At 44.9% G+C, this 60,948-nt stretch overlaps 2 protein-coding genes across 4 annotated transcripts in view; one reads left to right on the forward strand and one right to left on the reverse strand.

The window, feature by feature from the left end:
* LOC132206987 (zinc finger protein 239-like) overlaps positions 1–2,389 on the reverse strand; it is a 7,706-nt gene extending 5,317 nt beyond the window's left edge. For 2 of the 3 annotated variants that reach the window (XM_059642146.1, XM_059642144.1), the window contains exons 1-2: positions 2,191–2,389; positions 1,123–1,172 (exon numbers count right to left, since the gene is read on the reverse strand). The gene's annotated coding sequence lies outside the window, so the exon portion shown is untranslated. The remainder of the gene's footprint in view (positions 1–1,122; positions 1,173–2,190) is intronic. The other variant, XM_059642143.1, reaches the window with a different exon arrangement.
* Positions 2,390–27,551: 25,162 nt separating this feature from the next.
* LOC132206908 (Fc receptor-like protein 5) lies at positions 27,552–60,666 on the forward strand. Its single transcript, XM_059642006.1, has 11 exons — positions 27,552–27,659; positions 34,642–34,775; positions 39,525–39,554; positions 41,604–41,873; positions 44,093–44,380; positions 47,915–48,181; positions 51,728–52,021; positions 53,147–53,290; positions 54,051–54,116; positions 57,736–57,761; positions 60,346–60,666. Exons 2-11 carry the CDS (start codon positions 34,745–34,747, stop codon positions 60,472–60,474), a joined length of 1,545 nt encoding a protein of 514 aa, XP_059497989.1. The 5' UTR covers positions 27,552–27,659; positions 34,642–34,744; the 3' UTR covers positions 60,475–60,666.
* The last annotated feature ends 282 nt before the right edge of the window (positions 60,667–60,948 follow it).

Here is a 60,948-nt window from a genome sequence, read left to right on the forward strand (position 1 = left end):
TATTCTTATTCATTGGGCTTATACTGCATGGGACTTGTGTTTCTTTGGACAGCATGCCAAGAGAATTCAGTTCAGTTAGGGAATAGATCGTGCCTGGTGTATGGGGTGGGGTGGGGGCAAAAGTTGTTCTGTTTGTCAGTAATTCTGACAATTTGGTTATTGTTAGGGCTAAATAAATAAATTGTTACTTTTACTTGTGACTTCTCCAGTGGAGATCAGGGATTTCTTTTCTTTGAACCAGAGACTGCTGGACATGCATATGGTCACAGAAAATTGGGGGTGCATACATGAGGATCAATGGTCGGCACAACATCATGGGCTGAAGGGCCTGTTCTGTGCTGTACTGTTCTATGTTCAATGTTCTATTCTTTTAACAGATTACAAAGCAAGCTTCTCTGGGTGTTAAGGACACCATTAGAAATGAACCTCTACTCCCACAACATCAGATTGGGGCTTGAGTTTTGGGTTAATTAACTGAACGTTCGACCCTCCACTGCTTCATAACACCCTACTCCTGAAATCTATGCAATGATCCATAAAGGGAAGCATCCCTTATATGCTCTTAACTGCATGAATTGATTTGTCCTGCTATATTTTTCAGGAGTATGTGGATGAGCACACAAGATCCTTTTGCTCATTTGAGCTTCCTAACGTTTTGCCATTCATTGAGTACACCCTTGTCTTGTTCCTTCTGCCAAAGTGCATCACCTCCCATTTATCAGGGTTAAACTGCAACTGCCACTAATCTGCCTTCTGACCAATCTGTTCATATGTTCCAGTCACGCAACACCTGTCTCCTCACTGTCAAACACCCGACTAATTTTAGTGTCATTCACAAACTTAGTCATCATCTCTCTCAAGTCTTATCTACTTCACGTACAAATATCACGAAAACACATTGATCCCTGTGGTATGTCACAGCACACTGCATTCCAGTCACACAAACTGCCTTCTACCATCGCCCTCTGTTTCCCAGTACTGAGCCAATTTTGGGTCCAGCTTGGCAAGTTACCAGGCATCCCATCAAGGATTGATTTCAAAGCGACCGTATGCATCATCCCAGATATAACTGGCACTCACCAAAAACCTCAAAATTGTAAAAGAATGGTCAAAGTTACTCACTCAATAATTTCACCGTCTGCAATTTGGAAATCTCCCGCTGGAGCCGGCACCTGTAAAGATATCAGAAACACCAGAATCAGAAAAATCCCACATTTGAGGAAATTCCCCACAGAGTGGGCGATGGCTTTATCAGAACGGTTTGAGGGATCGGGGATTTTAGTTGCAAGATTGCATTCAAAAAACTCATTGCCCCAAAGTGAATAAAAGGACACAGCGGGGTGATAACAGTATAAAAGTTACAACAGTCGTCGAGGTCCACACACAAAGAAAAAGGCCCTTCAGCCCATTCAGGCTGTGCCAGTCAGAAACAATGACCTCACCGCTCACCACTTGTCCAGTACAAGACAATCTTGAATCTAACAGAGTTATGATCAATGTCTACAACTGATTCCCTCACTGATATTTCAACTACTTGCTCAGCTTCAATTACCTAAAACTAAGTCCAGTACCATTCCCTCTCATGTGGGATCTTCTCAATACTGGCTTCAAAAGCTGCCATGGATGCATGTTAAGAATTCCACTTCCTCTAAACATTTCACACTATGACTACCCCAGTTGATGTTTGGAATAGTTCTTGCACCAGTTACTTCATGCGTCATCAATACAGTCAGAGAAACTAACATCAGGGGAAGGCCATTCAGCCCTTTCCTACAGCTTCAACATTTGAATGATCATGGCCAAACATGCAACTTAGTACCCTGTTCCTTCTTTCTCTTTGAACACTTCAGTCCTATGTTTTGGCCTCAACTGTTTGCTGTGGGAGAGAATTCCACAAGCTCACCACTCCCTGGGTGAAGACATTTATGTTCATCTTAGTCTTTGGTCCTACACTGCATCCTTCAACCTCGAACCTTGGTTCTGGACCCCCCCCAGTCATTGGGAACATCTTTTCTGCATATATCTTATAGGACTCTAAATTTTATACATTTCTATCGGATGCTCCCTCAGTCTCACAATGACCCTGTGTAATTCCAGCACAACAGTCTTGCTTCTGTATTCAAATAATCTCACTGTGAGGGCTAACATACAATCTGCAATCTTCACCGCCTGCTGTGCATACATGCTTACCTTCACAAGCTGGTGTCCCTTCTCAAATCCATAACCATTCAGATAATAAACTGGTATAACAAGGTGTAGAGCTGGATGAACACAGCAGGCCAAGCAGCATCAGAGTTATCCTCATTGTAAGCAATTGGTGGTAAACTCCTTCCAGTCAGGAACAATGTTGCCCCCTAAAAACATGGCGGCACCGCGAGCGCATTCCCCCAACAAACATTGCCGCCGCACCTGCGCCCCACCGCCCGTCATTATCAAACGAAATGGCGGCCATCAATTCAACTTTAAACTCCGGCATTGGCGACAAACGGAAGCATCAGAAGGTCGTGCTGGGGTTTACAGCTTCCCGAACATCTTTACGAAGCTTTTCCGTCCATATGCTGAATGCAGCGGCCCCGTCGTTCTGTCCGTTTGTTAGCGGTCCAAGAGCCGCCTGAACCAACGCTCCTCCATCGCTATCACCCTGCACAAAGTCGTCACACATGGCACTGCGCCGGCGCACATTTTCCTGTCCTGTGACTAGGGAACATTTAATGCTCTTTGGCATTCTGGGTAGCTGTGCCGCCATTGACTATTGTACGCACAGGATGTTACTTGGCTGGTTCTGTTAACTCAGTTAACTGTATGATTTCCAGTTCTAATGTTTCTTTGAGGGAAATGGCATATGTGCCATTCTGATTTGTTTTCTCATATAACAAACGCATAAACATTCAGTGCATTCCAAGTGAGGCCTGAATAGTTCCTTGTATAATTGCACAGAATTCGTTGCAAGCCTCAAACTCTCACTTGTTTGATTTTCTGTGAACAGATAGGAACTGCAGTAATGGAGAGAAGCAGAAGAGTTGGGAGTCGGAAGAAATCTGGGAATTGTGGAAGGAAACAGTAGATATGGATTTCACCCCAAAGAGGAATGGACGTGCGTGTGGCCAGCATTTACAACTTTGGGACAGCAGGAGGGGCAAAATAAGAGAGAAAAAAATTGTGTTCTGAATTTCTACCCTGTACTGAGAGTGATGTCATTTGCAAACTCCTTTTATTTGAAAGTGAAAGTTTATAGACGTTTATCTCAAATCATTACATTAAGATATGACAAAGTCACTTAAATTCATCATGACCGACATAGCTTTGAGATAAATGGAGAACAGTTTAACCAGTTAAACAGCGAGGACAAAAAAAGTCCCACATTCATCAGCTTTTTGTTTCAGAGTTCCAGCATCTGCAGTTCTTTATTTTATTTAAGTGTTTTGTTTTCCCTCGGCTCCATTCTATATTGCATAACAACAAGACTGACTCAATAAAAAGGCAAAGTCGCCATAGTCCAACTGGAGTTTCAGGCTGCTCACTTAAATAAGGGGGTCGCCGCGAATCTGGCAATGGGGACGTTGCAAAGCAATGGTAAACTCAGATTTTTCAAGAATTAAGCCGACGATGCTGAGATCAGTCATCCAGCAAGCTGAGCTAATCGATCCTCCCGTCGAGACGACAGTCGGGCCAACAGTCAATTGTGCCTCAAGTACCCGGGATATTTGGCGGTGGGGACCATCTCTTCAGAGATAAAAGATCAAAGGGTCAAACCACTGATGAGGCCGTGTTAAACAAGATGCTGTAAAATCTTTCATCAGTAAGAAGGTTTTAAATTGATTGATATGTACGTGTAAATCCCCGAATTCCTGTCGTTGTTGCCCTGAGAGAACTAAAGGTTTTTTTGGGGGTAACATTTTTGGTCGGACAGTGCACATCAGTAGTGAGACCTTGTTCAGAATCTGTTTCTGTTTTACTTTGGAGTCAAACTGGTTTTTATTTCTCAAGCAGGAATTTACAAAACACCATTTTGACTGACTATCAATAGATTATTTGCTTTTTGAACAAAACTGAATGTCCCTGCAAATACAAATTCACCCCATAGATTCACGTGAGTGTGACAGAGAGAGAGAATGTTGGTCTATCACCTGATGTTGTGCGCTTTCAGACATTGTCCACCCCGGTCCAACACCACCACCTCCTCACCATCTGCTTGTGGAAAAGGAGAACAGTGCATGGGCGCAGGACGACGTGTGAATAGAGCATGCACGAGATCCGCCATAGTGATGGACAAGCGGTTTCAGTCGCTTCTGTAGGACGATTAACAATTCGGGACGGCGTGGGGAGCACTGGACACGACGGAAAAGCTTCCTAACCATATTCGGTAAGCCGTAAATCCGAATACGACCCCACCACACCCTGCACCTTCCCTTACAACTGCAGGAAGTACCACATCTGCCCTCACACCACCTCCCTCACCCCCATCCCAGGCCCCAAGATGACTTTCCACATCAAGCAGATGTTCACCTGCCAATGTGGTATACCGCATCCGCTGTGGCTTCCTCTACATTGGAGAAACCAAGCAGAGGCTTGGGGGTTGCTTTGCAGAACACCTACGCTCGGTCCACAGTAAACAAATGTACACCCCAGTCACAAACCATTTGAACTCCCCCTCCCATTCCTGAGACGACATGTCCATCCTGGGCCTCCTGCAGTGCCATAACGATGCCACCCGAAGGTTGCAGGAACAGCATTTCATATTCCACTTGGGAACCCTGCAGCCTAATGGTATCAATGTGAATTTCAGAAGCTTAAAAGCTCCTCTCCCACCACTCCATCCCAAAACCAGCCTAGCTCGTCCCCGCCTGCCTAACCTGTTCTTCCTCTCACTTATCCCCTCCTCCCATCTCAAGCCGCACCTCCATTTTCCACCTACCAACCTCATCCCGCCCCCTTGATCTGCCCGTCCTCCCTGGACTTACCTAGCCCCTCCCATACTCTCCTCTCCACCTATCTTCTCCTCTATCCATCTTCAGTCCGCCTCCCCCTCTCTCCTTATTTATTTCAGAATCCTCTCCTCATCCCTCTTTTCTGATGAAGGGTCTCGGCCCAAAACGTCAGCTTTTGTGCTCCTAAGATACTGCTTGGCCTGCTGTGTTCATCCAGCCCCGCATTTTGTTATCTTGGAATCTCCAGCGTTTGCGCTTCTCATTACCTCTGACCACGACCTTCCAATGCTACCGGGTTTTTTTTTAACCTCTCCCGGAATTTATAGCTCGGTTCATTGCCGCCATCTTGATTTGAAATGAGGGGCGCAGAGGCGGCGGCCCGGTTTGCTCGGCAGTGCACGGGTCGCCGCCATCTTTTTAGGGGGCAATCTTGCTCATGTCTGAGGAGTTTGTGACCAATTGATCTGTATCGGCTTATGCGTGATTTTTGATTTGGACAAACTTGTGAGAGGGCACGTACATGGCAGGTGAAATGTAATGTGAATAAATTATTTTTATTTTCCCCACACACTTGCAACTCGTCCGCGACGACCAACTTTTCCAAACTGAACTTAATCCCGTTTGCCTGCATTTGGTGCATATTCGTCTCAACCTTTCCGATTGGTGAACCTGTCCAAATGCATTTTAAATGTGTAATTGCACACGCCTCTACCAATTCCTGCAGCATCTCATTCCATATATGTACAACGCACTGAGTGAAAAAGTTGCCTGTTTGGTCCGTTTTAAATCTTTTCCTCTCACCTTAAATTTTTGCCTTCGAGTTCTGAATTCCCCCACCTGGGAGAAGAGACTTTCGTTATTCACTTTCTTTCGGCCCTCATGAGGAAATGTCCCTGGCTATCCAGTCTCTCCTTAAATCTCAATCTTCCAGTTTCAATAATATCTTTGTAAGTCTACTTTACAGACAATCTGGTTGAATAGCATCTTTTCTATATTAGAGTGACTGAAATTGTATACTGTATCTCAAATGTGGCATTACCAGAGATTACACAGCTGTAAAATGACATCCCACCCCAATTTTCAATATTCTGACCAATGAAGGCAAGTGGGCCAAAGGCTGTCTTTACCATCCTGTCTACCTGTGTTGCCGCTTTCCAGGTAATATGTACCTGCATCCCTAAGTTTCTTTGTTTGACACCACTCCCAGGGCTCTACCATTAACTGTGCAAATCCTGCACTGGTTTGTTTTACCAAAAGGCAGCACCTTGTATACATCAGAATTAAACTCTATTTGTGATTCCTCGGCCTATTGGCCTAGTTGAAAAAGATCCTGTTGTTAAAAAAACACAGTTTCTGGAAAAGCACAGCGGGTCTGGCAGCATCTGTGAAGGTCCAGTGACCTTTCCTCCTGTTGTAGTCTTAGGTAACACTACAAGGTCCTGTTGTTGTCTTAGATAACCTTCAGTATCCACTCTACCACCAATGTTGGTGTCATCCGCAAACTTACTAATCATGCCTCTTACATTCTCATTTGAATCATTTTTTTATAAGCGAAACACAACACTGGACCCAGCACTGACCCTTGCAGTACACGACTGGTTGCAGGCCTTCGATCTGAAAAATGGCCATCCACCACTACCCTCTGTTTCCTACTGTCAGCCTAATTTTGTACCCAGCTGATGAGCTTCCCTGGATTCAACACCTTCCAGCCTTCATAACCCGTCTACCATGCAGAACCTTGTTGAACATCTTGATAAAGGCCACATAGGCAACATCGACCACTTTGTCTTCATCTACTTACTTGGTCACATGTTCAAAAAACACAGCCAAATCTGTGAGGACTGATTTCTCACACACCTAACCATGCTGATGATCCATAATCAGTCCTTGCCTTTGCAAGCGCACGTAGATCCTCTCTCTCAGAATCCCCTCAAACAACTTATCATGGCTCACATTAGGCTCATTGCTTTGTAGTTTCAATATAAGTTTTTTGGTTTTTCATTGCAAACGTTTGAAATAATGCCACAACATTTGCCACTCCCCAGTCGTCTGGCATCTCACCTATGGCTGTAAAAGATGCAAATACCTCCACTTCAGGCTCACATTTCTTCCCTAGCTTCCCATATGTCCACAGAAGTATTTGATCAGGTCCTGGAGATTTATCTAACTTTGTGCATTTTAAGACCTTTCAAATGCCTTACTGAATTCCATATAAATGTGTTAAAGAAACTCCACCAAGTTCATGAGACATGATTTCTCATGCACAAAGCCATGTTGACTATATCTAATCATTCCTTGCCTTTCCAAATATATGTAAATCCTGTCCCTCAGAATCCAAAAACTTACCCATCATTGACAACAGGCACACTGGTCAATAGTTCCCTCGCTGTTCCGTAACATGTTTCTTCAATAATGGTGCCACATTAGCCAACCTTCAGTTTTCTGCTACTTCACCCAGGGCTATTGATGATACAAAATCTCAGCAAAGGGGCCCAGCAATCACTCCCCTGTCTTCCCACAAAGTTCTGGGGTACACCTGATCAGGTCCTGGGGATTGATCAAACTTGATGCACTTTAAGATGTCCGGCACCACCCCCTCTGTAATAGGAACACATTTTAAGCTATCACTATTTGTTTCTCCAAGTTCCCTCCCTTCCGTCCCCTTCTCCACAGTAAATACTAGCACAAAATGCTCATTTATTATCTTGCCCATCTCCTGCGGCTCCATACATAGGTGGCCTTCCTGACATTTAAGGGGCCCTATTATCTCCATCGTTACTTTTTCTTTAATCTTTGATCTATTTGAGGAATCTCTTTGGATTCTCCATACCCTACTTGCCAAATCTATCTCATGTCCCCTTTTTGTCTTCCTCATTTTTCTCTTGAGTATACTTTGACTGTCCTTATACTCTACTTGAGATTCACTTGAACGCTGCTGCCTGTACTTGACTTATGATTCCATCTTTTTTTCTTGACCAGAGCCTCAATTCCTCTCGTCATCCAGAATTCCCTATACAATACCAGCCTTGCCCTTCACAGTAACTGGAACTTACTGTCTCTGGATTCTCATTAGCTCATTTTTTGAAGACCACCAATTTTCTAGCCGTACCTTTACCTGTGAATATCCAGTTTCAATCAACTTTTGAAAGTTCTTCCCCAACACAGTCAAACTTGGCCTTCCTCTAATTTGAAACTTCAAGTTTTAGATCGGGTCTAACACTTCCCATAACTATTTTGAAATGCATAGAGTTATGATCACTGGTCCCAACGTACCACACCACTGACACCTCAGTCTTGCCTCATTTCCCAAAAGAAGCTCAAGTTTTGGTCCTTCTCTAATAGGTAAGAAAAATATTTTTGTCCACCCGTGACAATTTTTTCTCCCTCCAAGTCCTTAACTCTATATTTGGAGAGTTAAAATCCCGTACATTACAAGCCAAGTTTCCTTACAGATAACGGAGATCTCCTGACGAATGTACTTCTCAATTTCCCACTGACTATTGGGGGGTTGGGGGTGGTGCAGCTATACACCAGTGTCAGTAAGGTGATCACCACTTTCTCATTTCTCAATTTGACCCAAGTAACATCACTGGACCTACTCCCCAGAATATCCTACCTAAGCACAGCCATAATGTTATCCCTAACAAGGATTACCACTCCTCCTCCTTTCTTGTCCCCCTTTCTATCCTTTCCTCACTGGCACCTCCATAGCATATCCTTCCATGAGCACCTGAGCCCTGCAATATTAAGTTGCCAGTCCTGTTCATCTTTGAGTCATGTTTTTGTAATAGCTATGATATCCCAGTCCCATGTTCCCAATCATGGCCTGAGTTCATCTTCCTTACCTGACCGGCCTCTTGCTTTGAAATAAATGCAGTGCAATTTATCAGTCCTGCTCCAGACTGCTTTGACTGTTTGATTTGCTCCTTTTCTCAACTGCTCCAGCCTCGGACTGACATCTTTCCTCACTATTTCTCCGACACAATCGACATCCCCTCAAAAGAAACTCCCGAGAGGGCAAATCTGTGTTCCGTGTCAGATTAGATTAGATTCCCTACAGTGTGGAAACAGGCCCTACAGCCCAACAAGTACACACTGCCCCTTGAGAATCCCACTCAGCCCCATCCCTATAACACTACAGGAAATTTAGCATGGCTGATCCACCTAGCCTGCACATCTTCGGACTGTGGAATGAAACCAGAGCACCTAGAGGAAACCCGCGCCGACACAGCAAGAATGTGCAAACTCTGCACAGACAGTTATCCAAGGCCAGATTCAAACCCGGGTCCCTGGCGCTGTGAGGCTGCAGTGCTAACCACTGAGCCATTGTGCCGCTCAGGTGCAACATGTCCTTCTTAGACAGATCAATTGTACCCCAGAAGACATTCCGATGAGCCAAAAATGTGTTTCCTTCTCCCACACTCCAGCTCCTCAGTCACAATCATCTGCTCTATTTTTCTATTCTGACTGCCACTAACACATGGCACAGGAGTAAGCCACATATTATTGCCCTTGAGGGCCTATGCTCAGCCTGCTTCATAATTTCCTGCATTCTCGCTTTAGAAACTCATCCTTTTCTCTTCCTCTGTCGTTGGTACTAACCTGTACACTTGACCTTTGCTGTCTATATTTGTCATATGTTTCCTTCTTATTCTTGACTAAAACTTCAATTTCTGTCATCACCCAGCATTCCCTACACCTACCAGCCTTACCCTTCACGTTAACGTTCTGGAGATTCCAATGATCCAAAAATGTGATTCCTTCTCCCCTGCACCAGCTCCTTAGCCACGCATTCATCTGCTCTATCCTCCTATTCCTACCCTCACCAGCTCATGGCACTGGGAGTAATTCAGATATTATTCCCCTCAAGGACCTCCTTTTATATTCCTGCCTAACTTCAAATATTCTCTCCTCAGAATCTCATCCTTTTCTCTTCCTTTATCATTCAATCCAATGCATACAACAACCTCCTGCTGACCCCTCTCCCCATTGAGAATATTCTGCACCCTCTCCCCATACCCTTGATTCTGGCACCAGGGAAGCAGCACACCATTCTGATTTCACACTGTCAGCAACAGAAACATCTGTCTGTGCCTCTGACTAGAGAATCCCCGATCACAATCAATAGCTTGGGATCTGATGTACCCCTCGTTACATTATAGCCAGTCTCAGTACCAGAAACCTGGCTATTTGTGTTCCGTTCCCCTGCGAGTCGATCAACCTCTACATTTTCCAAAACAGCATACTTGTTTGAGATGGGGATGGTCACAGGAGACTCCTGTTTGCCCTGCTTTGCTCACCTACCTTTCCAGGAAGTCACCCATCCACCTGACAATACCTTCTGTTTTTCTCTCACTCTGCAACTGCCAACCATCACACACCCGCTTAGCTCCTGCAAACCCCTCATTGCCTCTAACTGCCGCTCCAAAAGATCCATGCAATCTGACGGGATTCAAAACAAAACACACTTCCTGCAGACATAACCATCAGTAACGTGGAAACTCTCCCACATCTGACAGGAAGAGCACATTACTCTGCTAAAGGCCATCTGTGCACCTTAACAATCTACAGACCCAGAAAATAGTACAGTCTTATGGCTTTAAAAAGCACTGGTTCAGGCAAACTTATTACCTATGTTTTATACTTTTAAAGCTTAATCAAGAGACAGATCTTTTAAAGATTTCTGGCACAGACCATAATCCCGGGACTTTTCAGCATTTAGGCCCATAGAATTTGGGTACAGATACTAATTGCATGGCAAAGCCTAAAACCCTTCAACAAAAGTTAAGCTTGATTTTATAATTCATATTTCAAACAGACACCACCAAGGACAACCTACCCTGTTGCAAACTGTTCAAAAAAATGACTAATAACTGACGTCATACTTGCTCAGTCAGCTTCCTGGAGGTCATAAATGTTGTCTTTGTAAGTTTCTATTCAGACATACCTGGAATCAGCTGATCATAACTGTTCCAAATCTCAGGCAGTTAAACCAGTCACATTCGCCTGCATTGCATTGACTTCGGTGAACTCAAACAGTGATATTGCCAATCCAATTTGTGTCAGGACAACTGATGTTCCTATTGCAAAGATGTGAAGGGAAGGTGCAGAAGTTTACTTCCTATTAGAACTATAGAAATGATACAGCACAGAAGGGTGGCATTCAGCTCATCTTGACTATGATGACTCGAAGACATCCAGATGCTCTTTAATCCAATCTTCCTGCACATGGCCCATAACCGTACAGCTTTATAGCACTTAAGGTGCGGGTTAAGGTATTTTTAAAAGAGTTAAGGGTCTCCCTCCACCACCAACTTGGGCAGCAAATTCCAGGCACCCACTGTAGTGACTATAATGAAGCCAACCAGCTAGACCTCATAGAATATGCGTTCTTTAATTGGTGCTGTGAACCTGGCTCAATAAGGGAGCCCTGGATGACACACAGCAGTATGATTTCAGTAGCACAATTCTCTTGATCTTAAGTATCACTTTAGGACAGACAACATGCAGCAACTTTCCGCTCAGAGGCAGGTTGGTGAGATGACTTATTCTTGTCTCACAGCAATCTCATTTCACACGCACTGCATGACACAGAAATTGACTGATTGCTGTACATTTTGACAACCCATTATTTAGATGTTATATAATAGAGGATGTTATTAATATGTCCAGCTAAAATCTGAATTGAAATGCATAGTCACCATTGTATCATAAAGTCAACCTGTTGAACAAGTGGCCAGCTCCAGGGATGCTGCCTCCAGGGTGAGCTCAGGAACATTAGCCCTTTCTCGATTCCACCACAATCTGGGTGAAAAAGCTTTTCCTGCCTTTCACCTTAAATTTATGCCCCTTCTTACTGACCCATCGACTAAGTTGAACAGCTGCTTCCTATCCACCCTGTCCATGCCCCTCATAAGCTCTATCAGGTTCCCCCTCTATCTTCTCCCCTCCAAGGAAAACAACCCAAGCTTATCCAGCCTCCCACCATTGCTGAAATTCTCCGTCCCAGACAACATCCTGGTGACTTTCCTCTCCACCCTGTCCAATGTAATCACATCTTTCCTATAGTCTGGAGAACAGAACTGCACATAGCACTCTGCCTGTGGCCGAGCCAATGTTCTGTACAGCTCCAACATAACCTTCCTGCTCTTAAAATCGATGCCTCAACTGATAAAATCGTGTCCCAAATGCCTTACGAACCATCCTATTACCATGTTGTGCTGCCATCAGGGATTCATGGATAAGCACTCCTGATCTCTCTGATCCTTTGAGCTTCCCAGTGTCCTATCATTCATTGAACTCTCTTTGTCTTAGTGCATCACCTCCCATTTACCAGGGTTAAGTTCCACCTGCCACTGATCTGTCCATCTGACCAATCCATTTATATCCTTCTCTAACCTAACAACTTCTTCCTCACTGTCAACCGCCCACACAATCATTGTGTCATTCACAAACTTACTTATCATTCCACACCTTCTCCCCACTCTGATGTGTATTGTTTATATACCTCCCAAACAATAAGGACCCTGTGACCTCCCACTGCACACTAGACTCCGGGCACTCAAACAGTGCCTCTACCACTCTGTGTCTCTGGGCACTAAACCAACGTTGGACTCAACTTGCCAAGATGATTTTACCTTCTTTAGCAGTCTCCCATGTGGGACCTTGTGAAAGGCCTTGCTGAAATTCCTATAAACCACATCTTCTGCATTACCGTCACCCACACAGCTGGTCACCTCTGCAAAAAAATTCAGTCTGACATATTTGATAAGATTTCCCTCTGACAAAGCTATGCTGACTATCCCTTATCAAATCTGGCTTCCCAAGTGGAGATTAAGTCTCTCCTTCTGAATTTTATCCTGAGGTTTCCCTACCATGATGTGAGACTCTCTAGAGTTTAATTTCTTTGTTTATCTCACAACCGGCTTGAAAAGTAGAATGGCATTAGCTGTCCTCCAGCTCCCTGGCACCTCCACTGTGGCCAGAGAGCAATGAGCATTTTGGGTCGGAGCAGCTGTAATTTCCTGCTCTGTCTCTCACAGCAGCTTGGGATACAACTCAGCCAGACCTGGGGCTTTGTGCACTTTCAACCTGCCAAAACCTCTGATACCTCCTCACTCCCGATGTCAATCTGCTCAAGAACCTCACAGTCTCTCTTCAAGAATTCTGCACCTACATCCTTCTCCTGAGTAAAAACAGATGGGAAGTAAAGTCAGGAGGTATGGGATACAGGGTAATCTGGCTGTCTGGATTCAGAATTGGTTGGCTGACCTGAGGCAGAGAGGGGTTGTAGATGGTAAGTATTCTGCCTGGAGGCCCAGTGCTGAGTGGTGTCCTGCAGGGCTCTGTTCTTGGGCCTCTGCTCTTTGTAGTTTTTATAAATGACTTGGATGAGGAGGTTGAGGAGTGGGTTAGTATGTTTGCTGATGACACAAAGGTTGGAGGTGCCATTGATAGTATCGAGGGCTATTGCAGGCTTCAGTGAGACATTCACAGTCTGCAGAGCTGGGCTGAGAAATGGCAGATAGAGTTCAACCTGGATAAATGGGAAGTGATGCATTTTGGAAGGCCGAATTTAAATGCTGAATATAGGATTAAAGGCAAGATTCTTGGCAGTGTGGAGAAACAGCGGGATCTTGGTGTTCAAGTGCATAGCTCCCTCAAAGTTGCCACCCAAGTGGATAAGGTTGTTAAGAAAGCATATGGTGTTTTGGCTTTCATTAACAGCGGGATCGAGTTTACGAGCCATGAGGTTTTGCTGCTGTGTACAAGATCCTGGTGAGACCACACGTGGAATATTGTGTCCAGTTCTGGTCGCCCTATAATAGGAAAGATGTGGAGGCTTTGGAGAGGGTGCAAAGGAGGTTTACCAGGATGTTGCCTGGACTGGAGGGCTTGTCTTACGAGGAGAGGTTGACTGAGCTCAGACTTTTCTCTCTGGAGAGAAGGAGGAAGAGAGGTGGCCTGATCGAGGTGTACAAGGTAATGAGAGACATGGATAGAGTCGATGGCCAGAGACCTTTCCCCAGGGCAGGATTGACTGCCACGAGGGGTCATAGTTTTAAGGTGTTAGGAGGAAGGTATAGAGATGTCAGAGGGAGGTTCTTCACCCAGAGAGTTGTGAGCGCATGGAATGCTTTGCCAGTGGTAGTCGTGGAAGCGGAGTCATTAGTGACATTTAAGTGACTGCTGGACATGCACATGGACGGCAGTGAATTGAGGGGAATATAGGTTAGGTTATTTTATTTTTGGATTAGGATTATTCCACGGCACAACATCGTGGCCTGAAGGGCCTGTACTGTGCTGTACTTTTCTGTGTTCTATGTTATATGTACAGCGACCTCCTGCTGATCGCTCTCCTCTTTGGGAATATTCTGCACCCTCTCCAAGATATCCTTGATCTTCACAACAGGGAGGCCACACACCATTCTGATGTCTCACTGTTGGCCGCAGAAGTGATTATCTGTGCCTCTGACCAGAAAGTCCCCTGTCACAATTGATCACTTGAAATGTGATTTATCACCCCCATTTCATCAGAGCCAGCCTCAGCCTCAGAAATATGGCTGTTAATGCTGTATTCCCCTGAGAGTCCATCACCCACTATATTTTCCGAAACAGCAAACTTATTTGATATTGAGATAGCCGCAGGAGACTCCTGAATTACCGGCCTTCCCTCCTACCTTTCCTAGAGGTAACCCATCTACCTAATGGTACCTGGAATTTTTCTACCTTCTTGATACTTCCATTCATCACACCCCTGGCTCCAGCAAATTCCTCATTACTTCTAACTGCTACTCTATGTGATCCAATAGGATTTGCACTTCCTGCAGACATTATCACCAGTACCACTGATTTTTTCCTGAATGTCCCACATCAGGCAGGAAGAGCACATCACTCTACTAAAGGCCATCTCTGTGTCTTCATCAACAACCCAGAAAATAGCGCAGTCTTACTGCTCTAGGATAACTTAATACCTGTTGTTTATTTTTTTTAAATCAAGAGAGTGATCTCAGTAAAACATGAAAAATCTCACCCTACTCATTACAATAGATTTTTTAAAAAACAGATTCAACAAACATTTAGCTGATCAATGCTGTGAAATGCTGACACTCCCAGCTGTGAGTATTTCCAATATTGAAGTCTCTCTAAGGTCAGCTGTAAAATTTCTTTGTTTGTTTGCCTTTCATTTTTTTGTTGTTAAACATGAGCTATTTTCTGACCTCCCTCATGTTCCCTCCCGAAATTATGACCCCTGCCTGAAACAATGCCGTGACGCCTGCAATATGTCAGCAAAATTTCAAATGAGAGAGAGAGAGAAATGTGACAGAAAATTATCATAAAGGAGCTGACTATATCACCCGCTCCCCTCACCGTCCCCACCCCCCGCTTACCCTTTAACAGAAAGACCTCTCCTAAAGTTTATGTCTTATCTTCCCAGGAATATATAAAATACAAGTGGTTAAATATCGAGTGCAACCCTGGTAAGGGCTAGTGGCAGAGGTTTGCTAGTGAACTACAAGCCTGTCTCCACCAGCTGGGGATCAAGCACCACAGTACCGGAAAAGTCGCAGCCAAAAACTCACCCAACAGCAGCCCTTGCTTTGCAGGTAAAAGAATCTCTCACTCTAAATGCTACCAGCCAACCACCATCAAAACAAAACAGGATAAAGTATCAAAGTGAGGAGGTTCTGCTGAACCTATACAAGAGGATAGTCAGATCGCAGCTGGACAACAGTGAATAGTTTTCTAGTTTTCAGCTCTTTATCTAAGAAAAGATATATTGGCATTGGAGGCAGTCAGAGAAGGCTTCCAAGGCTGATCTCAGGTATGGAGGGATTGTCTGATGAGGAGAAGTCGTGGAGCTTGGGCCTGCATTCATTTAGTTTCAAAGAAGGAGAGGTAACCTCATTGAAACATAGAAGTTTCTTGGAGGAACTTGACAAGCTGGATGTGGAGAAGCTGTTTCCCATTGTGGGAAGACTTTAGCACCAGAGGGTATCATCTCAGAATAACGGATTGTCCACTTAAGATACAGATCAGGAGGAATCTCCTCTCTATGAAGGGAGTGTATCTGTGGAATTCTTTACTTCGAGGGCTTTTGAGGCTGGGTTATTACGTATATTCAAAGATGCGATAGATGTCAAATTAGTAATGGAAACCAAGTGATATGGGAAAAAGGGCAGGATACTGGAGTTGAAGATAATCAGATCAGGCATAATCTCACTGAATAGCAGAGCAGACTCGATGGGTTGAGTGGCCTACTTCTCCTTCTACATCTTATGGTCTTTAAAATGATTTACACAAAATTGTAAAATCCAAGCATCCTGACATCAATTGTTCAATAGTCATTGTTCTGGAAACTATTCTTCACAAACCTCTGACAGAGATTGACCTGTGTGCCTTTCAACGTCTGCTTATTTTTGGCCTCACTGTTTTTGAAACTGTGTGTATGTGTGCCTTATTATTCATTTTTCTTGCCTGCCTGGCCTCTCACATTTGCCATGCACACTCACTCACTGAGCTCTGGCGAGACTGGGGAGTGACACTGGATCAATACTGTGACCTGGGTGTTGGGGGGGGTGATGGGATGACCATTCTCAGGGCACTAGTTAGTTGCTGAGGTGAAATTCCAAACACCTAATTTGGCAAAGTGCATGTCAAGTTTAGAGGTATATTAAAGCTTTGAAACCATAAGCAGTAAACAGAAACTCACTCACAACTCATTAAGAATCTAACCCCACTGGCTTTAGCCTTTCACCACATCACATCTGTGGGCCTGAACAATGAAACGCACCATCCACTGTTCAGGGAGGTTTCACACGAAATCAACCGCACACACAGACACAAACAATGACGAACCTTGTGTGATTCATGCACTCGAGCACGCAGATCCCTCAGCATCTCCGAGCTTTGCAGCTCATCTATTATAGAGCTCTACATAGTGCCCTGAATAGCAAGACAGTGCAGGGCAGGCTGCCAACTCCCAGAAAACTGAGTAAACTAGGCAGAGTCATGGTGAGCCCAGGTTAAACTAAGCAGAACAAGTCACACTGGAATTAAATGGAGACATTCTGGTTGGATCGCAGGTAGAGTAATAGATATCCAGAGTGAGTTATAGCTTGGAACTAATTGAGAGGTTTGAAAGGTTTCATGAAGAAAAAAACACTCATGGGATGTGGGCTAGGCCAGGACTTGTTGTCCTTTTCTCATTGTTCCTTGGGAAAGTGGTGGTGAGCTGCCTTCTTGAACTGCTGCAATCTGTGTGCTCTATGAAGACTCAAAATGCTTTTAAGGAAGAGAACTCCAGGACTTTTAACCAGTGACACTGAAGTAACGGCGATATATTTCCAAGTAAGACGATGAGTGACTTGGAGGGGAAACTTACAGATGTGATGTTACCATGTGCCTGCTATCCTTGAGCTTTCAAATGCAAGTGGTTGTGGGATTATAAAGTGCTGTATAAAGGAGCCTTTGAATTTCCTCAGTGCATCTCACAGATAGTCCACCGTGCTTCTATTGAGGATAGGTGGTAGAGGGAGTGGATGTTTGTGAATGCGGTGCCGGTCAAGCAAACTGCTTTGTCCTTGAGGGTATCAAGCTTCTTGAACGTTCTTGGAGCTGCGCACATCCAGGCATGTGAGGAATATTCCTTCACACACCTGACTTGATAAACACTGGAAAGACTTTGGAGAATCAGGATGTGAACGACACACTGCGAACATTCATAGCCTGCTCTCACAGCCACAGTTTCTGGTCAATAATCTCCACAGTATTTTGATTGTGTGGGTTCAGTGGTAGTAATGCCATTAAATGTTAGATGGTCCCTTATTTGAGACCACTATGTCTGGCGTTTGTGTGGGACAAATGTTACTTGCCACTTTTCCGCCCGAGCCTGAAAATTGCCCAGGCCTTGTTGCGTTTGGACACGGACTGCTTCATTGTCTGGGGAGTTATGAATGATGCTGAACATTGTGCAAACATGACCAAACGCCTCCACTTCTGACATTAAAGTAGAGGGGAGGTCATTGATGAAACAGCTGAAGATGGTTGGGCCGAGGACATTGCCCTGAGGAACTCGCTTCCCAGGTTGACCCCTCTTTAGGTATGCCTGGTGCTGCTCCTGACATGCCCTCCTGCATTCTCCATTGAACTAGGATTAATGCCCTGGCCTGATGGTAACGGTTAAGTGGTGAATATGCTGGGCTATAAAGTTGCAGATTGTGCTGGAGTACAATTCTGCTGGACATGGCCTCCAGCACCCCAGGGAAGTCCAGCCTTGAGTTGCTAGATCTGTTTGAAGTCTGTCCCATTTTGCACAACGACAGTGCCATGCAACAAAATGGAGGTTATTCTCAATGTGGAGGTGGGGTTTTATCTCCACAAGGACTGTGCAGTGGTCACTTTTACTGATACATTTGTTTGTGACAGTATCTACAGCCTGCAGATCAGTGAGGATGAAGTCAAGTAAGTTTTTTTTTCCTCTTGCTGGTTCTTCCCTTATTACTTGGGCAGACACATTGTAGCAGCTGTGCCCTTTCGGAGCCGACCAGCTTGATCAGTAATGCGGCTGCCAAGCCACTCTTGGTGATTAAAATGAACCTCCTTACCCAGAGGAGTGAGATTTCCTCCTACAGGATGCTCATCTGATGGTGTTTTTCACACCTTAGATAAAAAACTGGGAGAAGAGTGGTATTGAAGAATCCAACAAGCATTTATTCCAACTCCTTCTCCAACACAATCACTACATCCCACAGGCACATGGGCGAGTGGGAATATTAAGCTACTAGTTTAACATGCCCAGCTATCTCTTAAACTCTCTGCATTGAGTATTCTCAGGACAGGTATGGCACGGGATCAGATACAGAATGGAGACTTCTCTACTCTTTTAATATAAAAGCAAATGGAAAATAGACCTCTTTCTACATGGCCCGTCAAACACTCACAGGACAAATCTAGCATGGGGTTAGACAAAGTTTTCTCTGCTTCTATGAACTGAAAGTCAAGCTACCCCTACTCTTTTAAACTGAAAGTAAGGCTCCCTGGACAGTATCCCCACCAACAACCCCTCGCCCCCGGACAGGGAGAGAATAAAATTAGATATACCGTAAAGCTTTCTCCATTCTTTTAAACTGAAAATAAAGCTGCCTTTGCTCTTTCCAGCTGAAATCTGTCTCCACACTGTCCCCATGAAACACCCCAAGATCAGGGACAGTGCAGTGTTAGATCCAAAGTAAAGTTCTTCTCTTAAAGTGAAAGCAAAGAACCCCCTACTGTTTCAATCTGAAAGCTGTCCCAATCAACCACACCCTGGTCAGGTACGCGACAGGTCAAGCCAGAGCCTTACAGCTGATGTTAAATCACTGGTTAGTGAAGTTCTCAAGTTGATGTAACTGGTGCAGGGAGGTCAGAATCTCATTTTGTTGGTGATTGTGAGACAGGGAGCAGGAATATGTTCCTGGGGCTGTTCTCCTCTGCCTACTGCTCAGAGCTGGAATGTGAGTATTGTATGGGAAATCAAATGTGACACAAAGGGTAGAAAGAGAAACGTCAAGTCACGATGGAGAGGCTAAAAAGTGGTCGAGACTGAACTGGAGTGAGTGAGGGAGGGTGACAGTGAAGGGAGGTCGAGAGAAAGAAAGAGATTGATCTGAGGTAGGGCATTGAGTACTGAGGGAGTGCCGCACTGTCAGTGTTTCAGTACTGAGGGGTGGATACTTTGAGATGAGCAGAGTCCCTTCACCACTGATGCACCAAGTCAGGGCTATGTGCCATTGAAATTCATCAAGGCTCCGATTCACAGCACCTTCCAAAGCCACAGCCACTTCCATGTAGAAGACCGGGGCAGCAGATAAATAGGAACACTCCTACATTGTAATTTCCCATCAGTATTAGGCTGGAGCCCTGTTGCACCTGGACCATGTCTAACATCTCCCTCACCTTCCTGGACACCTCTGCCTCTATCTCAGACAACCACCTAGAAACCGATACCAATTTCAAGCCCACTGACTCCCACAGCTACCTAGAATACACCTCCTCCCACCCACCTTCCTACAAAAATACCATCCCCTATCCGCAATTCCTACACCTCTGCTGTATCTGCTCCCAGGATGAGGCATTCCACTCCCGTACATCTCAGATGTCCTCGTTTTTCAAGGACCACAACTTCCCCACCGCAACCCCCACCCCCTGCAGTGGTCGAGAATGCCCTCAACCGTGTCTCCGCATTTCCCGCAACTCACCCCGTCCCCGCAATAACCACCAAAAGAGAGTGCCCCTCATCCTCACGTACCAACCCACCAACCTCCGGATCCAACGCATCACCCTCTGACACTTACGCCATCTGCAATCCCAACCCACCATCAAAGCCATTTTTCCATCCCCACCCTTGTCTGCTTTCCGGAGGCACCACTCCCTCCGTGACTCCCTTGTCCGCTCCACACTATCTCTAACCCCACCACACCCAGCACTTTTCCCTGCAACTGCAGGAAATGCTACACTTGCCCCCACACCTCCTCCCACACCCCCATCCCAGGCCCCAAGATGACTTTCCATATCAAGCAGATGTTCACCTGCACATCTGCCAATGTGGTATACTGCTTCCGCTGTACCCACTGTGGCTTCCTGTACGTTGAAGTAACCGACCGCTTTGCAGAACACCTACACTCAGTTCACAATAAACAACTGCACCTCCCAGTCGTGAACCATTTCAACTCCCCTCCCATTCCACAGATGTCATGTCCATCTTCGGCCTCCTTCAGGGCCACAACGACGCTGCCCGATGGTTGCAGGAACAGCAACTCGTATTCCACTTGGGAACCCTGCAGCCCAATGTTATCAACATGGATTTCACAAGCTTCAAAGCCTCCCATCCCCCTATTGCATCACAAAACCAGCCCAGCTCGTCCCCACTTCCCTAACCTGTTCTTACTTTCACCTGTCCCCTCCTCCCACCTCAAGCCGCACCCCCATTTCCTTCCTACTAACCTCAGCCCGACCCCTTGACCCGTCCCCTCCCTACCTCCTCACCTACTCTCACCTCTACTGGCTCCATCCCCGCCCCTTTAACTTGTCTGTCTCCTCTCCACCCATCTTCTCCTCGATCCATCTTCAATCCACCTCCCACCTCTCCCTATTTATTTCACAACCCTCTTCCCCTCCCTTATTTCTGATGAAGTGTCTAGGCCAGAAACATCAGATTTGGTGCTCCAAAGATGCTGCTTGGCCTGCTGTATTCATCCAGCTCTACACTTTGTTATTTCAGATTCTCCAGCATCTGGAGTTGCTGTAATCTGGCAAGTCCACATTCGACATGTGGGAATTGTTGAAATGCCATCTGAACAGAGTTCAGAATTAGCATGTTCCAGTGAGGAGGAAGGACAAGGAAAGATGAGGATGGCAAGCTGTGGGATCCTTGCATGGCAGGAGAGGTTTGTGAGTCGAAAAGGAAAAGGAAGTATATGTAAGATTTAGTAAGTTGGAATCACACAGGGCCTGTGAGGAATATGAGGTTAGCAGGAAAGAACTGAAGCAGTAAATTTGGAGAGCAATGCGGGGCCATGAAATGCCCTTTGCAAATAGAGTTAAGGAGAATCCAAAGGCATTTTATACATACATTAAAATAGGATCACTCAAGGGAAAAGGAGGGAACTTGTGTTTGGAGGCAGCAGATATGGGCAGGATCCTAAATGAGTACTTTGTGTCAGTATTCCCCACAGAGAAGGACTTGGATAATAGTGTGGTTCGTGTAGGGCATGCTAATATGCTGGGGCATTTTGAGGTCAAGAATGAAGTGGTTCTAGATCTCTTGAAGAGTATAAAGGTGGAGAAGTCTCCAAAGCCCATTGCGATCTACCACAGGTTATTGAGAGAAGCACAAGAGGAGATTGATGGGGCCTTGACCAAGATTATTTTATCCTCTGTAGCCAATGGAGAGGTCCCTGCCGACTGGCGAGTAGATAATGTCGTCCATCTGTTCAAGAAGGGGAACAGGGATAATCCAGGAAATTTTAGACTGATGAATCTCACAACAATAGTTGGGAAACTATTGGAGAGAATTCTTAGGGATAGGATTTATGCCCTTTTGGAAAAGCATAACCTAATTAGGGACAGTCAGAATGGTATTGTGTGGGGCAGGTCATGTCTTCCTAACTTAATTGACAAGGCGATGAGGGTGCGTTTGAAGACAGAGCAGTGAATTTCAGTTTGGCTTTCGATAAGCCCCTCATGTTTGGCCCATCGAGAAGAATAAGATGCATGGGATCAACGGTGACTTCCATTTGGATCCAGAATTGGCTTGCCCATCGCCGACAGAGGATTGTGGTGGATCAGTGTTTCTCAGGGATTCATGTTGGGATCTCTGCTGTTTCTAATTTTTAAAAATGACTTTGATGAAAACTAGATATGTGGGTTAGTGCTTTTACAGGCAGCAGAAAGGTCAGAGGAGTTGTGGACAGTGTGGGGTAAACTGGGAGATGAACCAGTTGCAGATTTGTTGCATTTTGGGAGATCATTTCTTCAAGGAAAATGTACAGTTAATGGCAAGTCCCTTAATTGCATTGATTTCCAGAGGTAGCTTGGGGTCCCAGCCCATAGCTTCCTGAAAGTGGGCCCATGTGTGGATAGGGTGTGCTCGACTTTATTGGTCAGGCATCGAGTGCAAGTGTCAGGAAGTGATGTTGTAGCATCCTTATAAGGCTTCGGTTAGGCCGCACTTCAGAGTATTTTCTTCAGTTCTGGCCATTACACGGCAGGAAGGATGCAGAAATTTTGCAGAGGGTGCAGAAGGTGCTGTCTGGATTAGAGGGTAGAAGAAGAGGCTGGACAGAATAGGTTCAGAGATAGTAGGAACTGCAGATGCTGGAGAATCTGAGATAACAGGTGTAGAGCTGGATGAACACAGCAGGCCAAGCAGCATCGGAGGAGCAGGAAGCCTGATGTTTCGGGCCTAGACCCTTACTCTGAAGAAGACAGCCTTCCTGCTCCTCGGATGTTGCTTGGCCTGCTGTGTTCATCCAGCTCTACACCTTGTTATCTCAATGGGCCGAATAGGGTTGTTTCCTCTGGAGCGGCAGAGGCTGATGGCAGACCTCACAGAGCTTTATAAAATGATGAGAGGCATAGATACAGTAGGTTGACAGTCAGAAGGGTATTTAAGGGGCTTTTAGATAAACACACAAATATGCAAGGGATATAGACTATGTACAGGCAGAAGGGATTAGTTCAATTTGGCATCAAGTTTGGCACAGCATTGTGGGCCAAAGAGCCTGTTCCTTTGCTGTGCTGTTCTCTGTTGTATCGAAGCAAGTATGTCCAGTAAGAATATCGGGCAGGTTTGTGCTTCTGTAAGTGGCAGCTTCAATGTATTTTTATTCAACTCTTGGTGCAGAAAAAAGCAGCATTAGCAGCTTATTTAATTCTTGGAATGTAACCTGAAGAAATGAGCCATGTGAAGATAAATTGATAAATGAATGGATGGACGAATAGAGCGATGACAAATAGTGTGAATCATTGAAAGGTGTCAGATGCAGGACGTTAGTTTTGAAGATCTCAGAAAATCACTGATTCACCACAACGGCAAACGGTGCTCTGCGCAATGATTGAGTACAGCTCCTCTGTTTGACCTCAACCAAAGGCAGGAAGTAAAACCAAACTCTTATCAGATTGACCTGTGCTGTTAGTTCTGTTATTCCTTTCCGTACTTCCCCAGGTTTCTGTTCTTGTGTGTAAATGTGCTTCTGGGACACCTCGACTGCTTTGAGTAGGGAAGGGAAATATTCTGGCGGAGGGGGAATGGTGTATCCAAAATGGGCCACATAACCTTGCGGGTTAGTCAGGCTGCTGTGTACAATAAGGTGAATTGTGATGTGTTTGGGGATTGGAATAGTATGTTCCTGGGCCACTTGAACTTCCACCTGTGGTTTAAAACAAAAGCTGCTGTCGCTAACCGGATATTATGTTGTGGAACTCTTGCCCACTTACCTCCTCCCCACTCACTATCCAAGGGCTCAGTCACATCTGCCGGGTGAAGCAGTGATCTCGCTGCACTACACCTCAACTGTCTTCAGTGCTCACAGCCGGGTCTCCTTCACACCGGGGAGATGAAACAGACTGGGTGTCTGCGTTGAGGAATGCTGATATTTTGTCTGTAAAAATGATCCTGAGCTTCCAGTCTTGTGTCCCTTTAACATCGCACTACGTTCCACTCCAACCCACATTTTCACCTTGGGGTCTTGCTGCGGTGCTCCAGCAAAGCTCAGAGCAAGCTGGAGAATGGCATCTCATCTCCCTCTTGGGGACCCAGCAGCCTTCAGGACTCAACATCGATGGGTTATACACATTATCCCCACTATGACCGCACTGAGTTTGGATAGAATGCTTCTGTAGAGAGCCAACCAGGGCACTTATTCAATACAGCCTTACAATTTTCATTGGCAAAAACACATTTCACGAAATTGTTTCTCATGTACAATGCATACCATACAAATTTAAATTGGATCCTCAAGATTAGTCTTGAAACCCCATGTTCTTTCATTCCCATGAACTGGGCTTTGACGATAAATACAGAAACAACAAGTGAAATGAGCGCATAATTTGGAAAAGTGCAGCAAACCAAAGAGGGACAGAATTCTGAATGCAGGAATACATTTCAGTGATAATCATTTTCCTATAGACATGTGAGACAATGATGGCACCACTGGCTTTAATAACACATGAACAAATTTTGGAAAGAGGCCATCATTTGTTGTTGAACACCAAAATAAGGAGCCACTACTCATGGTGTACTTGGGCTAGCCACACCCCGTGGTGGCCAGTTCAGCAGGCCCATACTGCATTATAAAGCGCTCAGGCAATGAGTTCTCAATGGACAAGCCATTGCCTGTTGCTAAACAACCCACTCGCAGTGATCTCCATGAGATTAGTAACTTTGCATGAGCCTTAGAAGGGTTATCACAATGACCTAATGTCCTTATTGCTGGGTTATTAACCCACAAACTATCTCTTATTCTAGGGACCTCAGTTCAAATCCTGCCCATGGCCAATGGTGGAATTTGAAGTCAATAGAAAAAATCAAGAATTAAATGTCTCATGATGCTGTTATTGATTACTGGAGAAGAGAAGAAACAAATCAGCTGTTTCAGTGTCACCTTATCAGCTACGATACCTGTCCCTACCTTGTCAGGCCTATATATTCCTCAGGGCATGCAATTCTCATGGAATTTCTAGTCAAACTGTTCAGAGGTTACACACCTCTGGAGCAGTGGGGCTTGAACCCAGGCCTTCTGGTTCTGAGGTAGAAAACTTATCACTGTGTCACAAGGAGCCCCTTTATGTTTGACTCTGAACTGCGCATTTAGGGATGGGCAGGAAATTGTGGCCTCGCCAGTGATGCCCATAATCCTGTCTCAGCCTTCAATATACACAAGGACTCTGCCCCCACAGCTCTCTGTCGCAAGCAGTTCCAAAGACGCTCAACCCTCTGAGAGAAGGAATTCTTCCTCCTCTCAGTCTGTAATTAGCATCCCTTTATCCTGAGATTGTGCTCTTGCCAGAGCAACACCCTGACCGGTTAGTGTTGTGTGAAACTGCAACAATATCTGCTGTTTGAAGTTAATCAGCATTAATGGCTGCATTCTCAATTGCAACACCTCTGCAAGCCATAATCCATTTGCTAAACAATCATGATTCTCATCCCATCCAGGATCAATATTGTTCATCTTCAGAATTGCCCTCAAGAATTCATGAGAAATGTCTTTGAGGGTGCATGAAATTTATCCTGAAACACTGAGAGACATTTTTGCAAATGGAAATTGGTGTTATTAACACCCGGATTACTTTGACAAAGAAAAATTATAGGATCACAGAAGGTAGGAGTAGGAGTAGACCACTAAACCCCTAAAGTCTGCCCTGCCCATTCAATAGGTTTTGGAGCTGATCCTTTATCAGGTAAATGCTCCTTTGCCACTTCACTTGACAAAACAGCAGCACGCTGAAAGCTTATGATTACAAATAAACCTGTTTGGCTATAAACTGGTGTTGTGTGACTTCTGACTGTACAATTGCAGCAAGATATCCTGGCTCCTGTTCTCTAATGCTCTCACTATGATGGCCAATATACCGTTTGCTTTCTGAAGAAGGGTCTAGGCCCGAAACATCAGCCTTCCTGCTCCTAAGATGTTGCTTGGCCTGCTGTGTTCATCCAGCTCTACACCTTGGTATCTCAGAATCTTCAGCATCTGCAGTTCCTCCTATCTCTAGAACAATTTTACTCCACTGCGAAGCCTCTTCTAAGGATGCCTATCTTGAAGAAGTCACCCTCCTCCCTCCAGAAAAACCTCAGTGGATCTCTCTCCCACGGCAACTCTCTCGTAATCTCTTTGGCCTTGAAACTGCTTGACCACATCCTGAAGCAAACCAGGCACTACATTTTCTGAAGAAGGGCCTAGGGCCGAAATTTCAGCCTTCCTGTTCCTCTGATGTTGCTTGGCCTGCTGTGTTCATCCAGCTCTACACTGTGGTATCTACAGTTTCAGTAACTTGTGTACAAGAGACACGCAAGTCTGGTTTGACATTCCCCTCTATCAGTTCACAGCCATGCAGATAATAATCCCCTTTCCGATTTTTCTTGTTAAATGTCTTTCTGCTTTTGCTGTCAAAAGCTACCCAGACCTTAAATATCATCTGCCAGTAAGTACTTGACATAGATTATTGATTGAATAAGGGAGAAAAAATGAAACTTGATACAAGATGCAGGACTGAGCAAATCACTCCCCATTTGAGTGCATTGACATTCGCAAAACTGGCTGGGACCCAAAAGAACCTTTCCGTGCTGCATGGTACGATAGTGCTGTGTTTGTATGTGTGTGTATATCTGCTTTTGTGTATTTGTATGTGTGTCTGTATCTGCGCCTATGCTCAGCTAATGTCTTTACCTCTCTGTTGTAAACACACGCTCAAAGCTTGGAGCCTGTGTTGGTGCATTTTAATCTTTTCTTTTCTCCCACGGCTGAAGGCAAGAGACAATCCCAACCAGGCCATCTCTTAATCATGGCTATTCCATGCATCAAGATTTTCCTAAATTTATACAATGAAGACGTGCAGCATAGAACTTACAGCTTTTCTCTTTATTTCTCTATTTTGGTACCTATTTTAGTACCTAAGATTCATATTTAGGCACTTTGTCCCTAAGATGGGGCTGTGTGTGGTGACATTGTACACATTCCACAGTACTTCTGTACTTTATAAACCTAATTCTAATTGTGCCTCCAGTGAGAATTACCACTGTCAGGAGTGACACGTGTGGAATGTAGCATGGTGCCCTCACACTTGTGGGGAAAAATAAAATTCCAGACATGGTTCTGACTATCGCACACTGAGGACTGAGATGCTAATTCGAAGAAACATTGATACCCGCCCACCTGAAATGCCAATATGGTTTTATTTCAGTGCACGTGTTCTCTTAGTTCCATTGAACCAGGCAATTGCGAAACTGCTTTCACGTGTCTTGATGGCAAAAGAAATCCATTTGCTGCAGTGTAAGTTCTTCAAATGATCATTTAAAAAATCAGAAAAGGGAAGTGTCAAAATAAAGAAGATTCTTGCAGAGTTTGTCAGTGTGGTTCCCACACTCTGTGCAGAGCGAGGCACTTGAAGAGGCTGTTAGTTTCAGGACTGTTTCTTGACAAGGAGTGTTATGTGTAAACATTAGCTGGATTCTCCCGTTCCATCAAAGCAGTAAGTAACTCTTCAAATGGTTTATTATTTATCTGAATTCTGACATAAATTCACTGATAGTAATGTCAGATGGTGTAACATTTCAGTACATTACTTGTTTTGTATTTCAATAGAGTTGCTGTATTCTGTTGTTATTCAATTAGTGCATTTTGATTCAGAAGGGTTAAGCTCCAATGCCACTAATAGTCTCCACTAACAGCTCATCCCCCTCCTCGCCAGATCATTATCCACACCTTTGTTTGTCCAACTATTCTCCTCTCTCCTGTGTTCTCTCCCCAACTATCATTTTCTCCTTACTCCCATCCTTCCTTCTGTGCAAAAAAATGAGATTTTCTGAGCTATCATCAGTTTTCTGGATTGGTCACAGAATCTGAAACATTAACTCTGGTTTCACTTCACAGATGCTGCCAGACCTGCTGAGATTTTCCGTAATCTTCTGTTTATTACTTTAGTTCTCCTCAGCCACTGATAACATCAAAGGTTTCTGTCTGTGTCTGTACTCAATATCTACTCCATATATGGTCGTTGTAACGACCTAACAGCATGATCTGTTTGTATACCTTGACTGTAACTTTAAAAATGCCCTAACTTAATGTGAATTCAGCGCAGTTGTTGCATGTAGATTTGTGATGAAGATTCAGTCTATCCCTCTTCAAACATTGTAAATGACAATGGGCTTTCAAAGATGAACTTCACTGTGACCAGGATAGTTTACATTGAGAATAGAGGAAAAAAAGACACATTTTTATTTTGTTGGTGATGTTTGACCCTTTGATTGCATATCTCTGGAAATTAAACTCAATGCAAGTCTCAGCTCTGTGACTGTGGGGGAAAAAATGCTCTCTGCTCTGATACTGGGAACAAACCTGCTGTTTGGTCAGAGGAACTGGTCACACCTGGTGTTATACCGAGGAAATATTACATTTTCTGGCTAATCAAATATGTGCCTGGAGAAAGACAGAAGAGGTATCTCCCATAAACCAACATTGACCAGTTTTGAAAATATCAAACTGATCGATGCAATATTGAGTTAATATGAAAGATGATTCCTTGTTTTAAAGCCAACAGTTTGAACAGAGCAGGGTCTGGTTCCATAATTACGCTGAGCTCCTCCTAGTCCCATTCGTTTTATGAAATTCAAAAAAAAATCACTGAGGTACAAGTCCTAATCAAAACATTTACAGCCTCATGTTTGGAATGCTGACATAGTTCAATATCCATCTGCCATTTTACTACTGTTGAAGGGAAGGACAACGCGCACTTTTTAAAATGTTTTACTTGAGACTTTAAACCCAGTAACTGCGATATATCCCTTACAAGATAATCGTATTTGCATATAATGACATCCTCACATATCAGCCCACCAACTTTGGGGTGGCACGGTGGCTCAGTGGTTAGCACTGCAGCCTCACAGTGCCAGGGACCCAGGTTCAATTCCAGCCTCGGGCGACTGCCTGTGTGGAGTTTGCATGTTTTCCCCGTGTCTGCATGGGTTTCCTTTGGGTGATCCGGTTTCTACATGGATTGGCCATGCTAAATTGCCTGTAGTGTTCAGGGATGTCTAGATTACATGGGTTATTGGGAGATGGGTCTGTGTGGGATGGGTCTGGGTCATTGTGGACTTATTGGGCTGAAGGGCCTGTTTCCACACTTTAGGGTTTCTATGATTTTGAAAAAAAAGGTTCTCTGTTTGATGTTATCAGATCATTTGTCTCTTGCTCGAGGTGTGGAGAGATCAGTTAGCCAAGTTACATATTAGTATTCATATGTTTCATAATTAGAACTCCTGTTTCAAGCTAGCCTTCAGGATTCCACCAGCAATTTTTGGTTTTCTTTCTGATTTACAGCATCCTCAGTTCTTATGGTTTTTATTTTGTATCCAACATGGTCAGAGTTTACAAGAAATGAAAAAGTTGCTAATGCTGCTTGTCAGGGCCAGTGTGGAAGCTGTCATTTATATGCACATATTTGTCAGATATCTTCACTGGGCATACTTTATCGATGAGGCTTGACTGAGCTGTTGCTGATCTTCAGTCCCTTCCTGAGACAAACCACAGCTGGGGTCTAATCTCTCACACTGTAATTTCATTGCCATTGCATATATTCAGAGAACAGGTCTTTGTGCTGACCAGTCAATAAATTGCACATTTCTAAGCAGAATTGCATAATTAGGGAAGGGAAGTACTTGAGAATATTTCTGGGAGGGTAAAGAAACAGGAAATGTTAATTTTGCAACAGAGAAACTTGAGAACTGGAATGTGCCTTTCAGCCCCTGATACTGCCATCCTATTGAATATGATCATGCCTGATCAAGCATTTCATTGCATTTTACATGCTCCATCCTCATAACCCAGTTTACGATAGGCAGTCAACAGAGATAGAGCAACTGTAGCTCCCTGTGGGGACAGAATTCTGAAGGATTACAATTCACTGAGCAAAATAAAACAAACCCTTATCTTGGACCACAGTTGAATTATTTTAAAATCTTACCTGGTTCCAGTCTACCCTCAACCGGCAAACATTAAAACTCTATCTACCATGTCCTCCACTTTAAGGATTGTGTGGCAGTATTTTTAATAATAACATTGCTCACCCATTGAATCCCTGACTAATGCCAGCCCAGTTTGTCCACTCTCTCTTCATGGGATGTTGCCACCGTCCCAGGAGCAAGCCTGGTGAATCTTTGTGGCCCTCTCTGTCTGGAAATTACATCTTTCCTGAGATAAGGAGACAAACTGCACACAGTACTGCAGCTGCAACATAACCAAAGTCCAATACACTTGAAATAAGACAACGTCTAACATTCCATTAACTTTCCTATAAACATATTCAGCCATTAAGCAGGACATCAGAGACCAATGCAAGAAAGGTGCAATGGAACCATGAGTTCTATTTATATATCAGTTGGAAAAAGCAATGTGGTGCAGTATTTCCATGAGTATGTGCATTTTTGTTTTGTATTCATTTGTGAAATGTGGATTTTGTTGGCTCATGAGCATTTATTGCCCATCCTTAGCTGCCCTTGAGAAAGCGGTAGTGAACTGCGTTCATCAATCGTGTGTGTCTGTGTCTGAGAAAGAGACAGAGAGAAACAGTGAGATGGTTCTTCAAGGGATTGGTCTGAGAAAGCATCTCACTCTTCTTTTTCTCTCTCACACACACACATTGACCTACACATTTCAAAAACACAGTTCACTACGACCTTCTCAAGTTAACATTTCGGGTCCGGTGACCCTTCCTCAGAGCCTTTTTGGGCCCAGAGAGACCAGATCACAATAGAGGATGCCAATGTTATTATGGGGAGCAAGCGTGATTGTCCTGAGTACAGATTACTGCCAGGTATGGCTGAATTCCACTAGGGTCATCCAGGGGTTTTGAAAATGAAGATGTTGGTGAGAAGTTATGTCTGGCGACCAGATTAGATGTGAACATGGCTGCATTAGTTGGGTGGGTGCCCAGAGTGCCAACAAGGACAAAGCATACTGCAGGAGCTCCCTCACATACGTGACAATGTTCAGGTAAACCCCACACTCAGTTACACATTGAGCCCATGAAAGGACTGAGATTGTCAATGTTCTTAGTCATTGTACATGCCCATGCAAACTATTTCGACATACATAGAGTTCATTGGGCAAACACGAGGTAATGATAGAAAAACTGTGCATCTTTTGCAATGTACAGACTCCCAGAAGTGTTGATCATGATAATGGGCCATTGTTTACCAACTGGGAAATTGAGTATTTCCTAAAATTGCGTGGTATTCATCAATGACAGTCCTACACCATTCATTATCCAATGATCCAACAGAAAGAACAGTCTCAACTTTGAAGGCATGTTTAACGAAACAGACTGCAGGCTCACGAGACACCAGGCAGCCTGGGTTCCTATTTGAATATAGAGCCACACATCATGCACCTACAGGGATAGCTCCAGTAGAGTTGCCAATTGGGAGAACACTCCACACCAGATTCAACCTGATCTTCCCGGACCTGGTGGAGAGGCTGAAATGTCATCAGGAAAGCCAATACTAGACACAAGATCCCTCTAAGCAAGAGAGACAGTTTACCTCAGGTGATGAAGTTTTGTGTAGGAACCACAGGAATTGGCCTGCATGGTAAGATGCATGGTTAATGTGACAGTAGGTCCTGTAAAGTATAAAGCTCAGGTAGGTATGACATCCCTGAACAAACACATAGACCTCAGGAAAGCTGCAAACTTGCAGACAGTGCAGGAGCAAAATGTGCCTGGCTCCTCAATTGCTTTCCCAACTGTCCCAGAACCTCTCTGTCAGAGGTTAAAGACACCTTAGAATCTGAGATGAACACAACAGATGTTGCTGCCTCAACATCTTTGTTGCCTGAAGAGGAAAATGAATTTCTTCTGACGTGCTTTGCATTCAATAGGTGAGCTGTTGTGTATTACACACCGCCTGTATCAGAGGCAGAGTTGGAGGATCCTGACCCGGTGCTAAAACACCCCAAGAGGAGCTACAATTTTTAAAAAAACGGCCTATATCCTTGCACATGACAGGGAGGGATTCAATTATGCTGTCAGGCAAGTAGACCTGAGAGAATGAGTTCCCTGATTGGACCAGAATAACAGCCCCAATCAGGGAGTCCTGGCTGACAAATATTTAACAGGAGTATCAGATATCCTCTTCAATCTAAGAGCTGGCTCTGAGTCAGCTGGATCAGTGTCCAGGGCTTTCGATGCATGAATAAAGGGTGACTTGGTGATGGGATACCAGCCTCTGGGTAATTTACCCTTGCTGTTAACTCCTCAAGAAAGAATAGATGCTTCCTATCCACACTGTCCATGCCCCTCATAACCTTACTCACCTCTATCAAATCTCACCTCAGCCTTGTCTGCTCCTAAGAAAGCAACTCGAGCTTATCAAGCTTCTCTTCATCGCTGAAATGCTCTGTCACAGGCAACGTCCTGCGGAGTCACCCTGCATTCTCTCCAGTGCAGTCACATCCTTCCTAAAGCGTGGAGGCTGCACAGAGCTCCAGCTGTGGCTTCACCAAAGTCCTGTCCCGCTCCAGTATCACCTCCCCGTCCCTATAATCTATATCTTGACTATAAAGGCAAGTGTCCCAAACGCCTCCCTCACCACCCTATTAACCTGTCCTGCCACCATCTATGGACAAGTTCCCCAAGATCTCTGTGTTCTTCTGAGCCTCCTAGTGTCCTGCTACTAAATCACTGATCACTCCATTTGGGATTGCCAAGGTTGTAAAACAGCATTTTGCCCATATAATTAGTTCAACCTTTCTAATATGAATGAAGAGAATAAAAAGTTTCAATCTCCCTGTTTGAGGAATGGATGCCATTGGAGGCAGTTCAGAGGAGACTTGCTTGATTGTTTACAGAGATGACGGGTTTGTCTTACAAAGAGAGTTTCAGCCTATACTCCCTGGCGTTTCGAAAAACGAGAGGAAATCTAACTGAGGGATATAAAACGCTAAAAACAAATATCACAAAGGAGATGGAGAGAGGATGTTTCCTTGTGTGGGACAACCGAGAATGAGAGGCCATTGTTTTAGGAGAAAAGGTTGGGCAGATTGAAAATTGAGATGAGGAGGAGTGGCTTGGATCCCATTTGCACTTAGAACTGGAGCTGGACAGACTGGTGCGGGAGGTTTGGTGTGTGTGTGTTGGGGGGGGGGCGGGATGTGGTTGTGAAGTTGAACCTACTTATAAAACAAACAAGAATGTGGTGGGAGGGAGTGTCTCGGTTTAACGTGAGCTACAAATGGAGCAAGTTCGGGTGAAATGAGGAAGAACTGTTTCCATCGAGAAATGAGTTGGGGTCTGGGGTGCACTGCCTGGGAATGTGAGGTGAAGGCTGTTTCAATTTGAGAAAGGTGTTGGGCCAGGAATTGGACAGGAGTGGGCCATCCAGGGATCTGACATTGGGCGTAAGATAATTGAGCCCTGGGGGTTACAGTGGCTGCAATGAACTGAATGACCTTCTCCTGTCCCTATCACACAGCTGGGCCTCCATTACTCGGCCTCCTGAGCTGACTCAGAGAGTTGACGAACCTCTGCTGGAGGGGAATGGAATCTGAGCACTTTCGAACCTCCTATTGATTTGTGCGAGAGGTTGATATTGGTTTCGTCCCATCTTGACAGCGGAGAAAGAGAGAGAGAGTCAGGGTGTGGGGGAGCGGGGTGAGGGGGGGCTATAGACCCCATAGAGTGGAGAGATTGGAAAGGTTTCGAAGGATATGGGCCAAACACAGGCAAATGAGACGAGCTGGGTTTGGAAAACCTGCTCATGGACAAGTTGCACCAAAGAATCTGTTTCTGTGCATTCTGACTCTGTGATTGATTGGTGCACTGGAAAGCTCGAATCAAAACTCACTTTACTCTGACTGCACTATTAAAATACAACGAAAATAAGAATTAGCATAACTTTAGTAGTTAGTATTTCAGTTGAGTAATCAACAACTGTTCTGATACCGGCAGCATTCCATACACACATGCTTTGGCGAAAATGCACTTCAGTAACACAGTTATGATTTCTTCATGTGTTGGTTCTCTTGAGTCTAGAAGAAAGAATCGATCTTCCTGTTTTGATTTTTAAGAGTGAGTCTCGCTGTCTGATGAGGGAGAGGTTGATTAGGTTGGGTCAGTCCTCGTTGGAGTTTGGAAGAATGAGAGGCATTCTTATTGCAAATTCTTAGAGTTATTTTACAGGGAGATAAGGAGAGAGGTTGTTTCCCCTTCTCTGGGACAAGAGAGGCACCTTCTCAGAATAAGGGAGGTCACCCATTGAAGATGGAGATGAAGAAGAGTTTCTTCTCTCTGGAGGGAATCGATCTGTGGAATCCTTTACTGCAGAGGGCTGGGTCATTGAGTGTATTGTGGGGTTAGATTTTTAATTAGGAAGGAGAATGATGGTGTTGGGGCTAATGGGGTGGGGGGTGTAGAAATGTATCGGCGACTGACATCTGTGTCCGACCTTGACCTCTCTCAGACTCCCTGGCTGCGCTCCCCTGCCACCAGCAGGATCAGACAAGGAGGAAACAGCAGACTGAGTCACTGACTGAATACACACCCCAAACAGACAGGGCGCTGCGATGGAGATCCTCACCACTCTCCTGCTGCTCGGTACGTACCTCCAACGTTAATCCATTTCCGAGTGGCCGCAAGAGATAAATCTGTTACTCGCCTCCTGCCCTCAGCTTGGTGCACAATCAGAATGTGAACAGACACACTCCCATCCAGGCTGTGTACAGACAGCATTCCAGATGTGTGTTGGCATTTCCCACATTGTCCAACAAATGCACACGGTCTCTCCCTCACATACTCTTCCTCTCATATTCTCTTTTGTACGCATACTTTTTTTTCTCACCCAGTCTCTCTCACTCTGTCTCATAAAGTCTCTCTCTCTCTCTCACAATCACTCTCACAATCTCTCACACACTTTTTCTCATGCACACACTCTCTTTCATGCACAGAGATAATAAGGTGGAGAGCTGTATTAACACAACAGGCCAAGCAGGAAAGCTGACGTTTCAGGTCTGGACCCTTCTAAAGAAATGCACACGTTTGAGACAGTGTGACAGAGAGACTATGGGAGAATGTGTGTGTGAAAGAGGGTGTGCTAAAGAGAATGATGTCTGTGGAAAGACCCTTTGCTTTTCTTTGCCAGGTTTCTCATTGATTGCAAACAATTCTGACCTCTTGCAGACAATGAATACTAAATATCCTTTGAAAATTGAGTATCTTTTATTGTTGCATGCATTCAATATCAAATGCAGTGAAAAGTGTGTGCTGTCGCTCATACATAAGTGTCATTCACAGAATAAAATAAAGATAACTTAAAGAGGTTCCAAATTTTCCTTCTCCACTGCTACAGCATACCGCTGCCAGAGTCCCACTTCGGGCGTTCCAGCCCAGGCTATGCACTCGGGGGTTCATGCCCAGTGAGGAGAAAGGTATAAAGAGATGCTGGGGAATCTCGCAGGGACCAGTCACTATGTTTTGTTCAGTCACTTGAACCTGATGTGTAACTGAAAAGGAAATGAATTTTAAACAAGATCTCCCACCTAATATGCATTGTCTGACTTCAAATGTCACCTCTTCTTTCCATTGATAAAGCCTTTAGTTTCCTCAGGGCAGTTGACTTGAAATAAATTTGGGGATTGACATTAACATATTAACCAATTAAAACTTTTTAACTGGTTAAAGATTTAATAACATCTTGGGTTTGTTTAATGCATCTTCATCAGTAGTGTGACCCTTTGATCTTTTATCTATAAATTCTGTATCTGATACCACCGCTCGCACTAACACCTGAAGAAGAAGTGAGATTCCAAAAGCTTGTGTTTTCAAATAAACCTGTTGGACTAGAGTGATTTCTGACCTTATCAACCCCAGTCCAACACTGGCACCTCCACATCAGGACTTAGGCAAGGCAAATGATTCTGAATAAATCCACTGGCATTTTCTGAGTGTCAAAGTATAGTTAAGCGAGAACTAGTAAGTGTAGTATTTTTGGTTTTTCAGAAGACTTTTGATTGAAGGTTCTTGTGCAAAGTGAAAGCACAAGGAATTGAGGGCAGTATGTTGTTGTGGGCTGAGAATTAGTTGACAGACAGGAAACAGGGTGGGAACCCTTTGTCGGAGAGGCAAATAGTGATGCGTGGAACACAGCAGGGAGCAGCACTTGGGCCCAGCCACTCTCAATATATATTAATGACCTGTATGAGGGAGCCACATTCAATGGTTATATGATCATGGGAACTGCGGATGCTGGAGAATCCAAGATAACAAAGTGGGGATGTACACCTCTTCCTCCATTACATTGATGACTGTATCATCGCTGCCTCTTGCTCCCCAGAGGAGCTCAAACAGTTCATCCACTTCCCCAACACCTTCCACCCCAACCTCAAGCTCACCTGGGACATCTCCAACACATCCCTCACCTTCCTGGACCTCTCAGTTTCCATCTCAGGTAACCAGCTAGAAACTGATGTCCACTTCAAGCCCACTGACTCCCACAGCTACCTAGAATGCACCTCCTCCGACCTACCACCCTGCAAAAATTCCATCCCCATTCCCATTTCCTCCGCCTCCGCCGCATCTGCTCCCAGGATGAGGCATTCCACTCCCGCACATCCCAGATGTCCACATTCTTCAAGGACCGCAACATTCCCCCCGCAGTGGTCGAGAACACCCTAGACTGCATCTCCAGCATTTCCCGCGACACATCCCTCACACCCTGCCCCCGCCACAACCGCCCCCAGAGGAACCCCTCATTCTCACATACCACCCCACCGACCTCCGGATACAACGTATCATCCTCCGACACTTCCGCCATCTACAATCCAACCCCACCACGCAAGCAATTTTTCCATCCCCACCCTTGTCTGGCTGCTGGAGAGACCACCCTCTCCGCGACTCCCTTGTCTGCTCCACACTCCCCTCCAACCCCACCACACCTGGCACCTTCCCCTGCAACCACAGGAAGTGCTACACTAGCCCCCACACCTCCTCTCTCACCCCTATCCTAGGCCCCAAGATGGCCTTCCATATCAAGCAGATGTTCACCTGCACATCTGCCAATGTGGTGTATTGTATCCATTGCACCCGGTGTGGCTTCCTCTACATTGGGGAAACCAAGTGGAGGCTTGGGGATCGCTTTGCAGAACACCTCCGCTCGGTTTGCAACAAACAACTGCACCTCCCAGTCGCGAACCATTTCAACTCCCCCTCACATTCCTCAGACGACATGTCTATCATGGGCCTCCTGCAGTGCCACAATAATGCCACCAGAAGGTTACAAGAACAGCAACTCATATTCCGCTTGGGAACCCTGCAGCCTAATGGTATCAATGTGGACTTCACCAGCTTCAAAATCTCCCCCTCCCCCACTGCATCCCAAAACCAGTCCAACCTGTCTCTGCTTCCCTAACCTGTTCTTCCTCTCACCCATCCCATCCTCCCACCTCAAGCCGCACCTCCATTTCCTACCTACCACCTCATCTTGCCTCTTTGACCTGTCCATCTTCCCTGGACTGAGCTATCCCCTCCCTACCTCCTCACCTATACACTCCTCTCTACCTATCTTGTCTTCTCTCCATCTTCGGTCCACCTCCCCCTCTCTCCCTATTTATTCCAGTTCCCTCGCCCCCATCCCCCTCTCTGATGAAGGGTCTAGGCCCGAAACGTCAGCTTTTGTGCTCCTGAGATGCTGCTGGGCCTGCTGTGTTCATCCAGCTCCACACTTTGTAATCTTCAATGGTTCCAAGTTTGGTCATGACACAAAATTGGGCAGGATTGTGGGGAGGGCACAAAGGAGGTGAGTTCGACACATTGAGTGGGGCAAACACACGGCAGATGTGAAAGTTATACACCTCTGCTTTGGAGAAACAGAAAGCGAATATAATTGAAATGGTCATGTATTGGGAAGTGTGGACATACAAAGAGATCCAAGTGTCAATAAAAGTAGACATTCAGGTGTGACCAGTTATTAGGAAGGTAAATAGGACATGGGCGTTCATTGCAAGAGGATTGAAGTTTGGAAGTCAGGATGTCTTGCTGCAGATATACAGGGTCTCCCTGAGACAACAGGCTCGAGGGGCCAAATGGCTGTTTTGAACTCAATCTCATTAAAAAATGACACAATGATTACTAAAGAATTCATTCACAGGTTGCAGGCATCACTGGTTGGGCTCATGATTAATTGACTTCACTTTTTGTTCTATATTTTTATAGAATTCAACATTGACTCTCAGCCCATGACAGGAATTAAATCCAGGACCCTAGAAAAACTCTCTCCCTGTCTCTCTCTGAATCTGCCCATGTTCCTCGCTCTCTCTTTCTCTCTCTCTGACCCATCTCCCTTCTCCTTCTCCCTATCTCTGTCTTCCCTCCCATTTTCTCTCTGTCTCCCAACTCTCTCTCTCCCTCTCTCTTTCTTGCTCCCATGCTCACTCACTCCTTTTCTTTCTTCCTTCTGTCTGTCCCACGCTATGCCTCACACTTTTTCTCACTGTGTCTCTTTCTGACTCTAAACATCCTATTGCTGTCTCTGTTTCTCCCATCCTTTTCTTTCTCTCCTTCCCTCTCTTTCCCTCACAGGGTCACTCTTTGTCCTCTCCCCTCTCTCACTCACTCACACATGCACATACACACACAGACTTCTCTGTCTCTCTCACACACACAAAGACACCCCTGTCTCACAGACATACACAGTCACAGACTCGTCTCTATCACTGTCTCTGACACACACACATGCACACTTTCTCACACATACTCTATCTGACATGCACACACACAAGCACAAATTCTGTTACACACAAACACACACTCTCTCTCTCACACACGCACGCTCTCTCTTTCTCTCTCTCTCTCTCTCTCTCACACACACACACACACACATTTTTTCTTGTGCACATACACATGCACGTGTACTTTTGCTCACACACCGTCACATGCACAGGACCTCAACAAGTGAGCCTCATTACGCATCACCACTGAACAAATTAAGCTAAGCCATTTGATCAGCAGTCGGCCCTTCACCCTATTGAGTCTGTTCCACCATTCCAGGAGATCGTGACTAATCTGATCATCCCCAACTCCACTTTTCCATCGATTTCCCCTTCCTGATAAAAAAAATCTCACGAGCTCAGTCCTGAATCTACTTTCTAAACCCATTTCTTTTGGGCAATGGGAAAGACATCTGCGGACATTGTTAATAAACATTTCAGGGGATAGGACACATCACTTCGATGTATTTTAAAGCATGACTTACCTGGAGCAAGTTTCAAAGATGTAGCCACTGAATAATTTTCTATATGTTGACATAAAGCCCACAAAACTTATCAATTGTACCTGGTTGTGTGTTTTCAGGGCAAGCGATGATTGTACCAATACAAGAAGGTATGTTGATCTCCAGTGCAGCTTCGTTTTATGACATATTGATGAACTCCACAGTGTCAGTACTGCAGCCAATGGAAAGTATTGTGGGTGCAAAAGATCTGAAACAAACACTGAGAGAGCTGGAGAAACTCAACAGGTCCGGCAGCATCTGTGGAGAGAGAGGGAGTGAGAAAATCAGAGTTAACATTTCGAGTCCTTCACACTCATGACTTTGCGTCATAGAGATTTACAACAATGGAAACAGACCCTTTGGACCAAATCATCCATGCCAACCAGATAGCCTAAATTAATCTAGTCCTATTTGGCACATATCCCGCTAATTCTCTTCCTACTCATGTACTCATCCAAATGCACTTTAAATGTAATTATACCAGCCTCCAGCGCCTCCTCTTGCAGCTGCTTCCAAGCATGCACCACCCTCTGCATTAAAAAGTTGCCTTTTAGGTCCCTTTTAAATCTTTCCCCTCTCATGTTAAACCTGTGCCCTCTGGCTCTGGACTGCCGTACCCTGGGGCAAAGACCTTGGCTATTCACTCTATTCGTGCCCCTCAGAAAGGTCACCCCTCAGCCTCCAATGCTCCAGGAAAAATAACTCCAGCCTATTCAACTTGCCCCTACAGCTCAAACCCTCCAACACTGGCAACATCCTTGTTAATCTTTTCTGAACCCTTTCAAGTTTGTCGACATCTTTCCTGTAGCAGTATTCTAAACGTAGCCTAACCAATCTCCTCTACAGCCACAGCATGACCTCCCAACTCCTATACTCAATGAACTGACCAATGAAGGCAAACATAACAAACATCTTCTTCATTTCTTTCAACTCCCTCAATGTACTATGAACCTTCACCCCAAGGTCTCTTTGTTTGGCAGCACTCCCAGGATCCTACCATCAAGTGTGTAAGTCTTGCCCTAATTTGCCTCACTAAAATGCAACACCTCACCTTTATTTAAATTAAACTCCATCTGCACTCCTCAGCCCATCCGTGGTCTCACTGTACTCTGAGATAAACATTTTCACTGTATATTTTACCACCAAATTTGGTGTCAACTGCAAACTTAGGAACCATGCTTCTTACATTCACATCCAAATCATTTGTGTAATTGATGAAAAATAGCGGATTTGGCGGCGACCCATGCGGCACACTGCTGATCACAGGCCTTCTGACTGAAACGCAACCCTGCGCCACCATCCTGTGTATCCTACCTACAAGCCAGTTTTGTATCCAATTGTCTAGCTCTCCCTGTATTCCATGTGATGTTACCTTGCTAACCAGCCTACCATGTGGAATGTTGGCAAGCACCTTGCTGAAGTCCATTTAGACAATGTCCACCACTCTGCCTTCATCAATCTTCTTTGTCATTCTTCAAAATATTCACTCAAGTTAGTGAGACAAAATTTTCCATGCAGAACACCATGTTGGCAGTCCCTTGTACCTCGGGGATAGTGGACAGGCTTCGGGCAGTCGGGAGGTGTGTCACTCAGTGCAGGATTCCCAGCCTCTGACCCATTCTTGTAGCTTATATGGCAAGTCCAGTTCAGTTTCTGGTCAATGGTAATCCCCAGGATTCTGATAGTTGGGGGAATTCAGTGATGATAATACCATGGAAAGTCAAGGAACAGTAGTTAGATTCTCTCTCAGTGGTAACCACCTGGATGTTGATCGTGGAGGGGTCAGTGGTGGTTCAATGAACATTAAGAGAGTGATGGTAGTCAACCCCAGGATGTCGACAGTGGGGGATTCAGTGTTACACCATTGAATGTTAAGGGGCTAATAGTTAGATTCTCTCTTAGTGATAATCCCCAGGGTGTTGATAATGGGGGAATTCAGTGACGGTAATAGCATTGAATGTCAAGGAATGATAGTGAGATTTTCTATTATTTGAGACGGCCATTGCCTGGCATTTGTGTGGTGCAAATTTTACTTGCCATTTGTCAGCCCTTGCCTGGATATTGGACTGCTTAAGTTGCCAGAGCACCAAGCTGACCATCCTACTGCAGCAAGACGGTTTCAGTTCTTCCCCATGTGAATGTGTTTCTCTATGGATTAGGTTCCTCAACAGAGACTGGAACACCCGTACTAACGATGGAGCCAATGTGGAGGAGATTCTTAACGGGTGACTGGATCATTCTTAGATGTGATGCTGGTCGAGAGCTTCATTCTGTGAGATATAAGTGGTTCGTAAACAACAATATCAAAGAGTTCAGCGAGAAGATTTACACCATTGAGGCTGCTGGAATAGAGCATAATGGGGAATACAGATGCCAAACTTTGACACAAACAACATCCGACAGTAACAGCATTCTCGTGAGAGTATCCGGTGAGTCACGCCAGTTTTGAATTAGTCAATCTCTTTGTCTCAAGTCGCATCCCTTCAGGCATTTGAGGGGAGTTGTATTAATTCCCAGGAATGGATGGGGGTGGGAAAAGCAAAAAAAGCAGTCTCTGATGAAGGGGCTAGGCCCGAAACATCAGCTTTTGTGCTCCTGAGATGCTGCTTGGCCTGCTGTGTTCATCCAGCTTCACACTTTATTATCTATGGTATTGGGATTCTGTTGGGATAGCACCACTGCTGTTGTGATGTGCAAAGTTTGACTGGAATTTGCTGTTATGATTGTCGGTCCACCCCGCCAGCTTTTCACCAAATTCCGCCCCCTCCACCCGAGCTTTGCTGTCAAGTACTGAGCCATATGCCCATGGACTGGGCAGCTTGGTCACTTGAGAATTGTTGGTAATGGGATCCGGAAGGGCAAAGATCTGACAAAGATTCCAGGCGGGACTCTTCTGAAGGTGGGGTTGATGGGTTTGATGGACACCGTCTCCTAGATCCAATATCGAGCCCAGATCTGACTGAGACTGAACGACTGTTCCCTCGCAACTCTCACAGTGAAGAGGAGATTTGAACCCACCCTTGGGTCTGTCACTCTGGTTCGCTCAGTTGCTAGTTGGTGATATGACCAGAACACCAACAGAACCCCTTGTATCATGTACAGTTCTTCACACACAGGGGACTGAGTTGGACAATCTCATTGATTGACAGAGCTCCACTCCTTGATCCTATTTTCTATGTTTCAATTCTCCTCATCCAACTCTTCAGCTTTCTACTGAACTGGCTATTTCCTTCTGTTTTTGTCCTTTCAATGTTACGATTCATTCATGTGTTTGTATGTATGACCGTCTTGTGATTTTGAGGGCATGAGTGTTTTTTTTTAATATTTCACTCAGACTGAGGGGTCTGTTCCTGCGCTGTATGACTCTGTGACCATAAGTCTAATTCATTCTTGTAATCCTTTGTTAAACACCTCCCACTGCGCAGTTTCTCTTCCACAGTGAATGCAGGACATCATCAGATGATCGGTTCTCCTTTTCAAACATTAACGTGATGCATCAAAGACAGAATTGTGGACATCAGCCATATCTTATTACACATGTAGCCGGTGCTAACTGGTATCTCGGTAGAGCAGTGACTTGTGACACTGACGTTCTCAAATTCTGGACACATGGGATCAGAATGAGGTCATTCAGCTCATTGTGTCTGCCCCACCATACAATGAGATCGCAGCTGATCTGATCATTTACTTTCCCCCGTAACCCTCGATTCCCCTTGCAGGTTAAAAATCTCAGCCTTGAATATACACAATGACCAAGTCTCGACAGTCCTCTGCATTGAAGAATTCCACAGATTCGCTCCCCTTGGAGAGAAGAAATTCCTCCTCATCTTCACTGGGCACCCTGTATTCTAATTTGATGCTGCTTTGATCCCAGACTCTCCCAAAAAAGGAGAAAGAGCCTATGTCCACATTTACCCTGTAATGTCCTTCTCAGGATTTTCAGTAAGTTTGCTTCCCCCCGCCTTCGAAACTTCAATGAGGATAGGCCCAACCTGCTCAACCTCCTCCTCACCAGATAGTCCCTCCATACCCACGACTGAGTGAACCTTCTCTAGACGGCCTCCAAAGCCAGTCGAACCTCCTTTAGACATGAGGCCCAAACTGTACAGTGTCTCCCAGCTGTGGTCTGACTTATGCCTTGTATGATTTTAGCAAAACCTCCCAACATTTATACTCCACTCACTTTGAAAATATGACAAGTCATGTTCCCTATGATGTCCTGAACTTAGATCCTCACTTTTTTTCTGATATATGGATGAAGACTCCCCAAATCCCTCCATCCCATAGCTTTACACAGTCTTTCTCCATTTAAACAATGTCCAGCTCCTGTGCTCTTTCTGTCAACAGGATACACTACTCCTGGAAATTAGACAATCTTTTTTTTCTATAGTTTGTACAGTGGACAGTAGTGAGGAAAGGACTCTGTGAAAGCAAAACTCACTGCCCGTTTTGAAAAGTAGTTTTCTTACCCTCATTGGAAGCATTGGTTACACAGCTGCTTGCTGAAGCAGAAGAGAAAGTCATGTTGGATGATGAGGTTGACTGAAAGGGATGTGTACAAGTAGAGATTTGGCCAGCAGCAAGAAGCTGATTGGTCTGGTTCATGCTAACATCCAGTTATTAATTCAAGTCATTTCTTTTTTGACAGCTCCTGAATTGTTTGTGAGGATTGAGACTGAGCCAGAACCTCTGTGGTATGAGCAGACATTGAGGTTGAGTTGTAACTGCACATACCCCACGCCAAATGAATTCATTTACACATTTTATCAGGAAGGTTCTGTTATTGCTGAGTTCCGGACAAGAAATAAAAGTGTTTCTTTTCGAAAGGAGCGGGCTACATTTGAGGATACAGGACGGTATCGATGCCAAATGCAGTTTGTTGATTATCCCGATGGTCCTGTGTACACATCAGCTTACAGACGTGTAGATGTGCGAGGTACATGTCACTTTAGAACCTAGGGGCCAGGAGCAGGAGGAACGCATTCAGTCCCCTGAAAGTCTGCTCTCCCATTTCCATACGACTATGGTTGATCACGTCTCAGCCTCAACTCCATTTTCCAGCCCCCATTCCCGTTAACCCATCACTGATTAAAAATATGTCCCCTCCCTCAATTTATTCAGCATCCCAGTATCTCCCATGCACTCTGGGAGGGTTGGGTGAATTCCTACAGATTCATCCACCACCCCTTCCACCCACTTAGAGATGAGGAGGAATGGCTTCTCTCAATTTTCAATCTCCCCCATTCCCATTCTCCTGAAATCCATAGAACCTCAAAAAGTGTGGGAACAGGCCATTCAGCCCACTGAGTCCACAGTGACCCTTCAAAGCGTATCCCACCCAGACTCATCCCCATAACCCGTCATTTCCTATGGCTAACCGACCTTACGTACACCTCCCTGAACACTACAGGTAATTTAACATAGCCAATCCACCCAATTTGCAGATTTTTGGATATGGAAGGAAACTGGAGCACCTGGAGCAAATCTACACAGACAGCTGACTGAGGGGGGAATTGAACTCGAGTCACTGGCACTGTGAGGCAGCAGTGCTAACCGCTGAGCCACCTTGATATCTTGTTCCAGATTGCCCCACATGAGGAAATATCCTCTCCATTTCCTTTGTCAATCCCCCCTTTACTATCTTCTCTCCCTCAATTAGGTCTACTCACATTCTTCTAAACAGCAGACAGGGCAAGACTGCTCAATCTCTCTTCATAATACAAACTCCTCAACTCTGGAATCAATTTCATCATTCTCCTCTGAACTGCCTCCAATGCAACTACACCCCTTCTCAAGTAAGTGGACCAAAAGTCTACGCAGTACTCTGGACGCCGAAACACTAATGCCTTGCAACAACACTCAAATTCTCCTCTGTCCTATTCCTTTAGCAATTGCCAGTTCTGTTCCATATTGCCTGCTGTCTCTGTGTGCCAGCTTTCTCAGATTCATGCACAAGGACATCCAGACCCCTCTGTACCAGATCACTCTGAAGCTTCTCTCCCACTTGATTAATAATGTGCCTTTCTATTTCTTTGCTCACACTTTTCGATGTCAAATGTTGGCCCCTTCGCTGAACCTATGCATTTCTATTTATTATTTCTGCACAGAAGTCACAGAATCCCTACACTGTGGAAACAGGCCTTTTGGCCCAACAAGTCCACATTGAACCTCAGAGCATCCCACCCAGACCCATCCCCCTGTAAACCACTGAATCTACACATCCCTGAACACTACAGGCAATTTAGCATTGCCAGTTCATCTAACCTGCACAACTTTGGACTGTGGGAGATAACCAGAGCAGCCGGAGGAAACCCACGCAGACACAGGGAGAACGTGTAAACTCCACACAGACAGTCACCCAGGGCTGCAATTGAACCTGGGTCACTGGCACTGTGAGGTAGCAATGCTAACCATTGAGCCACTGTGCCACATAGCTCATTGTAGCTTAGTTTCCCAACTATTCTAGTGTCATCTTCTATCCCTCCATGCAAACCATAAATATACATTGCGAATAGCTGGGGACAAGGGCTTAACCCTGTGGGTTCCCACTCATTATAGCTTGCCAAGCAAAAAAACAGATCCATTTATCCTGATTCTCTGTTGTCTATTGACTCATCAGTCCTCTATCCAAACAAACGTAGCACTACATGGATGGGATTTTAGAAGTTGGAATTTGATTGATTTAATTCTCGTGAAATCAAGAGGGAATTGAATTTCAGAAACCAAAAAGATAACATTGATTGATTGGCGTTAATAAGGCAGTAATTGAGCAGTTTATGAGAACTGATAACATCATTGTGCTGGATCTGATATCTGTTGCTGGCTGTAATGTTTCCAGTTTTACCCTCCCACCCAGGTTAAACTGCCCCTATGTTGACTTGAAACGATTGCTGATGTTGAACCCTCAGCATCTCCCAGCCCCTGATACTCCCAGTACTGATATCAGGCTGACTGGTTTATAATTCACAGTTTTGCTTCCACCACCATTTTTAAATAGTAAGGTTACATCAGCTACCCTATAATGTGTCGGAACTGTTTCAGAGTCTGTAGGATCTTGGAACATGGTCACTGATGCATCCATTAATTCTAAGGCAAGTTACTTAAACACACTGGGATAATAAAATGTGAGGCTGGATGAACACAGCAGGCCAAGCAGCATCTCAGGAGCTGCTTGGCCTGCTGTGTTCATCCAGCCTCACATTTTATTATCTTGGCATTCTCCAGCATCTGCAGTTCCCATTATCTCTAAACACACTGGGATGTAGATTGTCAGTTCCTGGGGATTTACCAACCTTCAATCGCATCAATTTGCCCAGCAATATTTCTTTACTTCTTCCATCTCACCAGTCTCTTTGATTGCCATCATTTCCAGTAAATTTTTCATACTCTCCTGTGTGAAGACATAATTGAAGTATGAATTTATTTTGTCAGCCATTTCTTTGTTCCCCATTATAAAGTCCCTTGTTTCTGACTGTAAAAGACTTACATTAGTTTTCACCAAACTTCTTTTTACACACTTGCAGAAGTTTTCACAGTCAGTTCTTCTGTTCCCTGCAAACTTACACTCATACTCTAGTTTACCTTTCTCAATGCATCGCTTAGATCTCTCTTGCTGTCATCTAAACTGTTCCCAATTCTTGGGGCTATTCTTTATTTTTCTTGCCAATTTTTATGCCTTTTTTGCAGTTAGTGCTATCTTCAACTTCCTTTGGAAGCCAGGGTTTGGCCAGTGTTCTCTTTGCACTCTTGAGTCAGGTTGTAAGAAATAATTTCTGTAGCTCATCTATTTGTCATTGAATGTTCGGCACTGCCTACCCACTCTCGTTCCTTTCAGTAGCATTTTCCAATCCATCGCAGTCAACTCGCACTTCAAACATTGCAGTTTTCCACATGAAGATTCAGGCATCTCGTCCCAGAAACAGACTCACGTTCTGATTGCTCATCCCAAGCAATCTCTCAGGACTGCACTTCCAATCATTCCAACAAAATCTAAATGCAGCAAACATTCGCTGATGCATAAAGACATTTAGTCTCCATCCAGGCTTCCAAACTCTTTTTAGAAGGAATGGTGTCAGAAATACTTGCGCGTTAATGATTAACATCACGTGCAGAGATGAAAATAGACAGTTAATTGCTCCTGAAATAGCTCCACAGAGGCTAGTATCCAGTCACCAAGTCACCCTTTAATTACACTTGTACAGTACATGACACTGACTGAGGCAACTCAGAGCTGGCTTCTGAAGTGAGCAGAAACTCTGACACAATCCCTTATGCCTTTCAACCAGGACTCGGCTTAGACAAGGTAAACAGCCCCAATCAGGGAGCTTAGATTCTATGAGGTCCATGCAGCTGAACTTGTTACACTTAGTACAGCTGTGAAGCAGATATCCAAGCCACAAACATTGAAAATGGTGAAGCAAAATTATATGGTTTTTGTCACAAAAAAAATTAACCGTTCTGTCAATTTCAGAAAATCCGGTGATACTTCAGGTGGGTCCCAGACTGCAGAGAGATGGTGATCCCATCACACTGAATTGTCAGTGTACCCAGGACTATGTGTGTGGGACGGGACAAATTTACTTCTACAGAAATGAGACCCTCCTGAACTCTGATTCCATGCCTCACAACGTCCATCGTATCCACCGAGCAACCCTAATAGATTCAGGGTGGTACTGCTGTGCGATTTTCCAGAACCTTTCAGAATTCCTGTCCCTCTGGGTGGAAGTCACTGTCCAGAGTGAGTCAACCAAGGGGCCAGGGTGTGGTGAGGGGGTGGTGGGTGTGTTGGGGATGTGGGAGGAGGCTGACACAGGATAGAAACCAAGTTTCACTGCGCTGATCTGGCCAAAAATTAAAACGGCGCCTTTTGGTTGGCATCTTGAAACTGATCAGGACATTTTGCAAGGGGGAGCAGTTCAATATTGGCAATGGAAAAGAGGAGATGGATTGGGACTCTGGTCGTCATGGAGAGTGCACCAGTCGATGACAATTAGTCAGAAATGCATCTGCCAGTTTAACAGACGTCAAATGTCATCTTGTATTGCTGTTGGAACAGCCCCAGTTTTTCAGTCTACATTTAGCTGCTGGGACTGAGGAGGGTTAAATCCATGAGGAGGGTTCTGTAATTGGTAGATCACCAACATTCATCTCTGCTCTGATCCCGAGACCAGTTTCTTCCTGGAGCTCATTTGGTTGTGAGTGGCCTCTTTCTGTGTAATTTGGCCTGACTCTGTGCAAGTGTTTTGCATGTGCATGATGCATGTAACCTGATTGTCCTCCAAGTGTGAAGAACATAAAATGTGGGAGTGGGAATAGGCCATTCAGCCCGTCGAGTCCACTCCACACTTCAATGGGAGCGTGTCTGATCTGATCATCCTCAACTCCACTTTCCTGCCTTCCCCCCACCTCATCCCCCATCACCCTCAATTCCCCTTCCTGATGAAATCTCCATCTCTGCTTGAATATACTAAATGGCCCAGCCTTGACAGCCCTCTGTGGTAAATTATTCTGCAGATTAGCTCCCCTCAGTGAAAATAATTTCCTCCTCATCCCCAACTTCAATAGGAAGCTCCCCTTATTCTGAGATGATGCCCCTCTGGTCATACACTCTCCCACACAAAAGGAAGCAACTACTGTCTGCATCTCCCCTGTCAGGTTCCTGTAATAATCTTCAATAAGGTCACCTCTAATTCTTCTAAACACCAATGAGGACAGGCCGTACCTACTCAACCTCTCCCTCAAAAGATAATCTCTCCGTATCTGGGATCAGCCGAGTGAACCTTCTCTGGGCTGCCTCCACTGCCCAGGCTATCTTTGTTCAGATATGGGAACCCAAAACTGTTCTCAGGAGTCCAAATTCGATAAATACGAGATAAAAGTGAAGTGTTGTATTTTGGTGAGGCAAATCAGGGTAGAGCTTATATATTTAATGCAAGCATCTTGGGGAATATTGTTGAATAAAGGGACATAGAGGATGCAGGTTCATAGTTCCTTGAAAGGTGAGTTGCAGGCAGACAGGATTCTGACAAAGGTGTTCAGTACACTTGCCTTCATTGTTCAGTGCAATGTGTATCAGGGTTGCGATTTCACGTTGCAGCTGTACAAGACATTGATAAAGCCATTTTAGGAATATAGCATTGAATTCTGGTCTCCTTGCTAGGAACGATGTCCTTCAGCTGGAAAATATTTTGAAAACATTTACAAGAATGTTGCTGGGGCTGTCAGGTTTGAGGGAGACGGAAAGGCTGAATAGGCTGGAGCTATTATCCCTGGAGCGTCGAGGGCTGAGGTTTATAAAGTATAGAAGTTTAGAAAATCATGTGGGGCATGGATCAGGTGAATAGCCAAGGTCTTCGCCAGTGTAGGGGTGTCCATAACTAGATGGCATTGGTTTAAGGTGAGAGGGGACAAGTTTAAAGGGGACCTAAGGGACAATACTTTTCACACAGAGAGTGGTGCTTGCATGGAATGAGCTGCCAGAGGAAGTCATAGAGATGGGTACAATCACAACATTTAAAAGGCATCTGAATAGGTACATGAATGGGAAAGGCTCAGAAGGATATGATTCCAAATGCTGGCAAATAGGACAAGATTAATTTAGGATATCTGGTCAACATGCATGAGTTGGAATGAGGGGCCTGTTTCCATGCTGTACATCTGTGTAACTGTACCGTTTAGCTCCGTTTGCTATTCCTCAGATACTGAAGCAACCTGTGTGCAAATGTAGCAGGTTCTGGATAATATCCAGGCTTATGCTGACAAGTGGCAAGTAAAATCTGCACCACACAAATAAGAAAGACTCCAATCATAATCTCTTGATGTTCAGTTGTATTACCATCACTGAATCCCCTCATTATTTGCATCCTGGGGATACCATTGAGAGAAAATCTAACTATCACCTCTGAATATTTAATGGTATTACTGTCACTGAATTCCCCCACTACCAACATCCTGGGGACTGTCATTGACCAAAAACTGAACTGGATTCATCATTTCAATACTGTGGCTGCAAGAGCAGACCAGAGGCGAAGAATACTGCAGCGAGTAACTCACCTCCAGATTCCCGCCAAAGCCTGTCCACCATCGACAAGACACAAGTCGGGAGTGTGATGCAATATTCCCCACTTGGCTGGATGAGTACAACTCCAACAGCACTCGAGAGGCTCAACACGATCCAGGACAAAGCAGCTGCCACTTGATTGGCACCACATCCACTTCCTCCACCATCAATGGTCAGCCGCAGCAGAGTGTACCATCTATGAGACTACTGCAGAAATTCATCAAAGATCCGAAGACAGCACTTTCCAAACCCATGATCACATCATCTAGAAGGAAAGGGAGGCAGATATAGGGCAAGACCAACCCCTGCACGTTCCCCTCCAAGCCACTCACCATCCTGACTTAGAAATATATCAGCCATTCCTTCAGTGTCACTGTGTCAAAGTCCTGGAATTCCCTTCCTCATGGCGTTTGTGCCCAATATTGCACATGGACTGCAGTGGTTCAAGAAGACAGCTCACTATCACTTTCTCAAGGGGAAAACTAGGGACAAAGTTGATTAATATCGGGCCCCGCCAATCATATCCATGTCTCATAAGTAGAAAATAAAGTGAATTCAGTAAGGGACAAAGAGTTCAAGTGAGGTTGACTTGAAATCTGTTAAGTGTGTTAATTGTTGTTTCAAGTTTTCAGTCCCAGTAAGGTTGATCAACATTTGTTATCTTTATTATTGTAAGGTCAAAGAAAACAAAATTATTATAAGTAAATGCACATCAGATATTATCAACCTAAATGAAGTAAATTAAGGTAAGACAGCACAGATCAGTCATGTGTATTGCATGTTTTAATATGTGGGAAATCATGGATGTTACAGGTGACCAGCATATGATTCCTTCCATCATAGCATCACAGAAAATAGGAGCAGGAGTAGGGGACATTCGGCCCTTTGAAGCCTGCTTCACCATTCAATCCGATCATGGGTGATCATCAGTCTCAGTGCTCTGGTTCCCCTTTCCCCCCCATACCCTTTGATCCCTTTAGCCTTAAGAACGAGCCCTGATGAAAATAGGATTAGAAAAGCAAGGTGCTTGTTTTTGACAGGCAAGCCATTTTGGGTGAACGGGCCTGTTTCTGTCCTGAAAACGCAGTAATTATATATGATTCTGCACCTTCACCACTGGGGATCTGTCCCTGAAAAGTCATGTCCGTGTGCAGTATGTGATGGGATCCTCTCTTTTGCTGCTGGGGATTTAATTGATGCCTGAATTTTCTCTCTCCTCCCCAGTCCCTGTGAGCTGCCCATCCATCAGCTCAGATCTGAAGGAGCCCGCTGTGTCCATCGGTGACCACTTTCCCATCCGGTGTACGTCTGAAAATGGGACACTGCCTATAAACCTCATGCTTTACCACGACCACCACCCCCACCCCCTGAGGAACACAACAGTCGTTGACTCCAGGACAGCCACCTTCCATGTCACCGTGCCACCTGATGGGGAGGGCGCTGCGTACTCCTGTGGTGCTGCCAATGCCGTTGCCCACGTTATCAACTGCAGTGAGCCGCTCGTCCTCACTGTGTCAGGTATGGATCAAAATGGAAGGAGCCATCAGTTGTAGATTGCCGTGTTATCTGAGGGGACATGGTATGCTGGTTCGGTGCATTAGCTACAGGAAATGTAGCGTTTTCGGGATGGGGTAGGGGGAAGGGGATGGGCCTTGGTGGGATGCATTGACACTGTAGGATTCTATAATTTTATGATATCCTGTGGACCAAAGGTGGGGAACTGACGCAGGAGTACAGTTGCACTCTCCTATTTTGTATTGTCTTTCAACATTCTTCCCACCAAAGTGCATCAGTTCACATGGCATGGAACTGGACCTGCCACCAATCTGCCCACGCCACCAACTTGTCAATGTCCTTTCGGAGTTTCACATGGTCTTCCTCAAGTTTACAGTTCTCCATGTTTAGTTTCATTTGAACACTTGGAACTAGCCCCCCAGAACAGCAAGATCCAGTTTGTTAACATATTGAGTGAAGTAAGAGCCCTAAAGCCATTCCCGGGGGAGTTCCACTAGAAGCTTTTCTCCATCCTGAAAAATATCCATCGACCATCACTCTCTGTGTCCTGCCACTTGGTCACTTTCGAGTCCATATTTGTACTGTCTTTAGAATAGAAATTGCTGCTATTAGCAGGGGGAAGCTTATACCGTAAATGCAGGCAGGATGTTCCTGATGACTGGGGGGAAGAGTCCGGAACCAGAGGCTCTCAGGCTAAAGGAGATGGGATAGGATTGAGATGAGGAGAAAGGTGAGAGTGGGGAACCTGTGGAATTCTCTACCACAGAAAGCCAAAGAACATTTGTCTGTGCAGATTTATAACAAATGAGGAGGAATTAACTTCCCCAGAGAGAGTGTGTGGTGCTTGCCAGACACTGAATAAATTTAAGGCAAAGGCAGATTTTTAATCAGTTAAAGGGAGTGAGGACGGGGAAGTGGAGTTAAAGCAGAGATGAGATCAGTCACAGTTGTATTGAATGAGAGGGGTTGAGTGTCCTACTCCTGCTCCTAGCCCTTTCGTATCTGGCCTCCATGGCATCCTCCACCAATTCAATGAGATCGCTTCCCTGCTTTCTCACCTGAAGTATTACATTTAGTGGCTTTGTGACAATCAGAGTGATCTTTGATTTTCCTAATTCTATGTTCCAGGTCCCTCTGGGAAATTTGCTCTGCAGGTCGGAGGTTCTGCTGTTGCTGCCGTTCTCCTCATTGTTTTCCTGCTTCTGTTTGCTGTCTGCAAACTCCATCATAAAGAGAGACATCAGGACACCTCTGGTTCCCAATCCAGGAGAGGTCAGTTTGTGACTGTGTGCCTGAGGGACAATGAATGTGTTTCCTTGTACAGGTTCTGATAAAAGTAGGGATCGGTGCTTGGTCTGCTGTTTGGTATTTACATAAATGATTTGGATGAGAATTTAGGAAGCACAGTTCATACATTTGCACCAAAATTGGTAGTATGGTCAAGATTGAAGAAGGTTATTTCAGATTATCAAGAAGATCTTGAGTAATTGGGTTGATGGACTAAAGAGTGGCAGATGGAGTTTAATTTGGACAAAAGTGAGGTATGGCATTTTGGTAAAACAAACGAAGGCAGGGCTCATACAGTTAATGGTGGGGCCCTGGGGAGTGTTGTTGAACAGAGAGACCGAGGGGTTCAGTTACACAGTTTTGTGAAAATTACATCACAGGTAGACAGGGTGGTTAAGGAGGTGTTTGGCGTGCTTGCCTTCATTGTTCAAAGCACTGATTCTGATACCTTTCCACCTCTCACTCCTTAGCTCCGATGGAGATTCACACTGGATCTGAAACGTTAACTGTTTCTCTCTCTCTCTCTCTCTCTCTCTCTCTCTGCAGATGCTGCCGAACCTGCTGTGTTTCTCCAGAACTTTCTGTCTTTGTTAGCTGTGACATTAACAGTTTTTTTTCTCTCTCTCTTTCTGTTTCCACAGATGCTGTTGAATTTCTCCAGCACTTTGTGTTTATAACATGTCATGTTAACGCTCTGTCTCTCTCTCTCTCTCTTGGAATCTTATAAAGTGTGTTCTTGTTTCAGACACCAGCAGCCCCAATCATGATGAAATTGTGTACTCTGTTGTCCAAGCAAAGAAGAAAGAAGGAGGTAACATGTTTCTAAATAACTTTGCATCACTGTGTCAGAAAGGAAACACAAGGCTCTGTGATAACATCTTATGGGAATAGGGTCCATGTGACTGTAGGAGCAGAACAAGGCCATTCAACCCATCTCCTGTGTTCCACCAGTCAACAAGATTGCAGCTGATCTAATCATCCTCAACTCCACTTCCTCCCCTATATCTCTCTTAATTAAAAATCGCAGCCTTGAATATACTTCATGACTCAGCCTTGACAGGCCTGTGTCGTAAAGAATTCCACAGATTTTCTTCCCTTGGAGTGAAGAAATTCCTCCTCATATCTGTCTTCAGTGGGCGGCCTCCCTTATTCAGAGACGATGCATCTGGTCCCAGACTCTCCGACACAAAGGGAAACAACCTCTCTCCGCATTTCTCCTGCCAAGTACTTCCAAGAATCTTCAATCTTCTAAACTCCAATGAGTACAGGCAACCTATTCAACCTCACCCTCAAACAGTCCCTCCATCCCTGGGATCAGATCTTCTCCAACTGCCTCCAATGCCCAGTTTATCTTTCCTCAGATACGGGGCCCCAAAACCATATCACAGCTATTGTCTGACTAGTGCCTTGTAGAGTTTTAGCAGAAATATCCCCACTTTTATACTCCACTGCCTTTGAATGAAAGGCCAACTTTTCATTTGCCTTCCATTTGCACATCCATGGGAAGTACTGAGGCATTGACAATTTTCTGAGAAAGGCTGTGGAAGTCCGAAGCACACACGAACTTGGGAATTCTAGTTCAGGATTCTCTTCAGGTTATCAGGCAGATTCAATTGGCAGTTAAGAAGGTAAATGCAATGTTTGCATTCATTTCAAGAGGGTTAGAATACAATAGCAAAGATGTACTGCTCGTGTCTTATAAAGGCTCTGGTCAGACTACCTTTGGAATGTTGTGAGCAGTTTTGGGCTCTGTATCCAAGGAAGAATGAGCTGGCCTCAGAGGATGTCCAGAGCAGGTTTACAAGAACGATCCCAGGGATAAAGGGCATGTCATATGAGAAGCAGTTGAAGACTATGGGTCTGTAATTGATGAAGTGTAGAAGGATGAGGGATGATCTGTTTAAAACCTAAAGAATGCTGGGATGCCTGAGTAGAGTGGACATGGAGAAGATGTTTCCCAGAGTAGGAGAGTAGGACCTATGGGCACAGCCTCGAAGTGAAGAGACGACCCTTTAGAACTGAGATGAGGAAGAATTTCTTCAGCCAGAGGGTGTTGAATCTGTGAAACGCACTGCCACAGAGGGCTGTGGAGACCAAGTCATCAAGTGTTTTTAATACAGTGATCGATATGTTCTGATTAATAACAGGATCAAGGGTTATGGGGAGATGGCAGCAGGATGTGGTCGAGAAAGATATCAACCATGACTGAATGACAAAGCAGACTCCTATGGGCCAAATTCTGCTCTGATACCTTATGGTCTGTGATCACACCCCCTGAATTTAAATGCTAGCTTTTGGCAATTCACACATGAGGACTGTCAAATCCCTCAATCCCACAGCTTTTGCAGTCTTTCTCCATTTAAATAATCTTTAACTCCTCTGTTTTTCTTCTATCACATTGTATTTCCCCACGTAATATTCATCAACTAAGTTTTTGCACCTTCACTTAACCCCATCTATGTCCCTCTTGGCACACTCACCACTTGCTTCCCATCGGTTTTTGCATCACCTGTAAATTTGGCATCGCCTTACTAACAGTGAGTGTGAATCCATGATCATGTGCCTCTGAACAAAAACTATCTGGGTTCACTCGCATCCTTCAGGGAGGGAAATCTGCTGTTCTTACCTAATCTGGCCCGACACGTGACTCCAGACCCACAACGATGTGGTTGACATCTGACTGCCCACTGGGACAATTAGGGATGGAGGCAATAAATGTTGGATCCAGTCCATGATGCCCACATCCAACAAAAGTAAACTAGTATTGGCTCAGTGCACATCCAAGCAGAATCAGGTCATTCAGCCCATTCATTCTGCTCTGCCATTCAATATGAGATGGGATTCCTTAGCCAACCTTGTCCAAATTAGTCTTGTTTTCCTTCATCTCTCTCTCACTCATCCAGTGAGCTTGAACTCCAAATTTCCTTAATATGTGCTCTATTCCTTCAGTGTGATAACGTAGTCTGACACTTCTCCACCAAGCACAGGGGCTTTCTCAACCACTCCCCCTTACTCCCACAGGGATATCTCGACTCAAATGTCTCATCCATCAGATGGTGTGGGTATATCAGAACTGACTGAAACCAACTTCTATCTGCACTGCTTCATGGAAGTGTATTCCCCTTGGGCTTTTCCTCCTGTATCCTTGTGCACCCATTTCTATCCAACTCTGCATCCACTATCCCTTCTCCATTGAACCTGCCTCCACAACATTCCCAGGCAGTACACACTACACCCTCACTACTAGCTGGGTGAAAAGGTTTATTCATCACATCTGTCCCCCACCGCACTCTGTTTCCACATCACTGTAAATCTATACACCTTCTCCCTCTTTTCCACATGGGAACAGCTTTTCCCTCTCAACTCTGTCCAGCCCCTGCTCACAATTTTGAAAACCTCCCTCTCTCTCTGCCTTCTCTTCTCCCAGGCAGAACAGTCCCCGATTGCTGGACTTTCTCATCCCTGGAACCTGGTTCTTCTGAATCAATCACACAAGCCAGCCTTTTATCCACTGACTCCATCTATACTTCCCACTGCCTCAGGAAAGCAGCCAACATAATCGAAGACCCCCGACTGTACCAGTTATAATCTCTTGCAGCCTCTTCCGTTGGGCAGAAGATCCCGAAGTTTGAAAATACCTACCAACAGATTCCAGAACAGCTTCTTCCCCATTGTTATCAGGCTTTTGAACGGACCTCTCAAACGTTAAAGTTGTCTGTCTCTCTCTCTGTTTCTGTTCTGTGGCTGTAACACTGGATTCTGCGATTGTAGGAACTGCAGATGGTGGAGAATCTCAGATAACAATGTGTAGAGCTGGATGAACACAACAGGCCAAGTAGCATCAGAAGAGCAGAAAGGCTGATATTTCAGGGTCTAGGCCCGAAACGCAGCCTTCTTGCTCCTCTGGTGTTGCTTGGCCTGCTGTGTTCAGCCAGCTTTACACCTTCTTATCTCTACACTAGATTCTGCACTTGGTTCTGCTGCCCTGATGCAGTTTGTACTGTACTACCTGCCTACAGAGCACATAAAACAAGACTTTTCACTGAATCTCTGTTCATGTGACAACTGTAAATCAAATCAAAAAGTGCTTCGGTGCACTTTCTCTCTCTCTCTCTCTCGGATGCATTCGTATCTTTCCTGTAATGTGGCACCCAGACTGCAGGCAACGCTCCAGCTGATGCCTTGTAAGTGTTTTGTAAAACTTCAGCCTCCCCTTCCTGCTGCTGGGCTCCACGCCCCTATTAATAAAGCCAAGGGCACTGTGTGCTTTCGTAACTGAGCTGTCCCCTTGTCCTGTCACCCCCAGCCTTGTCTGCTCCTGCACCCGTTTTTCTTAAGCGACACACACCACAGTTAATGCCGAGAGAGACGGTAAATGAAATGTTGAGCCATATTGTGCACTTAAACCTTTTTTTGGTTATTCCTTCCAGGCTCCGTCAGGACAAGAAGAGAACCAGTAAGTTTTTATTGTTTCAGAGACCTTTACAGGACAAGGAGGGGTGCCAGTCAGCAAAGATCTGTAAGGAACATTGCCCTCATCTTTGACCTCAGGAGGCTATGGCAATGCAGTTGTACATCTAAATACTTCTTCAATGTGATGAGGGTTTCTGCCTGTCCCACTTTTACAGGCAGCGAGTTCCAGATTCCCCACCATCCTCTGGATGAATGATATTCTCCTCAAGGTTCTTTTTAGCTTTATATCCATGATGCCTGCTTACCCATCCCTCTCCGTGTTGGAAATATGCCTTGCAACTATGTCTCTCACAGTCTAATATAGCTCTACCAGGTCCCCCCTCAACCTTCTCTGCTCCCATCTGACCTTATCCATCCTCTTGTTCTGCCTGAAATGCCCCATCCCAGGCAACATCCTGGTCAGTCTCCTCTGCACACTGCCCAATGCAAACACATCCTTCCTATGGTGCTCCAGCTGTGGCCTCACCAAAGTCTTGTCCAGCTCCAACATCACCTACCCACTGTTATAATCTATGCCTGTACTAATAAAGGCAAATATCCTGAATGCCTTCTTAACTACTTAACTATCTTCTGGGAAATGTGGACTAGCACCCCGAGAATTTCACTACTGTAGGATCTTATGACATTTTGTCTACATCTTTGACTTGTTATCCCTGCCCAAGTGCATTAAAACTATCAGAGGTAGACCATTTAGCACTTAATGTCTGCATCCCCTGTTCACTAAGATCACTGCTGATCTTATAATCCTCAACTTCACTTTCTGCCCCATAACCCTCGATTGCCCTTCCTAATTGAAAATCTCAGCCTTGAATATACTTCACAGCCCAGCCTTGACAACCGTCTGCAGTCAAGACTTCTACAGATTCATTCCTCTCAGAAAGAAGAAATTCCTCCTCACCTCCATCTTGATTGGCCACCCCATGCCCGCCCCCCCCCCCCGCCTTTATTCTGAGATGATGCCCCTCTGGTCCCAGAATCTTCCACAGAAGGGGAAACAACCTTTCTCTACATCTCCCCATATCATCCAGAATTCTTCAATTATTTCTTCTGGTTCTTCTAAACTCCAATGAAGGCAGGCTTGAACTACTTAAACTCTCCTTCATCGAACAGTCTCTCCATACCTAGGATCAGCTGAGTGAACCTTCTCTGAGCTGCCCCCATGCCCAGTCTATCTCTCCTCAGATATGGGGCCCCAAAACTGTGTTCCAACTGTGGTCTCACTCATGCTTTGTGAGGTTTACACAAAGCCTTCCATCTTTTATATCACATTCCCTTCAAAATAAAGACTATTATGACCCACTGAACTTGGACTCTTGCTTTTTGTGATTCATGGACAAGGAATCCCAATCCCTCAGGCCCGTAGCTTTCCATAGTCTTTCTCTATTTAAATAATTTAAGTAATTATATTAATTTCACCAATGTCTCATGTATTGGGTAATCATTACAATGGGTCTGATCAAGTGAACCATGTTGTAAACACCCAACTAGCTCTCTGATCTTGGAGATGGTGGTCATCACTGAATGGTATCATCACTATTAATCTGGAGACCCAGGCTCAAATCCTGCCATGGCAAAGGGTGGAATTTGAATTAATCAAAGTCATGAATTCGGTGTCTAATGATGACCATCACCAGAGGAGAACCACATCTGGATCACTAATGTCCTTTTGGGAAAGAAATCTGTCATTTTTACCTGGTCTTGCCTACATGTGACTCCATACCCCACAGCAAAGTGTTAGACTCCTAACTGTACTCTGGGCAATTAGGAATTGGCAAAAAATGTTGTCCTAGTAAGTGGCACCCACATTGATGAATAGATATTTTTAAAAAATGAATGTCCTTGACAGAAGGCAATCTGTACCCAGTCTGGTTTTCCATGTGAACCCAGGCTCATAGTAGAGTAGTTCGCTCTCAAAATGAGAATGTAATCCTAAATGGTTCATTCTTGCTCATTCTTTTTTTAAAACTTAATGACTCCCTTCCTCACTTTCCCAGACTGATTCCTGAAATAAGAAGACTGACGAATGAGGAGAGACTAAATCAATTAGGATTATATTCACTGGAGTTGAGAAGAATGGGGTGGAGGGATCTCATAGCAACCTGTACAATTCTAAGACAGTAAAGCCAGGAGGATGTTCCCAATGATGGAGTGGGGGTGGAGGTGGAGGTGGAGGGGGGGGGGTGGGGTCGGAGGTGGGGGTGGGGTTGTCTTGAACCAAGGGGTGATGGTCTGAAGGAGATGGTTAGGGCTGAGATGGGGAGAAAAGTCTTCACCCAGAGAGTGAGGAATCTCTGGATTTCTCTACCACAGAAGTGGTCATGGCCAGAACACTGAATATTGTTCAGGAGGAGTTGACTAGAGCTCTTAGTGGGCTTAAGGAAGAAAGTGGAGAAAAGGGGACTGAATTGAATGATCCCACTGAATGGACAGAGCAGGCTAGAAGAGGTGAATGGCCTACTCCTGCTCCTATATGCTCTGTCCTTCAGCCCCTTTGTTCAAGGGAAATTACAGAAATGGTCAGAAAGTGCAATAAACCTTGGATTAAGACAATGTCTGTTCCCTTGCAGCAGGAGTGTGACAGTCGTGTGACTTATGCATCATTAATGCACCTTGAAACACCAAAGGCCCGAGAGGCGAGTGCCAGAGGGGAGGAAGAAAATGGCTCGTCCATCTACCAGAACTTTCAGAGGAGGTAGTCACAGAGATCTGCTGCCCCTGCTGATGAGGAAGAGAAGTTCCTTCTGGTGGCAGGCAGGGGTCTGTTCATTTGTCATCTTCAGCTGAAGAATGGACCAAATCAACATGGGAACTTCACATCAGAGAAATGGCACCTGGTTGTTCTCTCATTCTAGAATGCAGTTAGTTCCCCAAATGCTGTGCACATATCCCTAACCCTCAGTAGCCGTAGATGAACAGGATGTCTTCTGCCCAAAGCTATGGTTGAACATCTTCACCCAATTCTAAATCCTCATGTTTGGGAGCCATGTAACAATGGACTGCTGCCTCATATAGAGTCATGCAGCACAGAAACTGACCCTTTGATCCGACTTGTCCATGCCAACCAAACTTCCCAAACTGAGCTCACCCCTCCTGCCTGTGCTTGGCTCATATCCCTCCAAACATTTCTTATTCATTCATTTATCCAAGTGTCCTTTAAACGTTGTAAGTGT

The sequence above is a fragment of the Stegostoma tigrinum genome, chromosome 44, assembly GCF_030684315.1.
Source record: "Stegostoma tigrinum isolate sSteTig4 chromosome 44, sSteTig4.hap1, whole genome shotgun sequence".
Lineage (NCBI taxonomy): Eukaryota > Metazoa > Chordata > Chondrichthyes > Orectolobiformes > Stegostomatidae > Stegostoma > Stegostoma tigrinum.

Excerpts from the sequence above, each read along its gene's own strand:
- LOC132206908 (XM_059642006.1), top strand. The coding sequence starts at position 34,745 with ATGGAGATCCTCACCACTCTCCTGCTGCTCG. Across the intron at positions 34,776-39,524 it reads CACCACTCTCCTGCTGCTCG|GGCAAGCGATGATTGTACCA; the intron begins GTACGTACCTCC and ends GTGTGTTTTCAG. Across the intron at positions 52,022-53,146 it reads GCTCGTCCTCACTGTGTCAG|GTCCCTCTGGGAAATTTGCT; the intron begins GTATGGATCAAA and ends TCTATGTTCCAG.